General features: G+C 33.5%; 10 protein-coding genes and 1 non-coding gene across 18 annotated transcripts in view; 3 read left to right on the forward strand and 8 right to left on the reverse strand.

Annotated features, from left to right (window-relative positions):
* Positions 1 to 3,362: 3,362 nt before the first annotated feature.
* Positions 3,363 to 4,332, reverse strand: LOC105630926 (ethylene-responsive transcription factor ERF011). The gene has a single exon (XM_012212919.4). It carries the CDS (start codon positions 4,114 to 4,116, stop codon positions 3,640 to 3,642), a length of 477 nt encoding a protein of 158 aa, XP_012068309.1. The 5' UTR covers positions 4,117 to 4,332; the 3' UTR covers positions 3,363 to 3,639.
* A 2,752-nt stretch (positions 4,333 to 7,084) lies between these two features.
* Positions 7,085 to 11,327, reverse strand: LOC105630924 (C2H2-like zinc finger protein). Of its 6 annotated transcripts, none has more exons than XM_089726199.1 (3): positions 9,715 to 11,327; positions 7,849 to 7,946; positions 7,085 to 7,663 (listed from the first exon to the last, which is right to left on the reverse strand). In XM_089726199.1, the coding sequence occupies exon 1, from the start codon at positions 11,248 to 11,250 to the stop codon at positions 9,973 to 9,975; it is 1,278 nt and encodes a 425-aa protein (XP_089582325.1). In that variant the 5' UTR covers positions 11,251 to 11,327; the 3' UTR covers positions 7,085 to 7,663; positions 7,849 to 7,946; positions 9,715 to 9,972. The 6 variants fall into 6 exon arrangements, with proteins under 6 accessions (XP_089582325.1, XP_089582322.1, XP_089582323.1 ...); XM_089726196.1 differs by having other exon boundaries at positions 7,085 to 7,668; XM_089726197.1 differs by having other exon boundaries at positions 7,849 to 7,950.
* Positions 11,328 to 16,498: 5,171 nt separating this feature from the next.
* LOC105630923 (uncharacterized) lies at positions 16,499 to 18,898 on the forward strand. The gene is made up of 2 exons (XM_012212915.4): positions 16,499 to 17,675; positions 18,014 to 18,898. Exons 1-2 carry the CDS (start codon positions 16,760 to 16,762, stop codon positions 18,505 to 18,507), a joined length of 1,410 nt encoding a protein of 469 aa, XP_012068305.1. The 5' UTR covers positions 16,499 to 16,759; the 3' UTR covers positions 18,508 to 18,898.
* A 7,929-nt stretch (positions 18,899 to 26,827) lies between these two features.
* FRA1 (P-loop containing nucleoside triphosphate hydrolases superfamily protein) lies at positions 26,828 to 37,589 on the forward strand. Of its 2 annotated transcripts, none has more exons than XM_020677944.3 (26): positions 26,828 to 27,289; positions 28,522 to 28,668; positions 28,769 to 28,918; positions 29,158 to 29,411; positions 30,135 to 30,322; positions 30,409 to 30,533; positions 30,820 to 30,856; positions 31,003 to 31,094; positions 31,184 to 31,297; positions 31,430 to 31,543; positions 31,669 to 31,762; positions 31,925 to 32,040; positions 32,352 to 32,450; positions 32,528 to 32,641; positions 32,748 to 32,864; positions 32,971 to 33,051; positions 33,406 to 33,477; positions 34,031 to 34,124; positions 34,375 to 34,409; positions 34,487 to 34,584; positions 34,678 to 34,776; positions 34,929 to 35,150; positions 35,758 to 35,920; positions 36,297 to 36,458; positions 36,543 to 36,854; positions 36,959 to 37,589. In XM_020677944.3, exons 1-25 carry the CDS (start codon positions 27,137 to 27,139, stop codon positions 36,753 to 36,755), a joined length of 3,153 nt encoding a protein of 1,050 aa, XP_020533603.1. In that variant the 5' UTR covers positions 26,828 to 27,136; the 3' UTR covers positions 36,756 to 36,854; positions 36,959 to 37,589. The 2 variants fall into 2 exon arrangements, with proteins under 2 accessions (XP_020533603.1, XP_012068304.1); XM_012212914.4 differs by having other exon boundaries at positions 26,830 to 27,289; positions 31,928 to 32,040.
* A 451-nt stretch (positions 37,590 to 38,040) lies between these two features.
* Positions 38,041 to 40,380, reverse strand: LOC105630921 (uncharacterized). The gene is made up of 2 exons (XM_012212913.4): positions 40,031 to 40,380; positions 38,041 to 38,731 (listed from the first exon to the last, which is right to left on the reverse strand). Exons 1-2 carry the CDS (start codon positions 40,175 to 40,177, stop codon positions 38,366 to 38,368), a joined length of 513 nt encoding a protein of 170 aa, XP_012068303.1. The 5' UTR covers positions 40,178 to 40,380; the 3' UTR covers positions 38,041 to 38,365.
* Positions 40,381 to 41,537: 1,157 nt separating this feature from the next.
* LOC105630920 (Leucine-rich repeat protein kinase family protein) lies at positions 41,538 to 44,845 on the reverse strand. Its single transcript, XM_012212912.4, has 2 exons — positions 43,123 to 44,845; positions 41,538 to 42,266 (listed from the first exon to the last, which is right to left on the reverse strand). The coding sequence occupies exons 1-2, from the start codon at positions 44,519 to 44,521 to the stop codon at positions 41,692 to 41,694; spliced, it is 1,974 nt and encodes a 657-aa protein (XP_012068302.1). The 5' UTR covers positions 44,522 to 44,845; the 3' UTR covers positions 41,538 to 41,691.
* Positions 44,846 to 46,239: 1,394 nt separating this feature from the next.
* Positions 46,240 to 50,382, reverse strand: LOC105630919 (uncharacterized). Its single transcript, XR_001046710.4, has 3 exons — positions 49,969 to 50,382; positions 46,631 to 47,410; positions 46,240 to 46,558 (listed from the first exon to the last, which is right to left on the reverse strand). It is a non-coding gene; the product is annotated as an uncharacterized LOC105630919 (transcript).
* Positions 46,957 to 49,970, reverse strand: LOC110008669 (uncharacterized protein At4g06744). Its single transcript, XM_020678111.3, has one exon. The coding sequence runs from the start codon at positions 48,994 to 48,996 to the stop codon at positions 47,722 to 47,724; it is 1,275 nt and encodes a 424-aa protein (XP_020533770.1). The 5' UTR covers positions 48,997 to 49,970; the 3' UTR covers positions 46,957 to 47,721.
* A 697-nt stretch (positions 50,383 to 51,079) lies between the features above and the next one.
* Positions 51,080 to 52,822, reverse strand: LOC105630918 (uncharacterized protein At4g06744). Its single transcript, XM_012212909.3, has one exon. It carries the CDS (start codon positions 52,635 to 52,637, stop codon positions 51,321 to 51,323), a length of 1,317 nt encoding a protein of 438 aa, XP_012068299.1. The 5' UTR covers positions 52,638 to 52,822; the 3' UTR covers positions 51,080 to 51,320.
* Positions 52,823 to 56,369: 3,547 nt separating this feature from the next.
* On the reverse strand, positions 56,370 to 58,814 carry LOC105630917 (putative WRKY transcription factor 7). Of its 2 annotated transcripts, XM_020678087.3 has the most exons (3): positions 57,797 to 58,806; positions 57,567 to 57,692; positions 56,370 to 57,472 (listed from the first exon to the last, which is right to left on the reverse strand). In XM_020678087.3, the coding sequence occupies exons 1-3, from the start codon at positions 58,552 to 58,554 to the stop codon at positions 57,307 to 57,309; spliced, it is 1,050 nt and encodes a 349-aa protein (XP_020533746.1). In that variant the 5' UTR covers positions 58,555 to 58,806; the 3' UTR covers positions 56,370 to 57,306. The 2 variants fall into 2 exon arrangements, with proteins under 2 accessions (XP_020533746.1, XP_089582238.1); XM_089726112.1 differs by lacking the exon at positions 56,370 to 57,472 and having other exon boundaries at positions 57,563 to 57,692; positions 57,797 to 58,814.
* Positions 58,815 to 67,446: 8,632 nt separating this feature from the next.
* LOC105630916 (cysteine proteinase mucunain) overlaps positions 67,447 to 69,706 on the forward strand; it is a 3,491-nt gene continuing 1,231 nt past the window's right edge. Inside the window, exons 1-3 of the mRNA XM_012212907.4 lie at positions 67,447 to 67,984; positions 69,149 to 69,384; positions 69,466 to 69,606. Of these exons, the coding sequence (XP_012068297.1) occupies positions 67,507 to 67,984; positions 69,149 to 69,384; positions 69,466 to 69,606 (855 nt within the window). The 5' untranslated portion in view covers positions 67,447 to 67,506. The remainder of the gene's footprint in view (positions 67,985 to 69,148; positions 69,385 to 69,465; positions 69,607 to 69,706) is intronic.

Raw genomic sequence — 69,706 nt, forward strand, 5'->3', positions numbered from 1 at the left:
AAACAAAAACTCGACATTTATGGTTTTGTTCTAAAAATATGTACTATAATTTTGTAATGGTATAATTCCACATTTCATTTGCTGACTTCATATTTGCTTTTTATGTTTATGTCTGTTAAGCTTATACACCGACAACGGAACACAAATTCAATTTTACTCGATTTTTTTTTTAAATTCACATGTATATTTCCATGTTCGAATGGAAGTAACATCAAGTGTAGCTCTCTGAATAGAGACTTTCAAGTTGAACTCCTAACCTTCCAAATCACATTCACGTAAGAATGCAATTAAATTAATAGGATAATGCCTTAACTATTTTTTAGATTAGATTTGTCTAGATCCGATCTATGAACTTATTAATTTATGGACTAAACCAATAAAAACAAATATTTTTTAAACACCGTTTTACACATTATTTCTTTTTTTTTATGTATGATTAGAAATATCATAATTTCAATAAAAATTTATTTTTCATTAATTTAGTCTATAAGTTAGCCAGCCGATATACCTAGTCTAAACAAGTGAATCTCATATTTTTTTAATATTGGTATGTTGTATATTTATTAGATTGAACCGGGTATGGGCACAAAAACAGGCTCAACCAGCCTAACTGGGCCGGGCTCAAACTAAAAGCCTGACCTGCATTGTGAATAAGTTTAGTTAAAAGGGTTACGAAAAGCTAGAAAAGCAAAATTATTGTTTAGGTTTACGAACTTCGGGCTCATAGGATTCAGGTTTCTTGGGCTTTCTTTCAACGCGCTATACATTTTTTTTTTATAGATTTTTTTTAGTTAAGCTGCAAAATTTTTTGATTCTTCAATAATGTAATGAAATATTTTTTGGGGGAGCCGAGGTTGGCTGGTTGCATTCCTGCCATTGTCATTTCGTGCATGATTAATAGTTTTGCTTGATCTGAATCTATCTTTTATTACTATTATATTATTTGTGTTTGATTCTTCCTTTGAAAATTATTGATTATAGATGTCTGTCTGGTATCATGCATATATAGAATCGACTGCCTTCTGATGTTGATATTTGTGTTATGTTACTATCACAATTATGATAAAACCACTGAAAAGGGTTGCTTCGAAGCCTTTTGATTGAACTGAAAAGGCAAGAACTAGATTGGCTCTTCCATCCACAGGTGACTTGAAAAGCATCCTTCATCATTTTTAGGCTTCAGGCATGCTTGCTTAGTGAGCTTCCCACTTTTGCAACTTTTGTTTTACATAACTTAATTGCCTTATTAGCACGAAAGAACACATAATATGGGGTTGTTAATTTGAGCTTCGTTAATTAAATTATGCTTGCTGCTCTCAGGCTAGCTGTGTCTAGTAGTAACTCGTCTTTGCTTGGAATTATGAAGTTAGCTATCATCTTGAGTTGGCTTTGTAGCAGGCAGACAACCTGGTTACAGAACAAGACAACTTGGTTATCGTGGCTTCATATGGAATATTTATTCTTTTATTTTATTTTGTTGGAAAGAGGAAATTCCTAATCAAAACGATATTGACTGCAATGAAGCTAAACCTCATATGCCCAAAGGTCAAAAGATATGTAAATCAATGGCGGTTGGGATGAAGTTATTATAGATATTGGATTTTTTTTACACAGGAAAAGTTACCCCTGCATGAACTCTGCTTTACAGACAGAAAAAAGCAAAATATGAGACATAAACCTAATTTCCATTGGGTACCTTGGTCAAAATTCATTGCATCTAAACAAACTATTCCTTTATATCATTACCCATTCAATGAGTGACAAGTCTTTACTCATGCGGAGAAGTTTGTTGATTAAATTATTGAATACATTTTTAAAAGAACAATGCCACTAATTTTTAAATAAGATAATTGATTGGATTATTAATATTTTTTATTCATAGAGGTTTGACGAACTGAAATAATGTTCTGGATTATACAGCAGATTATTTTTCTCTTTTGAGTAACATTCACTAAATTGATAATAATTTTAAAGTGAAAAATATTTAAATTTAAAATCTCTTTCAACACACGTGTTCAAGAAGACTAATCCTATTGTTAGTATAATTAATATTTAATTTAGGTGATCACGAAACAACAAATGAGATTTTCACTAAAAGAAAAAAAATAATTTAATAATGTCGTCTTGTGTGCGGATTGTGGTGTACGCATGGCAGTGGAATACAGCTTGGACAAGTAAGTGGCTTAACATGTTAAAATGTATGCAATTGCCCAATGATTGCTGATCTTCGGCTTTCGACAAGTCGTTCACATGTAACTGTACGCTACCGTTCATATGTTTAGGATTCCATCCCAATACAACGAATGCAAATTGTTTACAAAGGAAAATTCACTTCTCAATTAATACAAGGAATGCAAACTGTTGATAAAGGAAAATTCACTTGCTCAATTAATTTGGATTCATGTCAAGTAAATTTACAAAGGGTAAAATGTGTATTCAGAAATTTTATATTTAAAATTCAAATTTGACATTTTTGATTTTTTAAAAAATAGATATTTTCGTTTCATAATATTAGCTGAGGATAAAGACAAATCATTTTTAATAATTAAAACAAAAATTAATTTATAGCACCGACCAAAACAAATAAACCAATAATTAATTAATCAATACTATCCAGTTGGTAATTAATTAAAATAAGTACAATCATGCATGAGATCATATGCTTAACCCTATAGTTTTCTTGAAAGAAAAGCAAATTTGTTTAGGCAGCCGCAGATTTTGGTCACACTCAACCTGCTATAAGCAAAAGCAACCGTCCAAACGTAAACAAAAAACACAATTACAAGAAATTTCATGAAAATTAATGGTCCCTCCCGCATACAATACCCATACAAATCATAGTCCCTTGACAAAATATATTGCTACTAATTATTCTTATTATTTAATAATTAAAAAGAAAAAAAAAAAAAGCACTCAGTCACCGCCCACACCTTTGATCGGCCATCAACTTCCACCGAACGACCTTTCGTAAGCTTTCCACCATCCTCATGAGGTGGACAACGACAACCTCCCTGATTGAGGACCACTTCCCATCTCATTTGTGTTCTATCTGGTGGTGTCCAGTCCACACTCTCACAGGCACGTCACAAGTCCCACTTCTTGCTGCCCAACCCCAGCTCTCTTCCTTATCTTCTTATCTCCTTAACTTTGTTTTTTGTTTCGCTAACTCAGATCAATATATTTTCTTATAACAAATAAATGAAAAGGTAGGCCATCGCTGTTTCTACATATATTATTTCTTACAGTTAAAATTCCAATATTCCTACTGCTGCTGCTTCTTTCTCTTCATATTATTGGGAATGGAATCAGTACTATGAAAATCCAACAACAAGACCACAGTACTTCACAAAAAGACAAACACAGAATTAAACGATGCTTTAACTAACTAAAATTCACTATTGCATAGTTTGCCCTAAAATACAACTTTCACTCTCTTTTAGGATTGAACTTCTTCTTTTGATATCTACTGCTGTTTTGAACTCTTAATTAATTTAATTAAACAAACCCAATTTACAGTTGTCTGAAAACTTTTCTCAGGCACGTAAACAGGTGGCTAATTAACTATAGCTAGCTTTCTTTAAAAAGAAAAGATAACAAGGAGTTTTAATATTACTAATTAATCAAACGATTCTATTTCTTCTACTCTTCATCAGAATTTTCCGGGTTCGGATACTGGTTCAAGTCAGGTTTCTCTGAAACTACTACTCGGTTCGAGTTCTGATCCGATGCATGGCTGTGGGGAGCCGTTTGTTGCAGGGCGTCCACCTGAGCCCCAACTTCGGTTGCTTTTTTGCGTATAGAAGCAGCAGACATGTCTCTTGTCTGTTCGTCATCGCGGAATATCAAATCGGGGAAATTAAGTCTAGCGGAAGGGCCTCTAAGGTAGAAAACGGCGGTGTCATATGCACGCGCGGCGGCGATAGGGGTAGAATAAGAGCCAAGCCAAATTCTAGAACGTTTGTTGGGTTCTCTAATTTCAGCGACCCACTTTCCCCACTTCCTCATCCTTATACCTCTGTAAGGCTTTTCTTGTTGTTGCCTGTGCTTGCGTTTCTCGGCACTTGTGGGAGTAGAAGTAGAGGGAGAAGTACTGGAACAACACTCGCCTGCTTCCATGTTTTATTGAAGCAGTAAAAGTCTAATAACTAATAATGATAATAATAATAATAATAACTGAAGTAGGAAAGAACAAAGAAGCAAGCTGAATTAAAGATTCTGTTGTTTCAATCGTAGAAAGCTAAAACGGTTACCATGGCAGACCACGGTTTGTTTATATATAAATATGGGAATTGTTAACAGAGAGACAGGGAGAGATAAATAAAGAGGAGAGGTAGGATATATCAGTTTCCTACTTGGCTGCTAGTCTGTCGTTGGGGCACGGCCGCCACGTTGATCTTCCTTTAAGATAAATCCAAATTTGGCCGACATATTCCATCACCTCCCACATCTATCTCTGTGTGTACGTATACATGTACCATATAGTATTTTACTAATCTCTCTCAATTTTTACTTTACCCCTTTTTACTGTTTATATTATCATTGGATTAATTTATATATTAATTCTCAAAATTATAAAACAACAAACAATACTTACATGACAATATCTAAAAGAATATTTCAAACAGGGAATAATAACTTCAATCACAATATCAAACAAATTTACAATATTTTCTTTTCCTTCTTTGGTGAGAGAAGGGAAGTTTGGATCCATATTCTAAATTATTTTATTATAATCAAATAACTTTTTAATATGAAAATTAAGACAATCAAAGTAATGAACATATTTTTGGGGTAGATGGGTAATTGGCTACTGAGTCGGAAATGGTTATGAATTTAAAAAATCCACGAAGCACATGCGAATGCCGACGTGGATAGTTGCGCCTTTAGCACGCAAACATCGGCGTGTTAACAACCTCCTAGTCTTCTATTTCCTCCCTCCTTTGTCAAGCCTAAATAAATCCCCTTCTTCTCTCTGGAATGGTAACGATGAGTCTGACTTTCTTTTTGTTATTTTCTAATTAATTAGCGGTGTAAACGGACAAATTTATTTATTATATTAATTTTTTTTTTAAAAAAAAGGAAGAGATTTATCTTCTTGCCATCTACATATATGTGTTTTGAATCGGACTCATCATAAAGTTAGAGTGTACTCTTTTCCATTTTGACCATTGATGCCAATTTATTGTATTTGGATTGATTGGACAAATTTTGATTTAACAAGTCATTCTAAATCGATTAAAAGTTTAATGTCAAAAAAAAAAGTTTAAAAAAAAAATCAAACCTTAAATTATTAAATCCAGGCCCAAATCACACTAACTTGTTTGGAATAAATGAAATTTTATAAAATTTTAATTATAAATTTAAAATTTTGTGTTTGCTATGAAAAAAATAAAAAATTTAATTCCCTGATTTACTATAACTATGTCAAATTCTCTAAAAGAATATAGAATATCAAATGAACTCCGTAAATTTAAACAATCTGAAACGAAATTTTATGATAAAATTATCCATTATCCTAAACTTCTAAAGTTATTATACGAATGATATTTTTTTTAAATAAAATTAAACCAATTTTCAACTTTAAATTTATTATAAATATGAAAAATTTATTTATAAATAAATTCTAAATAGACTTTATTTGTAAATTAATTTCATATTTTGAACTTATTTATATTAAGAGGGGCGTAATAATTCTAAATAATTAGAATCAACATCCTTAAATTAGTTAAACTTTAAACAAAAAGGAAGTTTGAAAACTATAAAAATGATTAAATTTTTGTCATTACTATTTTCATATGTAAACATTAATTATTCTTTTCTCTCCTTTTGTTTTTTTTCTCCTTAAAATAGTAAATTTCATAATTCATAATATAAAAATTCATATTCGTTGTGGGTTGATGATGTGTTAATCACTAGCAGTAGCACATACTAGACAGTAGTCATGGATGAGGGAGTGTGGGTTGTGAACAAGTGGATGGTAATAAGAGAGTCGGTGGTGGATTGGCCATGAGAGCGACACACTTTGTTCTAAATTGTTAGATCACCTTCTTCAACTCTTGACCAATCCATCATAACTTTTAGACTCATGTTATTAATATTAGTGGTAGGCTTAAATAATGGTTATTAGGAGATAAGTATGGAGATTAATACAAGTCTTTTGTTAGCTTAATTTTTATCTTTTAACAAAAAGTATTACAGAAATTAATATCCATTATTTAAAAATTATTATTAACAAAACAATTTGATCATTAATTTTTAATTAAAATAGGAAAAACAATATTTATTTTAATCATTTAAAATCAGGAATGTGAACTGAGGACGAGTCATAAGTTCTATTAGCAACTTCAATAAATTAAGGTTGAAGACTGAGACTCGTGTAAAAATAAAATAAAACTCACCGTCCTATTTGACAAAACCCCAAAGGTGAAATCAGCTGCTTCAGACCTTATTCAATTGTTATGGTATGGGTCTCGTCATTTGTCTTATTCTCATTCATATAAGACGATAATTGGATGATGTGGATATTTATATTTAAAGAAAATAATAAAAAATTTTAAAAGGAGCCCGATCAAGTGTTTTTTTATTTATTTTTAAGTAAAAAATTTGAATTCTAGCATCCATGTAATTTCTTCATTATTATTAGAATAAAATATTATTATATTATAATTTTTTAATGTTATTATTCTATATTTTCAGAAAATTCTCACGATAAATGAAGGGATAACCTAATGGTTCAGGTGAATATCCATCACCTTATAAATTCCCCTTGCCTCCACCGTCCGTCATGTAACAAGCTTAAAAATGTATATAATATCTCCAGTTAAAATAAAATAATGAGAAAATTCATATCTACAGTATAAATTAAATGGGTAAAGACTATATTTTATTTCTGTGCATCGATATTTTTCCGACGGGGCATCCTGAAATTGGCTTCAAGGTAGTCTCTCACGGTTGAGCAAATGCGGCAAAGGAAGATATTGCTTGGAAATTTTTTATTTAGAAGTGGGTATTTGCCTAATATGCCAACTTTGGAAGTTTTAGTCAGTCGGCAGGCAGAAAATATCAGAGCCAAAACTTAAAATAGTAGAGATCAATATGCAAATGATACATCTTATCATTAGAAAAACCAAGGGTTAATATTGAGGCCATGGACAATGAACATAACCTATCCATTATCAAAATTCAACTTTCTTCATTTCGAACTTGATAAGATCATAAATTGACAGGGTACCAGTCAGTCGGCAATTGCGCTAATCGCACATGCTAAATGTATTCAAAATCTATAGGATTTTCATATTGACAATGGATATGGCACCAACAGGTAGAATCTAACCTGTACTGCTCGTCTGACTGAAGAGAACATGTAGACTAAGATCAGAAACCAAGACATTCAGTACAAATCAGTAGCGCCTGATGTTAGATATATAATTGGAGAATGTTCTATTGATACTGTGAGCCTGCATGATTAAGGACAATAACAGAACCAAACTTTACTAAAACTAATCATAGTGTATATATATATATATATATATATATATATATATATATATATATATTACTTGAAAAAGATGCCTTCTCCATTAACTAAAACCACTTCTATAATTGATCTAAAAGCGTTTAACTTCACCCGGGATGCCGATGTTTCAATGTCTCCAGGGAGCTCCTGACCTTGAACAAAACAAAGATCAGTTAGTTCCCAGTATCATCGATATACAATGCCAAGATTGAAAGTCTAGACTCCAATTGTTATCTGAATGGCATATACTACTCGAAAGCTCATATAAGTTCAAAATAAATACTTGAGAATGCAAGAAAGTTGAAATTATACGATGGAAAGTAATAAAATACCTGAGCACACATACTCACTCTACTAGCACTTCTCTTTCCAGGACCTCAAGTTGCTGTAATCATTCTTTTAACACCATGGAGGAACAAGGATAACAAACCTGACTACATGGAAATTTTTAACTTCATATGAAAGTTCTCCATGAAGGTATTATCAGCATACAAAGGAAATAAAATTCCACCATCAACTCAACAAATATAGTCATGGCAGTTTTAAAATCCAAGAATCACAAAAAGATACAGAACATGGAAGTTGCACAACAACAGTGACATAATCATGCTTTTCCCCTTCAACAAAATCAAGAGAAGGACAACAAATTGTCATCTCAAATCTCCTGCAGAGAAAGCATGCCAGATTAAATAATTCATCATCATCATCATCCTTACATAACTAAACAAAACACTGATAGACTTTTCATCCCCTAGAAGGAAATGTTCAAAATACCCTTCAAATGAGAACACGGCAAACATTCAATCACAAGTTCACAGAACTATAGGCAGTATCAGGTTCAGTCCAACATGTTTTTACTCAAAACCAAGTTTATGATCCTTTACTCGTGCAAACTTTCGCTCTTAGGTTAGCCAGAGGCATCTTATTGTCAAATAAGCTTTGTTGAGAGCAATCAGAATTCAGAGACAACTGTGTTATTTCTCACAAGTTCAACTCCTCTATCTTTTTGGTGTCTAGACTATCAGTCAAACTCAAAGAGAGGATATTCACCTTTAACTATGGATTATCTCCCCTCAATTGTGTACTTGCTGCATTACACGAGACAAAAGTTATACTAGATATCAGCCCCACTATTCTTTTGGCACTCAGAGGCTGCACTCTAAAGCAACAACCTAAAAACAGGTTACTGATAATTCATCTACAATCCAATATGCCATTGTTCTTCCAATTCTTACTCAATTACTCATAGAATGAGAATTTAAACTAATTTCTCTCATACCACTCCTCCCCCTCCACCACAGGCTTCAAGAAAACAACTGAAAGGTATTTGTAAAACATCGTTCGGTGCTCTATATATTCTCCACAGCTACCCCTAATTGCTAGTGATCAGATATTGGGTTAATTATACCAACGGTGACCAAACTTTACATTTAATTTCATAAAGGTCATGTAATTTCAACTTGTAACTTTTTGGTAATTAAACTTTGATTTTTTTTTGTTTCAATGATAATCACCCACCAGAATCCGGTTGTCGGAATGGTAACATGATATTAAATTTAAAATATTTCACAAATGAAAACATGATTATAGAGGAATACGGGGTAAAGAGAAAGAAGAAAGAAGAATGTCAATATACAATGGTAGGGTCAAATATCTTTTTTCTTTTTTAATTTATCTCAATATTTTTTTAACTAAATAAATGAGTATGTCTCACATTAGTTTATAGAAAATAAAATGTTTGAATAAAATATTTTATTTTTAATGCTACGCTAGTATTGCTGGTAAACCGATTCCAGGTGAAGAAAAGAAAAAAAAAATTAAAATTTAGAGAATAAAAATGACGAATTGAAGTTATAATAAAACTAAGTGCAAAGTTTGATGAACATCAATGTAATTTACCCCATACATGTTTTCCTTTTTCAAGTAACAAGAAGAAATGAAGTATGCCAACATGACAAACTGGCAACTAATATTGTTACGTAGAGAGAGAAGCTACCGCAGTGGTTACTGAGACTAACAAGTCATTAAGCATGCCAAACAGTAAAAATAAAATAAAAGAAGCGAGAATTGATATCAATCTTATGGTTATTATTTAGCATACAAGTTATATGGATTAATTCTAGTACCGAAGGTAAAAGTGAAAATGTTCGCACACAGAGTCACACACACACACAGGTAAATTGGGGTTAGACATATACCATTTTGCAAAATTAGATGCCATCAGCATCAACCTCCACATATGATCACGAATGAAGTTTGATAAAGAAGGAAGCCATGTGTGTGGTTTTGTTCAGTATTTCAGAACTTTCTTAAACAGCCTTACTACTACTACTAACATTGTACAAGCTCATCTGTTTTTACCATCTTCAGAGCACGATTCTTTTCAGCAAAACCAGCTGTGCAAATCCACAAAACAATATATGCCCCCTAAATCACAAGTTCAACCCTCACTAAATTTACCAGACCAAAAAGTCTCCATTTTCCTCTTCAATTTCCTCATCCTCACTGTCCCACAACATATAATCCTGATCCTCCTCTTCTTCTTCTCCTTCTGAAAACACTGAAATTCTCGCACCATTCCATTCAGAAGCTGCACGAGCAAGATCATTAAGGACGTCATACGTATCACTCTCAACACCAATATCGCCATCAAAATCTGAAACAGAATATGATCCGCTATTCTCCTCAAAATACTCGCTGCTTCTACTCTTTGGCACCAAGTCATTCTCTGTCACCTCTCCATTCTCAACCCCAATCCATGGCACCCACAGATCAGCATGCCTCCCCAATGCCCTACCCCTGTCCCCTACAACCACCGTCCTCAAATTCGCCTCCCTTGCCCTCCTCAAAATGTCGGAGAAATCTGAATCATCCGATATCAGAAATAACCAATCAACTCCTCTGCTCATTGAATGCTGGATCTGTCTCTTCACTGCCCAATCCGCCGCTTGTGGCTTATCCTCCACAGTCTTCACATAAACTCCTGCTCTCCTCAACTCTTCCGCCAACCCATACCCAACTTTCGGCGTTAGTAATCTCCTTGCCTCGTCGTTATACTTATGATTCCCAGAAATGAATCTCTCCTTAAAACGCTGCCGTTTCTTTCCTTTCAGCGACTTCATCCTGTTCAATTTCTTTTGTCTTTCACGCTCATGAAGCTGCTTAAAATGCTTTTTAAGATCCATACTAGTCTTACACTTGCGACCACAGACCCCACAAATGTGGGTTTCGGAAGAAGCGATAAGCCCTTTCCTTTCAAGAATATCGAACTGTTTCTTCCTGCGGCGTTCCTCTACGACCCAATGGGGAAGATGGATAAAAGCATGGCGATTGGCGTAAGCTGACATCTCAATAATTTCCCCGAACCTTTGTGCGAGCTGCTTAAGTGCCATTGCAGCCGGATAAGGAGGGCCACGCGGCGGCTTGTTATCGAGGTCCCATAAAACGACGACTTTAGGCCGTTTGGAAGTGTAGACTCCTTGCCTATTCTTGACCATGTCGATCTCAGATGTTGAGGCGGAGGAAACAGTGTGGTTTGCAACACTAGCTGTGATTAGGTATCGGTCAGTGCGGATTGGGTCAATGGTTAAGGGTTTATAAGTGAAAGCAAGTTTGTTTTTGAGAGAAGTGGTGTTACTGAGAAATTGAGAGAAATGGAGAGTGGTGGTCTTATGGAGGAGAAGTGGGGGTTTTAGAAGGGGATAGATTTCAATTGGATTGGAGAGTGTAACCATTACTCCTAGTGTTTGAGATATTCCTCCGCTTTGAAGATTTTCCTTCAGGATAAGGGAGTTAAAAATGAACTGATCACTGGCGGAAGAAGAAGTATCAATCTTAAGAAAATGGGCTATGGTCCATTTTATATGTTCAGAGTTTTAGAATGCGAAATGGGCTTTCGGCTCATTAGATTTGTTACTACTTGTACAGTTGTAATTGATAAGTAATTTAGAAAATAATTAAAACCAAATCAAAATTTTTTTATTCGTTCGGAAACTCAAGGCGGAGATAACATATTAAACTGCATAATCCTCTCTCTCTCTCTCTCTCTCTCTCTCTCTCTCTCTCTCTCTCTCTCTCTCTCTCTCTCTCTCTTAACTTAGAAAAATTGTTGAAAACTCTTTCGAATTCGATACTTTCTAATCTTTAAATTAGTAAAAAAATTAATAAAAATACAACTGGTTGACAAATTAAATTAAAATTTTAAAAGTTTGATCTTTAAAGAGATTTTTGTCTACATATCAGTCAAACCGAAGCGTACAACATGTATGCAAATTTCTGAGTCTCCCAGTGCATAGCTGTCCTTATTATAAATATTTTTTTGCAAATTTAATTTAATCTCTAAACTTGCAAAGAGTTGTTTATTTAACTGAAGCATACCTTATACAGCACAATGCTGACGCAATCTCAGCGCCTGGTGATATGTGAAGTTTGTTTGTTAGCACAGTAATTTAATTGATTGTTGCTTTGCTTATGCTTTTAATTTAATTATTGATGACTAATTAAGTGCACACTTTATATTTGGATTGAAGCACCGTGTACTTGTGGATAAATTAACTATGGTCATGATTCATGATGTGTAGTACCATTGATTCAGAATACAATTTCTGTTACCAACAGATAATGTAAATGATAAACAAATAAATACGTAATTACACATTCATATTGTATGAATATGTATATTATGTTATTAACAGATGATTAGATTAACAAAAGTGGGCTACATTTTCACGCGAAAGTTATTTATACCAATTAATAATTGATAGCTAGCAGATTAGCCGATTAATAATATTAGTGTTTTATAAAATTTTAGCAATGGTTACTGCTATAATATAAAATAACTATTAGAAACATCATTATTTTCATATATTATAATGTATAATAATTGTTGAGAATTTTCATATTTAGATATTTACTATAAAATAAATATTAACTATTAATCAAAATTTGATATTCTCATTTTCTAAAATATTTAGAATGTTGGAACAAGGATAAGAAAAGACCATTGCTTTTAAATGAGAAGACGTAAAGGAAATGGAGCCACCCTCTTTGGATGAAATAAAAAGGCACGTAGAAAATAAAGTTCCAAAGTCCACTTAATTTGTTTGAGAAAGCACGACACTTGGGGGCTTCCCCTCATTGAATCAATGATGCATTGCCTTAACTTTTGCAAAACCGACAATTATGTCTCTCAATTCATCCTAAAGAAGACAAATTTTCTATGTGCACCAATTTTGGTTTGTTGTTTATACAAATATTACTTTTTCTTAATATATATATTTATATTGAAATATTAAATGTTAATGAATATTTAACATTAATAATTTATATTCAAAATTACGAAATTTACTAATATAAAGGGCAATAATAGTTACTTTATTTCTTTTGAAATTTGCTTGATAATATGTATATTTATTGACACTAGTCTTTTGTCTGACATGCATGTACGTTGACTACACTCTCGTTATATACTCATTTGTTTATATATATAATATTAAAGTATAAGATTTGTTTAGATTAAAGTAAATACAAGTGGTTAATGTATATTATATTTTGTCGTACAAATTACTTGCAATGCTATTTTTTATGTATTTAATTCTATTTTTATATAATGAAATGGTCTCAGAATAATGTTCAATCCAATCCCTAGAACTAATCCTTTAGTCCTTAATTTATAAATGTAGATTTTAAAATTCATGATAGGTGCCCAAAAAGAAAATTAAATGATCACTCAATCTATCTCCTAAATAACATATTTAAATTATAATTAAAATAGAATCAAATATTTAATAAATAAAATATTTAAAAACTTTTAAATGTCTCATTATCATATATATTTATTAAAAAATAAATTTAGTAAAAATAAAACTTAAAATTTTGAAATGCTTAATTATTTGTAGTATTTATTTAAAAAATAATTTATTTATTCATTAGGAATTCTGATAGACACAAATAATATTGTGAGCTACACAATAAGGGTTAATCATTCTCTAAACTCACCAAATTGGTGAAAACACTTGCAGTCAAGATGATTCGAACTTAAGACCTCTCACTTTTCACATGAGTGAGAAGACAATCAAACTATTCATGATTGACTTAAAAAATAATTTTTATAAATATATCCAATTAACTAATAAAATATAATTTTTTAATTGGCTATGATCGAGGTTATTTTATGATATCATAAATTTCATCAAGCACGTTATCAAAAATCTCATTATCCCCCATATTCCCACTTTTATATATAACTAGTCTTTTATATATAACTAGTCTTTTGTATGACGTGCGTTGCATGTTGACTATACTCGTTATATACTCAATTTTTTTATCTATATATTATAAGTTTTATTTAGATTAAAATAAATATAAATGGTTAATTTGTATTGTACTTTGTCGTACAAATTACTTGCAATGTTACTTATTATGTAATTAATTATGTTTTTATATAATGAAATGATCTTAGAATGAAGTTTAACCCAATCATTAGACCTAATTCTTTAGTTCATAATTTATAAATGCAGATTTTTAAAACTCTAATATGTGCTCAAAAAGAAAATTAAGTCATCACTCAATCTCTAACTCTCTGCTTTCAACCTCAAATCAATATCTACATACAACTATAATAAAGAATAATAATAAATTATTCTTACTGCTAGGTTAAAGAAAAAAAAATGAGAAGATGATCTGAATTGATAATGGAAATCACTTTGACCGTGACAGTATTATTTACCCAGTGTATCAGACAAAGAAATATATACACATACTTTTTAGCCATACAGATTTAGGATATAAGAGAAAAAAATATCAAAAAAATTAAAAATGTTTAACTATTAATAGGTCATCTATTTATTATAAAGGAGATATAAATTTCTTACTAAATTAAAATGATAGTAGTTACAAAGTATTTAGTAACGAAAAAGAAAACAAAAAATTATTATTAAAAATAAAACTCTTTCAAAACTCACCCATTTAAAAAAAACGTTTCAATGTATATAGATATATAAATATATCAATAAAATATTATATATATTTTAAAAATTAAAATTTCAATTGTTTATCATCCTATGTTTAATTATTATGTAAATTTTATTTGAAAATTTATTTTTTAAAAATATATCCAATCAAATATGACAAACATAAACAACAAAAATATTAGTAAAAATAATATACATTTTTCTTTTTTTTTTGTCTCTCTCATAAATAAAATATTATATTATATATATTCTATTTGAAATTTTATTTTTTAAAAAATATATCCAATCATATCATACAAATATAAAGAAAAAAGAATATTAATAAAAAAAAGTATATTTTCTTTTTTTATCTATATCTTAAAAGAATTAAATATTTAATAAATAAAATATAAAAAATTTTCAAATGGCTCATTATCATATATATTCATTAAAAATAAATTTAGTTACTATAAAATTAAAATTTTGAAATGCTTAATTATATATTTGTATTTATTTAAAAAATTATTTTTCAATTCATTAGGAAGTTTGATGCCTGAAATAATATTGCGGGCTATACAACAATCAAATTGGTAACTCACTTAATAAGAAAAAAATGTTTCAATGTATATAGATACATAAATATATCAATAAAATATTATTTTTTTAAAATTAAAATTTTCAACTGATTACCATCCAGATTTAATTATGTAAATTCTATTTGAAAATTTACTTTTTAAAAAATTTATCCAATCAAATCTTACAAATATAAGAAATAAAAAACATTAATAAAAAGAATATACTTTTTTCTTTTTTTTTAATCTCTCTCCTAAATAAAATATTATCTATATTCTATTTGAAAATTTATTTTTATTAAAAAATAGCCAATCATATCAGATAAACATAAAGAAAAAAAATATTTTCTTTCTTTTTTATATATATTTTCTAAAAGAATTAAATATTTAATAAATAAAATATAAAAAAATTTCAAATATCTCATTATCATATATATTCGTTAAAAAATAAATTTAATAAAGATAAAACTTAAATTTTTGAAATGCTTAATTATTTTTATGTATTTATTTAAAAATAATTTTTTTTATTTATTAAGAGGCTTGATTGGCCGAAATAACACCGTGGGTTTCGCAATAATTAAATTAATGAAAACACTTGTGGTCGAGAGGATTCAAATTCGAAACCTCTTACTTATGTAGGTGAGAAGATTTCAAATGATGGGCTAAAAAAATAATTTTTACAAATTATATCTAATCAACTAATAAACTGCAATTTTTAATTGGTTGTCATTAAAGGTACTTTAAAATATTTTAAATTTTATTAAGGGTGATACAAGAAATCTCATTATTTCTCTTCTATTCCCACTTTTATATATAATAAGTATAATTATAAGTATAGAGGTAGATAGATATAGAAGTATGGACAGTATGAATAGATATATATAAGATAAAGGTAAACTAGAAAAAAAAAAGTAAAGATTACCTTTTTTTTTTTTTTTAAGTAAAAATAAGAAGATTATAATTTGTATCAAAAGACAAAAAAAGGAAAAAAAAAACTGTTAGAAATTTCCTTTTGCATTATTAATTTTTTTTTGAAATGTGAATTTCCTTTTGCATTATTAACTCTCCAACAAAGCTAACCAACATTAAATTTAACCGTCAATCGACAAATAACTGCCAACACGTCCCACAATGTAATTCTTGTTCCTCTGTTTCCTCTGTTTTTCTAACCTTTTTTTGACAGTCTCCGCCTTGCCGGTGCCGCAAATGCATCATTGTCCCCCTCCAGAACCTCAGCACAAGATATTACTAATAGAGACTAACAGTACAATATTATTTTAGTTTGGACCTCTCTTGTCTCTAGAGTTCTAGAGGTGCCACCCTCTCCACATCCCCTTCCCTTTGAAAAATTAATGACTCAACTAATGCGTTTTTTTTTTTTTTTTTTTTTTTTTTTTTTTTTTTTTTTTTTTTTTTTTTAAAGAAGGGAAGACTGTCGGTTTAGAGTTCAGACTAATTAATTCAAGAATGAACCAAAAAGAGAAAACGTTGGTGCCCATTTCTTAAAAAATGCCACCATTCTTTCTTTGTTTTACTGTACTTTCGCGTATACATACCATCCTGCCTTTTTTGAATTAGTCTTTAGTCCACGCCTGTTTTTTCCCCTTTCTTATGTTCTCCTTCCTTCTTTCTTTTCCCTCTTTCTTTAAAGCAGCAAAAAGAAAATAAAATCCAGAAACATAAAAGGCATAATCAAAGAACCGCGATTTCCAGAAACAAGAATGCTTGAATGGGAACATATTCTATTGGTTGCACTGTCCATTATACTTCTTTCAATTCTATTTATGGTGTTGTTTCGAAGATGTTGCTGTTTCAAACGAGGCAGAGATTTTGTCGTTGACTCAACAAGAACAAGAACAGAGAGCTTGCAAGAAGGGATTGCGAGACTTCAACATGGAAGTCTTGATCATAATCAGCTTGAATCAGACGGGAAAAGAAGAGGAAATTATTATGTTTTTCGACGAGGAGTTTCAGCTAGACCTTTATTTAATTGGACTGATCATCCATCGCTTATTACTGACGCAGTTGAAAATGGATGGTCAAGATTTGGTTTTACAGGTTTTATGTCGTCTCCATCAACGCGATCATCCTTGTTAGGGTTATGTGCAGTTGGTGATTATGGAAACGAAGGATCAACAGAGATAAGTTGGGAAGTATGTCAAGGATCAGCTGATTTCATGCAAAAAATAAGATTAAATTCTGGATTAAAGAAAATTAGTGCAAGTAATCATTCCATGTCTGCTGCTTCTGTAATTAGAACAGCTTTGCCTTTACCAGGCCCTCCTTTGGGTAATTCAGCTTTTCCTCAAGAGGCCTATTTCGAGATCACAGTTTTGTCTTCTGAAGGTGAAGATAATGAATCCATCAAAATTAAAGAAGGAGAGAAGACTAAACTCATCCAAGAAAATTCTAACCCTAAAGTTAATTCAGAATCTTTAGTACACGTTAATAGCAGTCATCGATTCAACAAGATTGAAGAATTGAAGTTTTCTGGTAAAGATGATCTCAAGGATGAATCAACAGAAGCAATTATGTTATCTTTAGGTCTTACAACAGGAGGCTCTCTTCCTTTGAAACTTCCTGGAACCTATCCAGGATCTGTAGGTTTCAACTCCAATGGCTCTGTTTATCTTGATGGTAAATTTTCTGTCTCTTTTTTTTTTTTTTTTTTTTTTTTTTTTTTTTTTTTTTTTAAAAGGACTTGGTTCCTAATTTTAAAAATAATTAAGATTTTTAGGCTAAACTGGTGAAAAATGAGTACTATATTACTTGTTAGCGACATCTGGTCCACTAAATGGCTAAGCCATTAACAATGGAATGGAGAAGAGTTGTTAATTTCTTTAATCTCTCACCATTAATTGTGGCATGCCTCATTGATATTGGAGTAGCTACGAAGCAGTTGACCAAATAAATGATGTGTGTGGGTTCAATCAAACAGAATTATAGTTAATTGACATTTATATTTTCTTTTTCAGGGATTAAACTTATTTTTGAAACCGAGAAAAGGGAGTGGGCAAGAAGAGACAAAGTAATAGGATGTGGATTTGATCCAAGGCAAAAGAAAGTGTTTTTTACTGTAGATGCAGAGCTAGTACATGTAATTCAGTGCAAGTCAGAGGAATTTGGGACACCCTTGTACCCAACAATTGCAGCCAACAAAGATATATTGGTTCTTGTCAATTTTGGACAAAGTGCTTTCAGTTATGCACCAGCAAATGGTCTACGTACACCAAATCCCTGTTTCATAGGCCCTCTTGTAAATTCCCCTGCTTTGGGCTATGAAGACAGTAAAGAATTGTTCTCAATGGGAAGAATCGACTCTCAGTGGCTTAACAGAAGTACAACTAGAGGTACCCATAATAATAATAACAACAAGGCTGTTGATTTTGATGAAGAGAGTGAGGCTGATCTATTTGAAATTGTGTTGGATGGTAATGGAAGATCTCCAACTCCAACAACAGTTTTCTAGCTACTAACAGTTTTCTGCATCAGATGTTTACCGTTTTTTCTGCCATGGATTTGTGAGGGACCATTAAACAAAGAAAGAAAGAAAGGAAGAAGGGCAGGAAGAATATGTTTTTGTCTTAATTTGCTATAGTTTAACATCAGAAAAAGAAAATCTTTGGAATACAATAGATAGAAACAGGTTTTGTGAGGACCATTCTTTATTGATACATTTTCTTTTTTTCTTTTTTGGGTATTATCATCATCAAAGAATATGCAATCTTGTACAGCTAATGCCAATGTTGATTCCAAGTTGTGGCCCTTGTTTGCATATCTTTTGATGATCATATGTTTATTTTGTCGATAATTAATAAATTTTCTTCTCTCAGTAAAAATTCAAGAATCCTATTCTGCTACTCTTTTTTCTCGTTATGTACTGTAATGGGACATTGTATTGGAGGACGTGAAAGGCGTAAAGATAAGAAGCTTTTTATCCTCTTTCTTTTTCTTTTTTCTTTTTTCCTTTTTCTTTACACAACTGTGATTAAAAACCACTCCAGAGTTGCCACCCAATCTGCTTTGAAATTAGGTTCTTGATAAGTATGGAAAAATTCAATTACCCAAGTTGCATCTAGAAGAGATCTCAGAGATGAGGTAACTTTGCTTCTAATGTGACAGCAATTACTTTTAAATGGCAGATTGCTTCGAGTGATAGGAGTCTAATTTTTTGGCTGGAATACGTCAAGGAGATTAATTAGATTATTATTACATATGTTGCAATAGCAACAAACTAGAAAACATTTGATTGCTACATGTCTTAACATACAGTTGACTAAATTTACAGATAATCCAGATAAAAGGGACAGACCATTTCTAAATTGGCTTTCTGCAAGCCATTGCCAACTATTTAATATTCGACACTAGGCGAAATATAGTCATGCCTTCGTCAACAAACAGATTCCTGCCCAACAACACCTGCTGCTGTTTTTTATTTTTTTAATTGCTTTCATTAATAAATTTGCTTTGAGAGGGAGAGTGCAACTGCCTGATAGTTTTGTTTTTAATTAAAAATAATAATATTTATTTTTTTATAATTAAACTAAGTTATATTTGTGGTAAAAGTTTAAAATATTTATTTATAAAACTCGTATTTAAATTCATTTAAACATAATTAAGTGGTCAAATATAAAAAATCATTCTATTATATAAATTAGAGAGAGACGAACGGAAAATGACACTAAGCAACAGACTCAAAGAAAAAAAAAATGTTATTGGATTATTATTAGTATTGCTGTGATAAACCACTTGGGCTCCAAATATAGGAATTTTCTTTTCATATTGAGGAGAGAAATTTTATATTAATGAATGAAACACAGAACTAGTGTTATGATACAGAATACTTCCACCTACGCTGTTACCATATATTATTTTGAAATAAATTTCATATTAAATAATAATTAAATTACATAATTGAATGACTGGTATATTAGCACAAGAATTCGTCAATATATATATTTTTTCTTCTAAATATATTTATTTTTCAGTCTGCATTTACATATAGTCAAGGTAATGGATATCAGTTTATGAGTTTCCATTTTCATAAGAATTGATTTGTACCATTCTGGCTAATAATAGAAATACCTTACAAAACACCATTAATTTGTAATTAATAACTTTAATTACATGCATGCATGAGGTAAAAAAAAAAATTTACAATACAAGAAAATAATCATAAACTGTGCTATGAACAGGGAAACACGTTAAGTGAGAATATGTATATTATAATTGTTGGGTTTGAGTTGAAATTATAGAGAAGGAATAATCATGGACCAACATTTTATTAGTGGTGGACACATACATATGTGGGTTCCTTTTAACAATTACATTATCTAACTAAAATATAATTCAACCTTTAATTTTCAATTGATTCACAACTGAAACTTAAATTGAAAAATAATCAAATTGACTACATTTTTTTTATTTTTTAAATTTTCCAGATCACCTCTTTGACTCTTTTCTTGCCTATTTTCCATTGTTAAGTTAGTTGGTTTCAACTCTTCTATTTTGCATGTCAAACTGATAAGTTAATCGTTTAAAAAAAAAAAATGGATATCTAAAAAAAATTATTAAGGTATAAAATAATAAAGAATTGTCAAAAATTGAATCAAATTTAATGGATGGCTCAACGTATTAGTGGATCAAGAGATCAGGGCCATTAGTCTAATACTAGCTAGAGCGAGTCAAGTTTTATTTTAGTGGGCCTGTATAATCTTGATCCATATTGATTGAAACTAGGCCATTGCGTTTGGGTTTGATTAATCTCTCGACAAAAAGCCCTCATCCATTTTCTATTCGGTCAAGGCCCAAATAATACAAAATGCATTTGCTATGACTTGGACGCTTCTTTTTTTTTTTTTTTTTTTTTTACCCCTCTTTTTGAAAATTTTATGTATTTGTTTTTTCTCAAAATATAAATTGATATCACTGAAATATATACATATTAAAAAAATTAGTTTATATATACAAATACCATATTTTTATTAGGAGGATTTAGGAAAAATACCACTAATGATACTTGTAAAGAAAAGAGGAAACGGTGATGCTATTGTTAGCCTGAATTTTAAGGTTGGAATCCCTAGTTTGAGATAAATTATTTAAAATGAATGGATAAAATTTTAACTTCTGATTCTAATTATAAGATTTTGACTTTGACCATATAGTGATCCTGTTTAGGAAACGGTACAGTTTAATAGTTCTCTTCTGGATGATTTGAACAGCTGGGACTTATTCAAGAAACAATTCATGGACAGACACAACATATGACTAGGCGATTGACCTATGAGGGACATAGTCTTCATTGGGTCGAACACTTTCCAGTTGTGGGACTCTTCAAAGTCTCAATAATTAACAAATTAGATTTGATTGATGATAATATTAGTTTTTTTTTTTTTTTTTTTTTCAAAAGTAAGGTTGTGTTAACCAATATATTTTCTTTAGAAAATTAACTAATATACTTTTATTTAGTGGTTAAGCATACTAAATTCACTTTGAGATTGCAAGATGATCTTGAAAGAAATTAATTTTTTTTATCTAAATTAACCTATTCATGAAGAGTGAGTCAAGTAATAAGGAATGATTGAATTTAACAAATAACTTCTACAAGATCAAGTGTTTAATACATGAAAAGACACTTACATAGTTCCTAAAAAAAAAAAAAAAAAAGAAAACGAGATGCGTCTCGACCCCCCAAAAAGAAAAAAAACGCTATATTTGTATGTAAATTAAAAAAAAAACTTTATACAATTTTCTAATATTTATTGAAATCAATGAATTTAAAAAACAAAAATGTATAACTTATTTTGTTTCGAAATTTAAGCCAATTAAGAAAGTGATTTATTGCTTCTTATAAATTGGTTTGCTCCTAATGAGTTTTGATATTATTGTGGCCGCTGCCAATAATGCAGAGTGTATAATATTTTTTACATATAGTACCTGATAACAACAAAAAAAAAAAAAAAAAAACAGTGGAGAGCAAATTAATTCATCATTAACAACTAATCAAACCCTTAGAAACTGGATGATAAGAAAGCAATCTTGTGGAGAGGGGAAAGAAGAGAAGAAAAAAAAAGGCAAACAAACCCCACTACTATCGGATATATATGTACTTGTAAGACTCATCTTAATCTATCAGTGAGTCCAAATCTTGACGCAATGACCCATGCGCATGATGAACACTGTCAATCTTGCACATGTCGTGTCTCTTGTAATCCAAATTTGGAGCCCATCGAATAAAGATTTATTGTACAAATTATAGTATAGAGTATAGACCATAAAAGAGCTTTTTATAGCAAATACAGGAGCTAGCGGTTTTCAAGCAGGACAATATACATTCCGGATCATAATTATGCGAACACAAATTGGATTTTGCATATTGGCTTTGAGTTGACAAGAGGGCCACTATGAACATCATTATGCCATTTTTTGGTATCATATCTCCTCTATGCATGGATAACTAAATAAAAATTTAGCTTATGAGATGGATATTATGTTAAGAATGTACTTAGAAATGAGTGCACTGATTAACAGAACTCTGTGATTGGACCTTGAGATAGTCCAAACTAGTTTTAATAATGGTGATAATAATTCTACTTAATTATAATATGTATATACAGTTGGTAGTGAGTGCGAGCTGACAGAATGAAAGGGGACAGAAAGATGAAGGAGCTTGGATAAAAAGAAAGGATTAGGAATAATGTTTTGATGTAAAGGGAGTGAAAGCATGTGATGCTAAGTCTCCACATGGGGTGGAAATTAAAAAGCATTTTGATCTGTGACAGTGAGGACTTGGGAATAAAGAAGATCTCTGCACAACTTCAGCACTAGATTTTTTAAATATTCCTCTTTGAAATTTAGTTGTGAGAAATTCGTTGAGGTCTAACGAGAGAGATAGCTCATTTATCTTTTTCATTTCATCAATTAAAGAATAGGGATTAAGAGCGTTGAATCTGAGACCTTTTAGTCCTAATTACCTTTACTTTAACCGTTACATCAAAATTTCATTGTCTTTATTTAGTTACTCTAATTAAAAATGTTTATAAACTCCTTAATTAATTTAAAAAAATGAAAGTCCGAAAGGCGAAAACTAATTTCACCTGGGTTAAGATTATTCATCAGGTTAATTGACAAATAAGGAATATATATATGTGGGAGACCTTGTATACTTTAATTTTATCAATTATCATAATAATTTATATTTTTTTTTTTGTATAATAAACATATACAAAAGGCAAAAGAAAAAACAAGACTAAGATTTTTGTCTGTGTCAATATTATATTCTTGTTTGGTAATAACAACAGATGGGTGTCATTCCCTATCCCCAAATTGGGGAACATAACTTAGGATGTTGCTAAGTTTAGGGAAAGGACGTGAAAGTATGAAAATCCTAATTTGAAGATTACAAATTCAAATTCCAAATGACATTATCTTTAAGAGAATATGTATTTAAAGTTTGATGTTTGATTAAAAAAAAATATGATGTTAAAATAATAATTACATTCAATATACAAAAAATATTATTGAAACAAACAAGAACAAATAAGTAAAACACTAAAACATTAAATTTTCCTAAATGTATAATTTGAGTTCCGAAATTTATAAGAAATATTTCATACTAATCTTGATTTTAATTTTAACCCATTAAAACCTTTAACTTGTAAAATTATGCTTGTTGAACGATTCAACTTACATACTTACACCTATTGCAAAATTTTATTTATTGAACACTTATCATTTATATTTTTCTCCTGAGTCCTTTTATAGCTTAATCACGATGTTAGTGGTTTGGGTTTTTGAAGTAATTGCTTAGCTTAATGGTTTTCTTTTTCGAGCTTATGCTCCTTAAAAGGGAAAACAAATTACAAATTAGGTATACTAGGTACTAGAGTGCTTAATCTAGACCTTCATCGCTAGCTAATTAAGGAGGCCTAGAAGGATTATAGATATCTCTATAAATGAAAATTTATTTTCCATCTATAGATAACAACTCAATACCTAATAATCTTCCAAAGAAATACAACACAAGGAAAAAAAAATTAGCGGACCATATAAAATTACGCTATAGGTTCCTTTTGTATGGTAAGTTCATTTATTACCACAGTAGGAAACCTGATGTATCCAAATTGTTTGCAATTTGCCATGGAGGACTTGTAAGAAAAGCAAGCACCGCCGACGTGGCCGTTTCAACAGCCAAGCATACAAAACCGAACAATTAATTATTGATATCTGACATAAAACAACAAAAGCAGAGCCACTTTCATCTACCCAATAGCCAAAGTGTCATTATTGATAAATGAAAATGGCAGATTAAGGGTAATCTAAACTCTCATTTTTTAGTTTGGTAACATAGATTAGGTTCATAAGTAGGAAATTAATGCATGTACAGTAACTATATATCAGTATTTGCTAAACACCAACGACAACCTAATCCATTTCCGGTGGGTCCTCGCTTTGCAGTTGTTATTTGGTCTGCATCTAAGCCAACGGTCAGATGGAGAGAAAATCCAATGAATGAAGAGTTAGGTTGAGGAAAAGGAAACTTGGGTTTGGATCTTAACATCAGCTTTCTCTGTCCCTCTCTTTTTTTTGTTTTCTCTTCCTTGTGAATAAAGCAGTCGTAGACAAGTGCTGCGAAGAAATTGATATCTGGACACAAATTTTGCTTAACTTGCAGTCTACCCTCAAGGGTAGAATTGCAAAAATAATTTGAACTAATGGGTCTAATTTTCTTTCATTTGGGTAAGTGTAATTCCATTTAGGTGGACGTAAAAAATCAAGATTTTGATGGTTTCAGTTTTTATTTTATTTTTTTTCTTTTTCCAGGATATTGGTAGTGTTAGTTTTTGCTAGTTATCCTCCAAGAAAGGAAAAATGAAATGATGGTTTAGCTACGGCCCACTAGAAAAGGTGGTCAGGCACGCTCTCTATGATATTATATGGGTGAGAAGAATCCATCAATCTCCTACAAACATATTATTTTTATAGATATTGGGTAGAGATCAGCATGATTATAATTGATATATATGTTCATGTGATTTCGATCTTGAACCCTAACGCCCCAGTATAGTTTTCAATGAAAACGAAGTGACATATACGTATTATTGGGTCCCCAACTAAAGAAAACCTGATTTTATTATTTTTTTTCTCCTTTTACTGCCATTGATCGAAGCTTTTTCATGTACTTTCAGGTTTCAGCACACCCCTTCTTTATTAAAGATTCACCATTTTCTTGGCAGGTATTGTTTTATGGGTAGGGTTAGGCTGCATAAAAGCCGTTCTAATTCCTAATTGAGGGCACATGCAATTAAGCTCCATCTGTGACATGAAAACAGAAAATCATTGATATTATTGTCTGCTTAAATTTGAGAAAGAAAGGGAAAAGACATTTCATTAATTAGAATTGGGGCAGTGGGGTAATTAGGAAGGTTAATGCCAAAACTTACTAATAAGAACAACCAAAATTCTAAGTCAGTTGTTGGTCAGAAATCATTTATATTTCATTAAAATTGAAGTTTATGGTCGGAATAATGATAATTTAGTTCTTTGAAGATTACAAATTTAATTTTTGAAAAGAATTTTAAGGAAAAGTTTTCGCTTATAATTTCATAAGCTTCTCTAAACTTTTTTTTTTCGTTTTTTTTAAGAGTAATTAACTAGAATATGCTTATATATATCTTACTGTTTGAATTATTTCTCGTTGAAAATATTACTTATTTGATTAAATCTCTTAATACTAGTAATTTCTAACAAATACGAAATGAAAAACATAATTTAGTGATTGATGGGTGAATTAATTGACTGCCATGTTTGAATGGTGCTTGATTTTACATGGAAAAGATGAGCTGGTCTGGCATGTTTGAATGCCCACACAAACAGACAGACACAAGGCTTATCCTTAAAGTTAGAAAATGGCGAGGGCAGCTGAATCAATCAACTCCTACAAAACCTGTAAAAAAAAAAAAAAAAAAAAAATGGAGAGAGAGAAGAAGAGTTTTGGCTTTGTGAATTCCTTGTTAACTTATTATGAACGAGAGAAAATGGGGTCCACTTAGGATTATACAGACACTACTAAAAAGACCATGTGAGGAGGGGAGACCACCAGCTGGCTCTGTCTATTGTGTGGGTCTCTCTTTCCGTCCTCTCCCTTTACTTCATCCCCTACCATTTCCCTTCTGTCACTTTCCATCATGCCTTCTTATGCTTCGCTTCACGGATCAATATACACCTACATACGAATACCTCCAAATTAATCCATTTTTACATCTAATTCATCGAATTTTATAATTAATTAGTATAATTAAAACCCATTACTAAATCAAATTATCTTTCTAGTTAATGAACAAATACAATACTCATAATTCTTAACATTATGCCAAAACCATCCTCCTTCAACTACACAGTGCTCGAGACTTCATTAAAATCGCAAAAATGATTGGACATCACGTGGCTTATGTGCTGTGATGGTCCTCTTTTCCACCACATTCTGGGGACAATCATGAATCATGAACATCATAATACGTGGTTTTTAATAAATTAATTTAATATTATAGGTAACAAGAAATGAAGATACACAGTAGTAGTATTTATTTTGTATACGCAGACGGGCTAAAAAGGGTAAAACCGTCAAAAAGGTAGAAGAAACGGAGGGAAAACAGCCGTTGAGAGAAGGAAGGGCAAAATGGGAAAGAGTGACACGAAAGTTTTACCAACGCAACCGTCTAGGCTGGTGTGTGCAGTGAAGGCTAAGGAAAATGATAGTGGTTGTTGTCGTAGCAGTTACCCTGCCATTTCTACTACTTCTAATATTCCACTCTTTTGCCGCTATTTCCCCAACTACCCTTCCCTTTCCTTTCTCTCTCTCTCTAGTACTCCTACTGCTGTGTGAAAAAAAAGAGCCTACTCTCACCCTCACCTTCTGTCTGGGGCTACTATTGCTGTTGCAGTATCACTTTCCTTGTCCTGAAATTCTCCAATTTCTCAGACAATGAGAACGGTTTCTTTTCTCTAACAACGAGGCTGATCTTTTTACGCTCTTTCTTTTAAATTTTAACCCTCTCAGTTTTTTTTTTCTTCAAATAAATCTATTTCTTTTGTTTGCTATGGAAGCTCCTCCTTCTCCCTCTCCTGCTAATAATGGTACTGCAGCTGAGGATTGTTGTGTCAAAGTTGCGGTTCATGTTCGACCGCTTATTGGCGATGAGCGGGCTCAAGGTTGTAAAGATTGTGTCACTGTCATTTCGGGGAAGCCTCAGGTACATTTCCATACAAGAATGTTAGACTTTGTTAACTATTTATGAACTCACTGATGGAGAAAAATTAAATAAAAAAAAATCTTCCTGGTTTCGTCTTGTGTTTGCTTTTTAGTGGATAATTCTTAGTAATGTTCTCCTTAGGAGATCTGGATCTTAGAGTTGGTTCTTGGATGGGTGAGGATTCTACGGTTTTTTGTCAACGTGCTGAGAATCATGCATGTTTGACTTGAAAGATTGTGCCATCTCAGTCTGAGTTTGGATCAGAAGCTATGTTAGTGACTGGCATTTCCATGTTTTGGTTTGCTTTTCACTCTTAATTGTGTAAGCTATAAATGGGGAAATTGGACGGTAATTTGGATGATTAAATGACAGTTCATTCGTCTATTTAGGGGAAGAACGGATACATTTCCCGTTTTCACGGTTTTGCTTCTTGGGAAATCCTTTGAAGAATCAGCTAGCTCTATCATTCAATTGTGCAACTTTATTCTTGATATTTTTGTTTAAATTCTGTGGAAAATATAATTCTGTTTAGGATTTGAAAAATGGACCTACTTGCCTCACTGGCTGCATTTTCATTCAATAGTTTGCCAATTAGGATCAGATATCCTCGGTTGTATTTCCTACCAGTTTCTAGTATCAGCTAATTCTATTGTAAGACTTGTTCAAAGTCTGTCTCGTTTGGACATGATATCAAGTACTGAACACAAACCCTCCTTTTCTTCTCTATTTGGTTTGGAATTTTTTTTAAAATTTTTTTCTCAAAAAATTTTGTTTTTCTTAAGGACAGTCAAAATCTACCACATTAGTGGTATATTTGCACGGTGTACTTCCTTATATGCACAAATTTCATGTTTCAAATTTCTGACTGTAGTTCTAGTTCAGACCCTTGTCTATATTGTCACCAAGCTCCAGCAATAGGTGGATTATCTAAGGGGTTTCTAGTTAATAATTGTGAATCACTAGTATTCCTATTTAGAACCCTAAATGGCGCATATTACTGTTTTATGCCAAAATGGTAATTAGTCTTCGCTTGCTATATTATCCGATTCTGGATGGAGGATTCAGATACCTTGCAATGAATGATGATCACAATGATGAAGTATTCTCAACTTCTTTAAGACATGCCTTTTCAGACATTGCAGAATATTGAAGTTCGTAAACTGCTAATTTATAACCTATGTTTGCTTTACATGTATGTCTGAAATCAAGTGTTATTTATGACCATGGTGCAGGTACAAATAGGTACACATTCATTTACTTTCGATCATGTATATGGGAGCACTGGTTCTCCTTCATCTGCCATGTTTGAAGAATGTATTGCTCCACTAGTTGATGGCTTATTCCAAGGATATAATGCAACGGTTCTTGCTTATGGTCAGGTAAACCTTTATCTTCCATGGGAAACTTGTTCAGTTGGTGCAAAAATTACTATGCAACGCAGTTTCTATTTACTCATTGTCATCTTTCCAACTGTTGCAGACAGGATCCGGGAAGACTTATACAATGGGCACTGGCTTTAAAGATGGTATCCAAACAGGAATAGTTCCTCAAGTCATGAATGTTTTGTTCAGCAAGATTGAAACTCTAAAGCATCAAACAGAATTCCAACTGCATGTTTCTTTCATTGAGGTGCATAGAACCCTTTCACCCTATATTGCAAATTTTGTAGCGATTTGATTAAAACACTGACGTATAGTGTGTCATAGCTTTTACCTTGACAATGATAAATGTTCATCTAGCAAGTTCTGTATGCTGCTTCTCAGTTTGAAGAAGCTTTCTAATTCCTAATTTCTAATATATGTGCGCATATAAAAAATATAGAAATCACTGTGACAATTATCTAATTGAAAGATTTTGATGTGAAAAAGATTCTAAAAGAAGAAGTACGTGATTTGCTGGATCCCACTTGTTTGAACAAATCAGATACTGCAAATGGGCACACAGGAAAATTAAGTGTCCCTGGGAAACCACCAATACAAATTCGTGAAACATCAAATGGTGTTATAACGCTAGCAGGATCTACTGAAGTTAGTGTCAGCACTCTTAAGGAAATGGCTGCTTGCTTAGAACAAGGATCTTTGAGCAGGGCAACTGGGAGTACAAACATGAACAATCAGTCGAGGTAGATTCATATAATGACTACATATTTATTTATTTCCTGGAATTTAATTTGTCATATAATATATTCATATTATATAATATCATTTATTTGACCTACTATAATGTGTATTTTGATTGTGTAACTGTTGGATGCAGAGCAATAGTGGGTAAAGAACTATGGTAAAACTAATTCATTGAGACACTGGGGACTGTTAGCATATCAAAATTACATTCCTATTATTGTGAAACATACATGAGCAAACGTTTATTTTTCCTTTACAGGATGATCAGAAAAAGAATGGCTTTTGTCTCCTATTAGTTGAGTTGGAAAATAAGTGACTAACATGGATTTTATAATATTTTTTAATGCCTTATATTTCATATAACAAAGGGATATTTGTTATGAACCTTTTGTCTAGTAAGGATAGTAGATTTGAGTTAACACTGTAATTAGGGTGGACGTGTAATATATAACATAAGAAGGCTGTAACCTTAAGGCTTGAAGATAAATCACTGTAATTCCTATCAAGTTCTTTTATCGTGCAGGTGGACAATGATTTTTCTGGTGAAAATTATTGCAGTATTAAAAAAAAAAAAAAAAAAAAAATTAGTCCTCAACTCATGTTATGTTACATAGCAAAATTTTGGGTTACCAACCCATTTTGTAAGACGTTTGGTAATTCTTAATGTTAAAGCTGAAGTGCTTATCACCACCTTCACATATAATTCTTGTGGATTTGTTCAGTCGTTCACATGCCATCTTCACCATCACATTAGAGCAAATGCGCAAGCTCAATCCTTTGTTCCCTGGGGACAGCAGTCCTAACGAGAGTATGAACGAAGAATATCTATGTGCCAAGTTGCATTTAGTTGATCTTGCTGGATCAGAGCGAGCTAAAAGAACTGGTTCGGATGGTTTGCGTTTTAAGGAAGGTTGGTGACATTGGTTAAAACTTGTTGCATGTGAATTTACCTTTTGGTTGTAGTATAATGTATGAACAGTTTTACCTTTTCACCAGGGGTTCACATAAACAAGGGCCTTCTTGCACTTGGTAATGTTATCAGTGCATTAGGTGATGAAAAAAAGCGCAAAGAAGGAGTACATGTTCCTTATCGGGATAGTAAACTGACTCGACTTCTGCAGGTATGTCTGTCTGGGAGCTGAATCCCATTTCCTAAGCACCCCCTGGCCCCTTCCATCCTTGAAATAATCTACAGAAGTGGTAAAGATGTGAATAATTTTTGGTTTTTTAAGGAAATTCCTTCTCAAAAATACTTGGAGTTATTTCTTCCTCAGCGCCCACGGCTAAATGTGATACATTTGGCATTTTACTGTATACCTTGAATGATGAACGGTCAATTAGTTGAAAAGAAGTAGAAAATATGTAACTTCATATTTATGCTTAGACTAATGTTCCTATTTTTGGCAGGACTCACTTGGTGGTAACAGTAAAACAGTTATGATAGGTAACCTCACATGCTCTCGCTATCTCAACCTTCAAAGTTCAATCTCTTTGTTCTATTTCCTCTGAAGCCTTATCTCTATGTTATCCCTGTAGATCCCTTTTTATATAATGTTATTTTAACATCATGCGAATTTCTCCCTTTCCTAGCTTGCATTAGTCCTGCTGACATCAATGCTGAGGAGACTCTTAATACTCTAAAGTATGCAAATCGTGCTCGCAATATCCAAAATAAGCCTGTTGTAAGTTTTCATAATAAATTAGTTTTTAGTTTCTTCTTTTTCCTCTTTCCCTCATGTTGATAAACATGCAAAATTTTTATTTTTAACAGGTAAATAGAGATCCCATGTCCAGTGAGATGCTAAGAATGCGCCAACAATTAGAGTTTTTGCAGGCTGAACTTTGTGCCCGAGGGGGAGGAGGTTCTTCATCAGATGAAGTTCAGGTATCATCCGATTGAAGTTTTTAAAAGGAGAGATTTAATTTACTTGAAAAATAATCCATTCTGGATTAGTTACATCTCTAATAATGATAATCTATTCTGGTTAATAACATCTCCAACAATCTGTTTATTTAGGTTCTTAAGGAAAGAATTGCTTGGCTTGAAGCTGCTAATGAAGATCTCTGCCGTGAACTTCATGAATATCGCAGCAGATGCACTGCAGTGGAGCAACGTGAAACAGATGCTCAGGTATGTTATGCTTTTAGACATTTATGATTTCTCCTTTAGTTTCTGAATGCAGGAGATTATGTAGTTCACTTTCACGCTAATTTTAAGTGCTATATATGTAAATCTGAAATTGTATTTCTTTTTAGGATGGTAGCACCTGTTATGTAAAAAGCGATGGGCTTAAAAGGAGTTTGCACAGTATAGAGTCAGCAGATTATCAAATGGGAGAAACCATGTCAGGTAGAAATCCTTTTCTCTGATACTTGCCCTTATATCCTTTCTGGTTATTACATACAGTTCATCATAATTTTTCTTTTATTGCTGGAATCTTTGCTTCTGCATTTCTTACTTCAATAAAGCATAAATTCTGGTTTGAATTTGAACTGTAATTGCCAACTTTAGCAGGTGATTCCAGGGAAATTGATGAAGAGGTAGCAAAAGAGTGGGAGCACACACTTCTGCAGAATACGATGGATAAGGAATTGCATGAGTTGAATAGACGTTTAGAGGAGAAGGAGGTACATATTTTTTCTTGTTCCATGATGATAATTTCATATTTCTGAAGTTCCCTTCTAATGATCAAGTCAGAGTATAAGGATCTCTGAATCCGGGAATGCTTTTTTTTTTTCTTATTTGTTACTATTGTTTCATTTGCTCTCTTCTGCATATATTCAGATTGGAAAATCACACTTCATATAATTCTAGCCATTATCTGTTCAGTAATCTCTGCTTCTTTGTTGCTTATAATACATGTGCTAACAATCATATGCTTAATAATCACATAATTGTTATCTTGATTTTTATATTTTTCCATTTTCTGCCTGAGCAGTCAGAGATGAAACTTTTTGGAGGTATTGATACTGCAGCGCTGAAGCAACACTTTGGCAAGAAAATCATGGAATTAGAGGATGAAAAAAGAGCAGTGCAGGTTAAAATGAAATCTCCTAAATTTTTTATTGCTCACCAACAGAGAAAGATGTCTGATTTTTTAATTTATTGATGCAGCAAGAGAGAGATCGCTTGTTGGCTGAAATTGAAAATCTCTCATCCGGTTCCGATGGGCAGGCACAAAAATTGCAAGATATTCATGCCCAGAAATTAAAAGCACTTGAGTCACAGGTCCCACACTTTAGCCAATATTCGATGCATTTTCCATTCAAAGAGAACTATACTCATAATTATGTTCAAGTTATAATTTATAAACAATTTCAAAATATGCACACAGATTCTGGATCTAAAGAAAAAACAAGAGAACCAGGTTCAACTTTTAAAGCAAAAGCAAAAGAGTGATGAAGCAGCAAAGAGGTTGCAAGATGAAATTCAATCTATAAAAGCCCAAAAGGTAAAGTATTTTGCATTGTTTGTGTTTATTTTTTATCTATGTTGCTAATTTTTTTTCTTGTTTTTTTCCTCTTGTTTTCTTTTTCCCCTCTCTTCTGAGAGCACAGGTTCAATTGCAACACAGGATCAAACAAGAGGCAGAACAATTTCGCCAGTGGAAAGCCTCTCGGGAGAAAGAACTGCTTCAGGTATTTTTCCATTCGTTTTGTTACCCTCGAAAAATTTCTATGTCAACCCTTCTTTAATCTTGCTATCTCATGTGATTTGATAGAAGTGGTGATCAATTCAAGCAGTTAAATATATGTAGGCAATGCAGTTTTTGTATGTCAAGGAAATTACCCATGCATTCATGAGCATAATAGGATCTTATGAAATTCGGTTGTTAATGTAAACCATGTTTGATTTTTTAATGTTGTTCTTGTTCTTATAAATGCCATTATCTCACGAGCATCTTACATCTTTTATATGTGTGTGTGTAAAGCACATTGTTAACATTTTTTATGTGTTTGCTCCCTTTGTTTATAATTATTTTGCTCCTGCAGTTGCGGAAGGAGGGCAGAAGAAACGAATTTGAAAGACATAAGCTACAAGCTTTAAACCAGCGCCAGAAAATGGTAAGCTTAATACTGTCTTTTGCATATCTAATGCTCTGTTCATTGCACATTAAGTAGACAATAATTTCGAGAAAAGACATCTTTGATGAATAGTTTTTAAATTCTAAAAGACTTTAGTTTCTTTCTAACAAAAAATCCCATTTGGTTGGCCATGTATTTCTAATTGACTGAGTCCTTATATGATGGATCCACGAGCCTAAGTCTTGGTCACAAAATTTAGTAGTCAATACTGTCGTGTATTTTCTGCCTTTTAATCTTTTTAAAGCATCGCTACTTAGTAAAAATTACTCGTGCTTCTGCCTGGTAATGTTACATTTGAGTAAGAAACTTACTGAATAATGGAAATTTGGAAGCTGTAGGACTACTACTTGTAAAATCTGGCTGGCAGATTTACATATTCTTTATTTGGAGGATGTATCAGACTCTTCCAAGAAGAAAATAAAAGAAGAATTACTACCTTCTCAACTTTTCGAAAATCAAATGATATTGTTTCAATATTTACCTCTACTGATAATTTGCAGCCTCTTTATCATAATAAGTTCGTTTGTTTCAGGTTCTTCAAAGAAAGACGGAGGAGGCTGCTATGGCCACCAAGCGGCTGAAGGAGCTGCTTGAAGCTCGTAAATCTTCTGTCCGAGACAGCTCAGGTACGTTGTATTTATCATTTTCAGTTGTATATGGGCATTCTGTGTTCTGAGTAAGTGCATGCCCCCTTCTTTTTTATGAGGGATAAAGTTATGCTGCATTTTTCATCATCAAAACTTATACAGTTGATTTAAATATGAATGTCTTCTGCGACATGGTATTTTCATCATTAGGAGCATGGGGGCGTTCACATAGTGGTTTCTTTCCTTTTCTTAATATTAAATTACTAATAGTATATGCCAAATCTTCCAGCTACAATACCCAACGGAAATGGCACAAATGGACAGGTAATGATTTTGGCTTCTCTCACTTTAGGTTCACATGGTTATCATTGCCTCACATTTAATATAAGTTGCACATGCAGAGCAATGAGAAATCCTTACAACGTTGGCTAGACCATGAGCTAGAAGTCATGGTGAATGTGCATGAAGTCCGTTTTGAGTATGAGAAACAAAGCCAAGTGTAAGTGCTTAATCCTACATTTAATAACTCCAGGTGTCAAGTGGTGTCGTAATCTGGTCTCATACTTTATGTTGATTGTGCTGCAATCTACAGACGAGCTGCACTTGCAGAAGAGCTAGCTGTGTTGAAGCAGGCAGATGAGTTTGCTTCAAAGGGGCTGAGTCCTCCAAGAGGAAAGAATGGCTTTGCTAGGTAAGATTGTTGCAAAAATACTGTCTTAATTCTGCACAATTCTTCCACTTCACATGGCCAGTAAAAAATAGATTTGATGGTGTCAAGCAGATAATAGAGCACAAATTCTGATAAATATCACAATTCTTGAAGTGTGTTTCCTGCTTTTTCAGGGCTTCTTCCATGTCACCAAATGCAAGAATGGCGAGAATATCTTCACTTGAGAACATGTTAAGCATATCATCTAATTCACTTGTTGCAATGGCTTCACAACTTTCAGAGGCAGAAGAGCGGGAACGTGGATTCACCAACCGTGGGCGTTGGAATCAGCTGCGTTCAATGGGAGATGCAAAGAACTTGCTTCAGTATATGTTCAATTCTCTGGCAGATGCGAGGTGCTTTCTTGAACAATGCTGTTCAGAAGTTCACAATATTATTCTGTTGGAATTCCATTAAGTTGTTCTTTTGGTATCTGGCTGCAACTTCAATCTTCTCAGTCATACCCTGCTTATTGTAGCAGAAACTTTCATAAAGTAATTTTAGTCTCTGGAGAACTTCAAGCAATTGAAAAGAATTAGACCATGAGCTGAACCTTGACCACGGAGCTAGTTTGCTCATATAACAGAGAAGCAGTGGTTTAGAACCTGAAATGATGCTTATTGTTTTTCTTTCTATGCCATTCCTTCATTTCGACATTTCCATCCCCTCCCCTCCTCTCTTTGCTGTTGGAAATCAATAAATTTAAACTCTCCACAGCCAAAATTCACTCAGCAAAGAAAGATGATAAAAATAAGCTGGTTAAGTTACTTCTATGATTGTTAGTGCCAAACATACAGGAAGCTCAAATCTGTGGATGTTATGCAAGTCTTATTAATTTATCTTCTGTTAATGCCTTTATTTAATTCACACTAAAATGATTAACAGGCAGTATGAATGTGTTATTTGAATTATGTTGGTAAATTTTGTTCACCTACCTGACTAATTTGCTTATTATATGAACAGGTGTCATATATGGGAGAAGGAAATGGAAGTCAAGGAAATGAAAGAACAATTTAAAGAACTTGTAGGCCTGTTGCGACAAAGTGAGGTGCGAAGAAAGGAAGTAGAGAAGGAGTTAAAATTGAGAGAGCAAGCTGTTTCAAATGCTTTGGCAACATCAGTTTCGGTAAGATAATGTTTCATAGAGTACGATGAACTTATTTTTCTACTCTATGAGTGCATCCCTAAGCTTGATTTAGATGATAGAGATTACTAGGACCTGGGTTCTCTCAGTGTATGCGTTCCTTATAAAGAGTACTTGCATAATTTTGATGATGAACTCCCTTACTGCTAATCCTTCCTTCAGCTAAATGAAACTTTTTCCAAGCTTTGCGTTCTGTATTCTTTCTTTGAAATGGAACCCCAATTTGCAAGCTTGAGATAATATGCATTTTGATGTTCCCTAACTAGTTTATCGCGCTGTCTTGAAAATTCTGTTAGTTTGTTTAGCCTTATATCATTATCTTTCTCAATGAAAATATGACTATTTCTCAATGCTCCAGCCTGGCCACGAACAGGGAAATTCTCTGAAACATTTTGCTGATGATATGAGTGGTTCCTTGTCTCCAATGTCCGTCCCAGCACAGAAACAGCTGAAATATACACCAGGAATTGCTAATAGTTTGGTAAGAGAATCAACAGCGTTCATAGATCAGACAAGAAAGGTAAGCTTCCTTCTTCTTTCCTTAGTGGCTTGAATCTGCCTTGTCACTTGGCTAAGAAAGTAGTTGACCTTACTGTTGGTGCAGATGGTGCCACTTGGCCATTTGTCAATGAGAAAATTAGCAGTTGCAGGACAAGGTGGGAGGCTGTGGAGGTGGAAGAGAAGTCATCACCAGTGGCTTTTGCAATTCAAATGGAAGTGGCAGAAGCCATGGAGACTGTCAGAATTGATTAGACACAGTGATGAAACAATTATAAGGGCAAAGCATCGTCCACATGCTCTGCCACATGCGGTATGATGTTCTGTCATCACCAGATTTTTCTTTCCCAATACTCATCTTTGACCTATAAGTATGATCCCCATCCATTCCACAGAGCATGCCTGCAAAAAAATGGAGGTAATCTTTTGTCTTTCTACCTCTCTTTTCTTTTTCCCCTGGCTCCAAGTTTTATACATCAGTGAACCTTCAATATCATTACGACTTGAATCATTTGTATGCAGTGTTGGAAGTGGCTGTTGAGGAGCTATGCTTCTAGTTGTCATGGATGAGCTGATTTTGAAAATGTTAGGTTTGTCTTCTTGGAAAAATTTTTTTGATGTGGTCAGTGCATTCGGAGCATCTTGTAAAGCAGCGTTGATGCTACCAATGATTCACCCAAATATTTTACAAAGTTATCCAGAGTTGTGACATGGTGTTAGTAGTGATGCACTGGTAAAAAAGGGAAAAATCTTCCCACCCGTTTATAACGTTTTGGTATATAATATATATTTTCTGTCAATAACAACACTTTGAGGGAAGAAAACAGTCCCGCAAGTATAGAAATATATAACAAAGGTTCAGCCTTTTATCTTTTTCTCTTTCTTCTTTGTTCTTTTCCCAAATTGTAAGCTTCCTGGCTAATTTCTCCCAATGTTTATTATGTGCTAGCACAATATTGATTCTGGTGAAAGTATTGAACCATGTAGGACTTGCCTCTCAAAACAGAACATTTTTTTTTTTTGTTCAATTTGAATTACACTTTCACTGGCGACGGTGGTTCCGTGTAAAGATAGAGTGATTTTGTTTACATTGTACTAGTTTAATGACAGTATCATGGAATGATAGTTTGGTGTTGGAGTGTGAGTTTTGCCATTGATCAACTTTCACTAAAGTGTAAAAGCTTACTGCTGTAAGTTTTCTTATTTTCTACCGTTATAAGAGTTGACGAGTATTATTAGTTGATCCAAACGTAATACTAATAATTTCAACTTTCGAGATATACAGAAGTCAATGGTGAAATTGAGTGAAATACTAGAGGAACTGAACGTGAAATAAATATACGCACTGAGAACTCAAGTGATGTCGTGGTTACAGCATTTTGAAAAGGTTTCAAGAAACGTCAAGTTCAAACCTGGAATAAATATCTGAAATTTTGTCTGGAAGAATACCGAAAAAACACACACCGGCTACCTTTGTCATCCACGAGAATTCCTTCTTTTAAAAATCATCTGAATGCAGGGGGAGATTGGACATTGAATATCATCTAAACAGACTCTTCTGCAGGAAAATTGCTGCCACTGCGCTAAGAAAACCTGAATGCTAATGGGCAGGAGAAAAAGAAAACACTCGATTAGCAAAATGAAAAAGGAATACAAGATTATTACATACACAGATTTTGATCCATGTAAATGTATTGACAACTAAAATAGAGCAAACACTATCTATAGTTATCAAAACAAGAGAGCGGGTTTTCCTTAAATCCAACTTTGACCAATTAACCCCCTCTTATGGCTTTTAGCATTTTATCTGATAATGATCATGTTTGGCATTCTTGAACCATGTATTCCAATGTAGAAGTAGGGCAACAGTATGCTAATGAAACATGCCAAGGAGCACTTCATGGACCGGATATTCTACATTCTAGCACATCAGAGCTTGCAACACCAGTAGGCATAATGCTCATCTTTGCGATGGTTACTAACAAGACCACCACATTGTAGACAGATAAAGCTGCTTCCATCTGAGAATGCATCCAACACAATTTGCATCCTGCCAGTTTCTGCAAGAATAGAGTTCACATGAGCATCTGGTGGTATTGATGGGCCACCTACATTACAAGCCAATGTTTCCATTGTAGAAGGCTGGGCTTCAGCAATTGCACACTCAGCAAACAAAGCCGCAAGTTGATCAACAGCAGTGTTCTCTTGCATTCTGTTCCTGTACAGCTCACGAGCACGATTCAGGGACTGAAACACAGCCTCATCCCCACCTTTGGTACGCATTGCCATGACAACCTGTTCCAAACACTAGTAAGCACTAGATCTATATGGTTTCTAAGTTTTTCTTTACACCCATAGTGCACAGCAATTTACAAACACCTCTGAACTGTGAGTATGTGCAATTACATTACCAATCTTCCAAAGATAATATACTTGAAAATTCTATATATAATGACATGAAAAAGAAGATAAAAATTTATGAAAATATGAAGTCATCAACTCATTAAAGTCCCTAAGGTAACGCAAATGTTTAACAACAACCAAGCCTTAGTATGAAGAAAAAAAAAAAAAAAGGTTGACAAAAAAAAAAAGGTTGACTTGAAAAAGAATGATCAATCGATTCAATGCTTTCTCTAAGTCCTTATACTGATCAAATATATCAAAGCAATCAAATATGGTAAATACATTTGTAAGGTGAAATTATAACCCTACAACAACACATTAAGGTCTTCTTTTCTCCTAGTTCTAAGATATTAACAGTTACTTCAGTATTTCTTTAGTATGATAAGATGAATCACGGTAAAAGCACGACTCCTTTGTCCTCAGCTTTGCTGACATGAAGAAACCTACTAGCACCTAGAAAAATACACTCAATCCCATAGCCTCATGCCATTGAAGCTAAGGCTCCAACGAATGCCAATTACCATTTCAAGCAATAGTTTTATGGCAGTTGGGAAAAAAAGAAACAGGCTTTTGAGCACATGTATCCAAGCCAATTAATACCTGATTAAGCTATTAACAGGTGAAGCTATAGCGTGGGAAGCAGATTGTAAAATGTGGATGGAGACACTGGGTACTTGTGACAGCCAAGACATTATCTTAACAACTTGACCATCATCTCTTGATGATAAGAGCAGCATAAACTAGCAATTACGAAACTATAACAGCTCAAGTCTCCATCGCCTGATGCAAAATAGTCTTTTTCAAGATTAGATGTTTTTTGCTCCATATAGAGTCAAATAGTAGATTTAAGCTTTTAGAGTAATTATCCTGCAACAACCACTTTCCCCTTTCTATTTAATGTGTTTTCTTTTTTCATCGTAATCTTCTTCTTTGCACACAAAATAATGTGTTGATTGACAAGAAATAAAATTAGCAATGCCAATAGCCAATCAAAATCAAAAAGATGAAAAGAAAAACAGATTTCTTTTAATTTAGGCAATCCGAAAAATCCAAAAGATGATTAATTCAATACGAAAAACATCAAATTTTAGTAATGACAAATTAGGCAAAATAAGATAAAAATCCAACTCAGGAAAATCAAAAGAATCGTTAGAAAATTAAAAATAGTAAAGGGAAAGAATTTTAATTTACAGCTTGTAGAGCCTGAGAAGGTTTTCCTTGGTTGATGAGCTGGCGAGCCAATGTGATTAACTCTTTGACGACGTCGTTCGAACCTTGTTGAGGCACCACCGTCACAGCTTCTCTCTCCGTCATGTCGGTGTCCATGACATCTGGCATTTCAGTGCCCTTGTTATTAGGTTTCTTTCACTTCCCGAAGATTTTACGAGTTAATAAACGCTCTAGTGCATGTCTCTTAATTCTTCTTCCTTTTTAGGTTGTCGAACTAAATTCCAGAAATGCTCCAACAGATCTTTAACAATTCCTTATTGATTTACGGGTACTGATTACCAGATGATTCTAGCGAAGTCCACCGCCCATTAACCTCTATGTTCAATCGCTACGGGATGATTTCCGGCTTCTAGTTCTGAACTGGGCTTCGGCCCATGGTCTGCTCCTTCCTTTTTCTACTGGGCTCATATTTTCTAATGGGCTTCTATTTAAAACCTCCATGCGTGGTTGAGATTGGAGACTGGTATGTACTGATGAAATTCTAACTTTCATATCCACAGGGGACATAATAATGGTGGAAATAAAACAACGATGAATTTCTAAAGTTATTTCATAACCTGAACTATGCACGACTTATTGTGCATTTAATTTAAAATTTGGTATTGCATATTTTTCTACACTAATAATAATAATAATAGTTCTTTGAGTCTATGATTTTTATTTGTAAAATACTAATTTGAACTATTTAAAAGATGTTTAATTGATCTAAATTTACGTGTTAAAGTGCTCAATAAAATGATTTTATAAGTTCAAGTGTTTAATAGTTGTAATTTATAAAATTGAAGTATTTAATGGATTAATTAAAAATAGGGTATCATTATTAACATAATAAATTTCAGGCAGCTTGAGGTAGGTATTAATTTTTATGATTCATTAACTCAAATATATAGTACACACGATATTGTCCTCCCTCGATACCAAAGATGGAGCAAAATCATCAAAGACGTTGTCCAACCATGCTTGCTCAAATGATGATATTATGCTAGTTATGGTAGAACCATAGAAGAGAATCATCGATCATGATTGTGGATGCAAGAAGCAATCAATAATGGCCGCTTGCCTTTATGCAAGATAGGCATGTGGCTTTCACATTGCAAGCTCATTCGTTTACACGCATGGCCAAAATGGCAGCTGAAGATTAAGTATTTGGTGAAAACTTTTGCAAGAGATATCAAACACTTAAAGACGATTGTTTTAACATATATTATATAAAACCTAACGAAAATAAACATAGTCAGAAACAAACTTTAATTTCTTAAACTGTTAAACAGCACCTGATTCTTACAGGGGGTCAGACCAATTGCCCTCCCCTGGATCCGCCATGATTGGACAGCTGGATTACATAGAATTGGTCTGAGCAATTGCTTAAACTTTAATTGCCTCACTGCTCTATTTGCAGATATTGATTATAGATTATCAAAATACTATCTTTGGTGGACAGGAAACAAATAAAGCAGCGAGGCAAGAATAGGCTAGAAATACATCTGCATATAATGCCACAAATAATACTTACATAGAATGGAGAAACCACGAAAAGAGCATCACTGCATTTATATCACCTACTAATTTTCTTTTTACTCTATGGATTAGTAAATATCTTGACTTGTACAAAATGCTAATAATTAGAGCATGCCAATTTGCTGGTCCAATTCACCATCCTCCATTAATACAGTTTCTTTAATTTCCTGTAACATTTTCAACACCTGCCACATGGTGGGTCTCTGCTCCGGTGATGTCAAACTACAAGCTATAGCTACCTCAAGAAGCATTTCCAGCCTGTTGTCTTCTCCGCCGTCATCTTCTCTCGTGGACCTAACCCAACCCATCATATCATCAGGCACTAATAACGGAAGCTGGGAGGGAGGTTTGCCAGTTAAAAGTTCTAGCAAGAGAATTCCAAATGAAAATACATCAGATTTAGATGTTGGCTGTTGATTTGAATTTCGACTTTCTGGGGCTTTGTATGCCGTGACATCTGGGTCTGGGTCATCTTCTGATACTGAAGTGGAGAGAACGACAAGGCAGTAGTCTGCAATACACGCCTCGAAATCAGGGCCAAGAAGGACATTACAGGACTTGAGATTGCCATGGACAAGCCTCCATGCTTGGTGGATGTAGGAGAGGCCCTGGGCTACGTCCTCGGCTATCTTTAAACAAGACGTCCAGTGGAGCGGTTTTGCTCTTGCTGATTTTGAACCTGCACGTGCCAATTACTGTTTCCAATTAGAAATGCTAAATTCAGAAGCGACTACAGCACCTCAGTGAAATCTAGAGAGGTCGTCGGACCCGCGAAAAAAAGAGACCCTTTCATGACGTATCAATTTTTGACCGGAAAGTCTTATCCACAAAATTGACTGGCAAGGTGGCAATGTGCGTGGCCCGCACCGGGGCCCGTCCGAGAGCCAGATCTCAACCGACAAAAATTTTCTGCTGGGGAGCGCGTTTGCAATAGGCGCGTCAACTCATTAACCTTTTACTACGAACAAGATTGGAAGTGGGCCCAATTGGACATGCTGGATCGTATACACAGAGCAATCGCTCTAGGACACATGGCGTCAGTTTGTACGCTTCCCCGCACAGAAAGAAACTCTCTGAATAGGTAGTGTGTTCCACGCGATGAGATCTAATTAAACGGCTAACGAGATTCCTAAGCCCATTACGAAAGCTTTTTTGCCTATTCTAATCACGATTTACAAGTAAACTGAAAAGAAAACCATATTCTAAACGAAATAATAATAATAATAATAATAATAATAATAATAAAATAATAGCACTACAGTATTCGTAAAATCAAGCCAATTCCCAATGTCGTCAGCGGCGAGATTCTCGGTTTTGGTAGAAAAAACTTAGATACTGCCAAATCTAGTAGCTTCAAATCAATAAGACGATGATGGATATTAATCTGTGTATTTAATATTTTAATCATTAATTAATCCATCTAAAAAATCAACACATCCTGTCTCATTGAGTTAATCGCTGTTGTCAAACTCGCTCACTGAGTTAAACAATACCAAAATAAAATTCGGCAGAGAAGACAGAAGCTTTAAACTTACCGTGTATGAGAGAGTGAAGGCTGCCGTTGGGTTGGTAATCATAAATGAGAAGCCTTTCTTCCCTAGCTTGGAAATATGCCCTGAGTGGAACCAAATTGGGATGCCTGAGTCCGCCCACTGATTCCATGTGCCGCTCGAAAATTTCTTTGCTAGTGCTTCCTAATTTACTAGCATCAAGCCTCTTCACGCTAACAATCAGACGATTATCCAGAACAGCTTTGTAGGTGGTTCCCAAAGTGCCTCTACCTAGCAACTCAGCCGAAGCTCTCATCAGTTGATCCAGACTGTACAGTTGTGCCTCTCCCGCACAGAATACCAAATTCCCACTCTTGCCCACATGCATCCCTTGCACTCTTTTTATCTTCTCTTCCAACTCATTTTCTTGCTGGTCTATTTGCATCACTGCCGCCACTTCTGCAGCCACGCCATCCGAAGAAATTATAGCTTTTGACTGTTTTTCGTTCCTCTGTTTCCTTACAGCCATCACAAAGCAAAGAAGCGAACCAACGAGAACTAATACTCCTGATGAGAACCCAATGATCACTGCCATTTTCTTATGTTTGGTACTGGTATTCGGTTGTGACAATTCAACACCGTGTAATTCTTCGCTTTGGCCAAGCGCCACTGAAGGTGGCGGTGATATCTCTGGTGAAGATTGCGATGGACCAAAAAATGGAGGACTGGGATGGCATTCTTTGTGTATAATCTCTCCACAAAGACTCGGGTTTGACAAAAATGAAGAGAGCTCAAAACGTAATAATGCGGGGGTAACTGGGATTGCACCAGTAAAGTTGTTGTATGAAACATTGAATGTTCGTAGAGATGACTGGTTTAATGGAGGGATGCTGCCATAGAAGTGGTTCCTGTCGAGACGTAGGTAGTACAAGCGGTCTAGAGAGGTTAGCCAGGTGGGTAGTGGTCCTGTTAGATTGTTCTGTGACAGATCAAGAGTACGGAGTCTGTGAAGAGAATGGATTGAAGGAGGAAAAGAACCTGAAAAGTAGTTTCGATCAAGAAACAAGGATTTGAGATTGAAAAGCTTGGACAAATCAGGAATGGGTCCGTTGAGGGAGTTGTTCTGTAGACTGAGGACACGAATCTGGTCAAGGCGAGTCAAAGTGTTGGGAGCGAAAACACCACCGAGATCTAAGCCTTGGACAACGAGGCGCACCACTTTATCTTGAAAGCATATCACTCCTCGCCATCGACAGAAAAGGAAACTTGTATTTTGAGAGTATGGAAGGTGATTTCTCAAATCAGCTTTTGATTTGAAATCGAGAAGCGCAGTGGCATCTGAAGGCTGTGGTGAGTTCACTGCTGAAGCAAAAGAGCCAGAAACCATGATTATGGAGCTCAATGATAGAAGAAGAAAGGCATTTGATAGGAGAAGATGAAGCATTCTCTCTCAAAAATATTAACACAGGCAGTAAAGGAAAATCACAGAAACGCGTTTGGCTGTCTCTGTTTCTCAAAAGGGTAGAGACGCACGGTCAATTTCATTCCCCGAAGGATAAAAGCTTAGGATTTGATTTGAAAGGAAAAAGGAGAGGGTGATGGGAGGGAATGGAAGAGCGAGCGCTTCATGACAAAAGGATGTAAGAACTGAGAAGCAGCTGTCGGGGACTCAAAACCTGCATGATGCTCAGAATCACGTGAAGAGAAGAGAAAGAAAGAAGCTTTCTCTATTAGCGTCTCTTTGGTTAAAAATGTATTTTGATGAACGGTTTCTATCTTCTTTAATTTTGTCAGATGGTGGTGTACACTACTGCGCTAGACCCTCCCTAGTTGACCGGTAAATAAATTCAGTAAAAATGTATCAATTAAACAACCTTTTCAACTAGAGTAAAAATTTAATTTAGTTCTTGAATTTTGAACAAAGCTCAATTGAGCACCTATACTTATTGATAGGAATTAATAAATATACTGCTCAAACTTATAACCCTCATTAAATGACCATTTAGGTCATTGAAATTGAGTAACAAATGTTCAAAATTCTCCCTCATTATTTTTGACCTGGATCTTTACTGAATATTTATATCTTCAGTTACAAATGAAAATTACTACAAATACGAAATATCATATTTTAATGAAAAACATACTACATCCAATGATAGTGTCAAAACTTATTTTCCTTTTATTTTTATCACTTATTTTAGGGCACTTCAATCTTGAACTCATAAATTTTATCAATTGAATCCTTATTAAATTAGTAGTAGAGGAGAAGGAGGAGACCATGATAACGTGGGTTGTAAATAAAGTTATTTTATTAATTTTATCTATTGGTGTCATTCTATTCATTCAAATGAGGACTCAATTGATCCAAATCTATGAGTTTAGGAATCTAATTGGCTCAAAATAAATTATAGGCACTCAATTGAGCTTTGTTATAGAAATTATCAATTTAAGGATTAAATTGAATTATTCTCTTTAAAAATAGGCGTAATTTTACTCTCACATAAATTGAGAAAATACAATCAATATAATTAAACCATAATTTTACTTACACTTATAGTTAATTAAAGATATTTAATTAAATAAAAATATAGAAATCTCATTCGTCGATCAATTACATGAGAAAACAAAAGTGCCCCATCTGGCACTAAAGAGAGAATAAAAAGGAACACTTTACCTTAGCTTACGAGTCCGGTTACCTGATGTATTTTTGATTCGCTTTTTTGTTTATTCTTTTGGGGTGGAGTCCTGTGATTCACTCAGATTACTCCTTTTGACTCTAAAATTGGACGGTGGCATGTGAGTTTACAGTTAGCAGCCGAGTATCCAACGGATGTTTGTTATTTATGCATAGACTGTATCATATGAAAATTGATTTGCCGGTCCAAAATAAAAAGTTACATAGTCATATTCTTAATAAAGACCTTACCCATAACTGAAGAAAGACACTTTACAATCATCATCCGTTCCTTTATGTTATTCAAAAGCACCTGTACGTATTCTTTTCACTTACATATTCCTTGGTTTATTCCTTTTTTTTTTTTTTTTTTTTTTTTTTTTTTTTGAGTATTTGGTTATTCTTTATTAATGTACGCTGCAAACAACTGCCAAAGACTGGATGGTTTCTACCCAACAGAATTAGGCATGGCATGTGAAACTGATAATGAAATTTTCAGATAATACATAATTTATTATTTATTTCATAGTTATTGAATATATCTCTTATTAACTTGGAAGGAGGTTTCAGTGAGAAACATTGAGTGGCCCAGAGCTAAAGTTGTTGCCAATGTTGGGTGCATAGCATAGTCCAATCCCGTCATTTTGAGCTTGGATTACAAATTAATAACAGCAGATCCCAGGATCTGATCTCGATGGACTCGCATGGGCCTCATGTCCTCACACGGCCCAATTCAGGACTCCCAACATGAACTAATTATGGGATTTTTGTTTTTATCATCACTGGCCACCAGACATCCAACTGTTTCTGCACACCAGAACATATTCTAGAATCGTAAGGGGTTCAAATTGTTTAGGCTGAAGTGTGTAATGGTATTACCTGATCTGTTGGGGAGGATACAGAGGTCAGATTTTGGTTCTTAGAATTGGAAAATTGGCAGAGCATTCTAATGATGAGATTCCGGCTTCGTGCTTAGATTGGAAGGTCATGGATTTGATGGAGTTCGTAGATAATAGTGGAATTGGCTGGTCGTTCAAGTTTGATTACTTGCTTGTGCTTTCAACTTTTTCAATTCAGAAATTGGTAACTAAGACCAATAAGCGTGGCTGCAAGTTGGCCATGGAAATTCTGGATAATATTTATCAGTAACTTAATTTGCAAAAATTTCATATGAGCATATCAAACAACACAAGCATATTGGCAACTTTAAAGAAAAGGCATATTTCAATTTTCAAGGCCAGCCCAATGAAAAATCCTTAAATCTTATCACAATAGACAGAAACTCCCACTTAGCATCAGCAGCTCTCCATTACCACTAAAAACATAATAAAATCAAAAACAACAGTGATCACTGACAAGGCTATGCATAATGCATTGTACCTTTTAATCATAACTTGTTCTTTAATGGACAGCTTTTTGAGCTGGACCACATGGTTGCAGTAGGAGATGGTAATCTCTAACTCAAATGGGACCTTCAAGCTCTCAACAACAATCTCACCATTTCAAGATACAAGTAACAAGAAGTTGCTTCAATCTCACTTTTAGTATGGAGAAAAATTGGGACCATATTCACAGAATAAATCACCTTTCCTTTTCCTTTACTGAAGCATACCATCTTGGTTCCCCATTATATTCTGCAGCTTGCATTATCTTTTTCCCCTTTGGAAAATAGGAACACGTAGCAAATGTATAAATACATGTATAAACAAACACATTCACCATTGACAAATTGGCATTTGAATACTCTACTAAGAGTCCAAAATAAAGCGAAAATATAGCAAGCAGTATATATTAATTCGCATATGATGCAATTATGCTCATTTAACTAGTTCCCAAGCATTTTTGTTGACAAATCTATTGCATAACTTGAATTGAAGTGAAAAAAATTGATTACTTATGCATACAATATATCTTAATTAAAGAATTCTGAAATACAGAGCAGCAATGAGCAAGATGAGGAGGTAAAGCTGTCAAGGTGAAGGGGCCATTCCAGGAATCATAGAAGCATAAGTGAAAGGACGCTTACAAGGACTGTAAGTATAAGACCACATTCTGGGACAGAATTTGGGGTGTGCAAAGAAATCTGCACATTCCTCTACAGATCTTTGAAAAGGAAGATCAGGAATGCAATTGTTTCTAATATCAACCACTCCTTTCTCAATTAAAATCCTACACAAAGGCCCAACTGTGATAAAATAATTATCAGATAAAGATAAGTTAACCAAACTTTGTAGCTCGCATACCAACTCTGGCACCATACCAAACAACATATTACCAGCAAAATTCAGCTGCTCCACATTTTCCAAACAAGCCAAAGATAATGGCAATGGCCCTGTTAACTGATTGTTGCCAGCATCAAATACTGTAGCCTCTTTTAGCAGACCAATCTCATAAGGTAAACAACCTGTTAACTGATTATTCAAGAGTAGAACCTCACTCAAAGAAGAAAACGCCTTGAAAATGTTTCTTGGGATTGGACCGATGAATTTGTTGTTGGCTAAGGTAAGATAAATTATATGGGTGCTTCCTAAATTGTCAGGCAAACTCGTCATGAAATTGTTGTTGTTAAGAAAGAGAGCGTCGAGTTCTTTTGTAAATAATTGAGGTGGTATTGAACCAGAAAAGAAATTGAAACGAATGTCCAAGAATGTTAAACCATTCATGCTAAGAACAGCTGTAGGAAATAAACCAGAAAATAAATTGTTACTTATGTCAAGCTCGTAGAGATAAGGAAGCTTGGCAATATTTGGAGATATGGAACCAGAAAAGAAATTGGAATTTGCATGAAAGAGGGCAATATCAGGAAGTTGATCAAGAAACCCATCGAGAGTGGGCGCAGCAAGTTGGAATCCATTGAAGTCTATGGAAGCAACAGCGACTGCAGACTTGTTGTCTGGAGGGTTATCACAATAGAAGCCTTTGTAGTTGCATAAATCTGAGCCTACCCAAGTTTTAGTGATGCCTAACGGATCCGAGGTAATTATGGACTTAAATTTCTGTATGATAGGGTATACAACAGATAGCCTTTGATCAGCAAATACTAATACTTCTGCTTTGAGAGGTAGAGATGGGGTTGGTAACTTTGGACATTCAAGTGCAATGGGTATTTTGTGATTTTTTTTACTTTTGCAGCTTCTGCTACCAGCAATGGGAAATTCTAGAGTTTCTCTATTGGTGCTTATTGCTATAGTGTAGACAATGAGAGAAATGAGGATTATGCTGAAGGGTGAAATTAAAAAAGACATATTGCTAATAGTTTTTTTGTGTATGAGTGTTGTGCTTGCTTAAGAGATGGCCAAAAGGAGCAAATGCCAAGACCAGCAGAAACCAACTAGAGAGGGGAATGAAATATAAGAGATTGCCACAACCAGAATCTCATGTAGACTTGTTCTTTGCCTACTTTCTATATAAATTCTTTAAGCTTTATTTAGCATATGAATAATGCATTCCTTATCTCCGACCAAAAAGAGGAGTCGCTAGCTTTTTTTAAACAATCTCAAAAAGTAAATGCAATCAAAAATTAAGACTGATTATTATTATTTTTTTTCTCTATCTAGTTTTATGACATAAATTTCATGTGATCCAGGCTATCGTGCCATAATGGAGCAGGCATTAACGTCAAATTAATTCTTCTTCTTTTTTTTTTTTTTTTTGGTGCGATCAGAAGAACATCGTTGATGTAGCCAAAGGAGTTAATTTCTATTAAATATTAAATATTAAATATCTATGATAATAAATAAAGAGTTCTTTTTAAAAAAAAATTGTTTTCATCCCTAGTCCACTACAGAATATTTCGGTCGTTGTCTAAAAAGATTGCTTTTGCGAGTGGATTCCAATTTCCATTTCCTCTGACGGCAATAATGGGCTCAACTTCATCATGTTCTGGTTTCTATCACTTATTTTTTTATGCTTTGTTATCACTAATTCATTAAAATAATTTTCACTTTGCATTGGTTTTATATATTGGTTTCTTTACTTGATAAAAAAACCTCTAGCCCTAGTTTCTGCTCCGTTGACTCACTCCTCCAAGCACACTTCAGGCTCAACCCTATAATTTGAATTCGTAAATCATTCTATGACAGTTCAAGTAGATCAATAATACCAGGCATTTTCTAGTTAAAGCAGAAAATTAAACATATGAACAATCGGGCATTCGGATAAACAGGATCCAATCATCAACTGAAAAAGCACAAGCAAATTAAAATGGATGGACTCACCGTCATTGGTGACCTAGAATTTCAAGAACACACTTGTGCTGTAGGGAGGAGATGCAATACGAAGTCCAAAAAGGTTCCTCATTGTGATTTTCTTTCCTTAATTTTCTTGCAATGTCTTATCGACCAAACAGAAAATTACATCCCAAAGAGGACAAGAGAGCGGCGAAAATCATCCTTGAGACCAGAAGAGCAGTAAACATTTCGCTGGGGATACTTTTTATTTTGGGGGTTCTTGAATAACGGTACTTCAACGATAAACGATAACTGATTATGTCGAGGAATGGCGGCTTATAAACTGTAAAAATCACATCGCAGGAGGCGTTATGCTGGTCGTTTATTTAAAGCAATGCGTTGGATCAAACGACAAATGGGCTTTCTGTCGTCGACCACCGCGTTATAAATGTTGCATCGTAGATTCGTAGTAATAATTCGTGCAAAAAGAAAGGGCTCAGGCCTGTTTTAAATGATAATGGAGATTGAGGCTGTCTTGTCACTCAGTGCCTCAATCCGACACGAGATTAATCGGTGGTTTGCACCCTGCAGTTTACCTTTAAAATGCAGCCCAGCCCATAAGAGATCGGGTTAACCGAGGATGGGCTAAACCTAGTATATTTTTAAACCATGCTGTTAATTTTTAAAAATAAAAAATAAAATTACTTACATATTCATTGTCACTATGTTATCTTTTCTTTCTTTTTCTAGTAAAAAGACATCAATACTCTCATTTGTCTCATTCATTGTTGTTTGATTAAAAAAACCTTATCTATAATTTAATTCAAATATTAAATCCTAAAAGTGCTTTCTCTTACAGCAACTTATCTATCCTAACTGAACACAAGGTATCTGCATTACGGTTTTCCAAATGGGTTACTTCACCATCAAACCCATAATGTTAAGTGAGAACTTGAGATGAACATCAAAATGGAAAATATTACACACTATCAGATCTTCTCCAAATAGGGAGACTAGCTTAATAAATAGAAGGTCTAGCTAAAAAACGGGAAGAGTTATCTTTGAAAACAAAAGATGCAATTGTGTGTTTTGATAGCACCCAGCCGGTTCAATCCTTCCAATACAAGTATGCACAATACATGAAATTGAAGTTGCGATATTTCGGAGCAAAACAGCCTTTATTTTCTAACTCAACAAACCCATCAATGTCTTACTCTTAACTCAAGATCACGGTAATTGAAATGACACAGAAAATTTATGAAACAAAATGGAGAGAACATACAGTTCTCTTGCACATCATACAAAATATAGAAATAATGTAACATAACATAGTAACTATACTATGAGGATCTCTTTATTTGAGAACAACATGAAGTTCACCATGCTAAACACACCATTGATTAATGTGGAGGCTTGTTTAGAGCTTTATAAGACTGTGGTCCAGGAACTTCGTCCTCTGTGGGAGGAGAAGCAATTTTCATGGAAGAAGCAGGAAGAGAACAGGGAATTAAAGAAAAACTACTCTCACGAGCACATGTCCTTGGCCTTGCAAAGAATCGCGCACATTCTGCTGCAGGTCTTTGTCCAGTAAGCCCAAATATGCAATTTCTATTCACATTAAGTCTCCTGGCTCTTATCAGCCTCCTGCATTGTGGTCCTACTTGTGTAAAATAATTGTAAGTCAGTGTAAAATTAAAAGCATTTGGTAACCTGCACAAAACCTCCGGTATTGGTCCATAAAACATATTATGAGCCAGGTTAAGGATTTGCAATTTCGCTAAGCACCCAAAAGATTGTGGGATCGGACCAGTTAACAAGTTGGTTCCGAAATCCAAAACTGTAGCCTTCTGCAAGTATCCGATTTCGAAAGGAAGACAACCCGTCAGCCTGTTTCCTAAAAAGAGAGCTTCAGTTAGTGTATTCCAGGCTCGGCCTATACTTCTTGGAATCGGACCTGTCAGCTTGTTATTGGCTACTGTGAGATAAAGAGCTGGAGTGTTGCCGAAGTTGGCGGGGATTGTTCTGTTGAACTGATTATTGTTTATGAAGAGAACGTCAGTGTCAATATTGAATGCCTGAGCCGGAACTGGACCCAGGTAACCGTTGAACCGAATATCCACAAATTGTAATTTCTGTACTGCGAGAACGTTGGTCGGGAATCCTCCCAGGAATTTGTTGTTACTCAAATCAAGCTCATAGAAAAAACGCAATTGATTTAAATTTTGATTTATGGGGCCGCTAAAGTTGTTAGTATTTGCATGAAAAATAGCAATGTCAGGCAAATTCATAATAAAACGATAGAAATTTAAGTTACCGCCAAATCTAGCACCATTGAAATCAATAGCAGCAAGTCCTGTAATATTCCTATCAGGAACAGTGTCGCAAAAGTAACCTCTAAACAGGCAATAATTATTGCCAACCCAAGTCCCAGTGTAGTTTCTAGGGTCTGATGTGATGTTTCTTTTAAGTTCCTGGGTGATGAATAAAATTCTGGCCCTATTAGCAAGGGGTCCAGGATTGTTGTTTGGCTGTTTGGGCATGAGATGCGTTGAGGGAGGGTAAAGTGGTGGCCTGGGGCGGACGCGAGGGAAAGGACGAGGACGAGCTGGTGGTGAGATTGAAGGACATCTTGGAGGCAGAGGACATTTTTGGGAAAGAGAGTAATGAAAGAAATATGTTTGGAGGAAAAAGATTAAGAGAAGAGAATTTGGAGACATGGCGGATGCTTTTAGATCAGTACAGGATGGGATGGGGCAAATAGATGATACTTATAGAATATGTAGATCACTTATAAATGAAGTATTGAACTATCCATGTTTATTTGTGTTTAGGTCTTGGTCTTGCACATACAATAAACAATTCATAAAGCAACCGATAGACACACAGTGTTAAGAGCCAAGACGAGGTCTTTCAGCACTATATCCTGTAAGATATGAAAAATCTCAATAATTGCTTGAGAAGGAATTAATGTTTGTACAGTAATACATATAAAGCTGATATTCAAAGCACCATTTTATGACTTTAGTGGCCAAAAAGCAACTAAAGTGAATTAAAGCAATAGTTTCTTATCGTTTCCTGTCCTAGCTTAAAGCAGGACTGAGAAATTATATTAGTTACTGGTTAAATTATTAAATAATGTTGTTAATCTCCCCGGAAGGCGTTAGAGACACGGAACTAGCTAAGTTTGAGCCTGTGATTAGCACTGAGCTATACCAGAAAACGGCGCCATGCATCATTACAAATTTACAATTGGCAAGCAACTAGAGCCTGTTATTAGAAAAGATACAAGTATGATCAAAGACTCCTGTATGTCTTTTTATGAATTCCCAAATACAAGGAGAATAGTTTTGGAATGATGCCAAAACCTTTTCCTAAGCTTCCATGGACAGTGCATGTATGTTTTATAGTGCTTTTCGGGGCATTAAGTCTCATATCAGGCCATTATCCTTTAAATTACTTCTTTTCTGTTAGATACAAGGTGCAGCGTTCCAAAAATTTTTTAGTTTCATGTCGTGTTTCTAGTCTCTATAAAAGCATTTAGATCAGGACGGTTGAATTTGAAATATAATAATCAACTGAAATTAAATTTTTATTTTCGATGTATTGGAGTGGGTCTAAGTAAGTAAATTACAATTGTTGGGAATTCACCTCATTTTTATACAGGCAAGATTAAAATTAATTACATGTGTCTTAATAGCAAGAGATAGTCCTTACCTTCATTTACATACATGTGCATTTCTTGAAAAGCTATGTACTTATTAGTGTCCAATGCAGGTTTCTACTCCTCGACTGCCCCACAGCATTATAGTCGTCTCATCCTTTATATTACTTTAATTTATCTCTTGCAAGTGTCGGTGTACTACATATAAAATTATATATATATATATATATATTTTTTTTTTTTTGAAAAAATATATATACATGTGATTATCTTTAGAAATAAAATCTACAGGAATCTATTCCTAGCCTTCATTCATTTTACATTAATTAATTAAAAATAAATACTAAAGCCCTTGCAATAATAAAATGCTTCCTTCCTTCCTACACATTTGTCTTGTTTGCAAGTTTGGTAGCAATTTTCAAGCATGACTAACCATTAATTAGTCAATCATAAGGTCAAGCCTACAATTGCAAGCACTAAAATTACCCACTATTTATTTTATTTTATTTTTTCTTTTCGAAAAGTACTTAATTTTGTATATCTTTTTATTTATTTCACATAAAGCTAAAGCAACAATTAAAAGAATATATAAGTAATGATCATGAGAATAATCTTTCAATGTGGGATGATAAAGTCAAATGCAGTATTCGCCATGTCATGTTACTTTGGAAAAGTATTCCAATTTCACAAACAAAATTCATTCCGCATAATCAAAGTTGATTAATGCCATATAGTAAGAAAGTTACAAAAACTTATTTTGCATGCATTTTGCTTTATTTCTTCTTAATCTAAAACTTATTTACGAGTAAAATTTCTTATTGAAAGAGAATGGACAGCGTAATAGGACATATAATTAAAAAAAAAAAAAAAAAAGACCTGAACACTAATTATTTTTAAGGTTTTGAATTGATATATACATGCTCTTCTCCACCTCTGCAAAATCCTTCTTGGATTCAAATATAAACACGAAGGATTGGAATTCTGATTCCAAACAAATGCAGCTTAAATTCTCTGTTGTTTCATGTTTGCACCTGATTCACGTTGTAGGGCACTTCACTAAACTAGGTGCCTATATCTAATAAACAACACAATGGAGCACTACGAATTGACAAGTGTCGCTATTATAAATGTGGCATTACTTAAAAGGACGCTGCGCTGAAGGAAAGAAGATATTCTGAGTGAGCACAAAGTGTTTTTGGTTTTTAGCACTAATTATTATATTGCTCAAAAATAAAAAGTAGTGAGGTGCTATATAGCCATTCTCCATTCAATTACTTTTCTTTACGTATATAGTTCTTAATTGGGATAAAGCAAGCAATTGCTATGTCCCGTTAGCTTTACCTTTATGCATAAAAAGAAGAAACATATTTCCAAAGTTGATGCTCCCTTCCATCTTCTCCTTACCCTTTAATCTTCTCCTTAAGCTTCACATTGGCAAACACTTCCCTTGTATCAAATTCATATGTATTATATTCTACTTAATGCTCAGTTATGTATTAAAAATACTACAAAGAAGGGAAATTACTTCATTTGTAACCAAAAAAAAAAAAAAAAAGATTCACTTTCAGTTAAGCCCAACTGAAAATTGACATTTCCATTTTTTATCAGAACGTGGATATTATCAGAGATAATCATGGATCGACTTCAGATTAGATTTTGCCTACAATGAACAAACAGGGACTTGGGTCTTCCCATAACGTGTCAAGGACTACCCAGTGATATGAGTAAATTTTATGGGAAAGTGATAAGATTCAGGCAGGCTGTGCATAAAGGGCAATTGTTCATGACGAAGTCCAGCCGAGACCCAACATGGTTTATTTAAAGCCCAAGGCAGTGCTCATAAACCAAACTGGCAAGTGGCAAACTCTATGACAAGAAGCATTTCATGAGTTTAGAAATGGTTAAAAGGGCAGTAAGAGCTGGCCTCCAACAGAAACAGAATCCAAGTAATTAATTAATATATGTGTATTTGTGGAATAAAAATCCAAGTAATGGAGGGAAGTTATTCGGTGAAGAACAATAACTCGTCTTCTTTCTGAAAAAAAGTCAAATGCTATCTCACCAATACCTAATTATGATAAATTATCTTCAATTGATATATACTTGAACACAGTGAGGATTGAAATATTGACTGATAGCATCCAGTTTTTGAATACTAGTCCGTCTCATACTTGATTTTTACCCCAAAAAATTAAGCTCCATATATCCAGTAAAAATTGTAATCTACAGCTGCTCAACTACATTTTGGTGTTTACCTATTTGTAATTTGACTTTATTATTCCAATTAAGAGTATAAAGGAAAAATAGAAGAAATATTTCAATATGTAAAATAATTTGTTGAAAATATTTTCATGGAAAATATTTTTTTAATATTGAAAATAAAAAAATATTTTTCAAATGATTTATTTTCTGTTGCTTGATTGTAATATTGAAAATTAGTTAAAAATATTGAAAAGTATTTATCTCATAAGCCATAAAAAATATTAACAATGATAGAAATTTTATAATTTAAAAATTTTATTCTTAAATATGAAAATAATACAAAAAAATATAAATTTTATAAATTGTGATTAGTGCAGTGACTATAATGATTAATAAATTAAAAAAATATAAATTTATAAAGTTTGTCGATGTCTAAAAAATATTTTAATTTCTCAAAAACGAGATGTTTTTTCTTTAAAAAAGGATGTAATTTTCCTTCGACCAGAAAAATATTTTCCGTTGTCTTATCTTTCTGAATGTCCCAAACAACGAAAAATTATAAAAAATAGAATTACCTTATCCTTCATTTGGGAAATAGAAATGAGATTATTATGCAAAAACAAAGTCTCATTTAATGAGAGAGATTTCAAATTGCCCCACACAAATTACAGAACAACAGCACAGCAATTACCCTGTAACTGCTAAAAAAACAATAGAAAGAGGAGTGCAGTGACATTAAAGTTTCAAACCCATTGAAAATAAATAAATGGGCAAAAAACAAAAAAAAAAAAGAAAAAAGTGGGGTACAATTATCATAACCATGACCGACCACTTTGACTTTGCGTTGTATTCCCCAATTTAGATGGATCACATATGTACTGTACTCTCGTCAAAAGTCGCACTATCAGATTTCTTTAGATTCTCCACGAAGCCCAAATCCAACCGTTCAAATTCAATCAACATACCCTATTGCCCTACTGTAGGGAATAGGGATCAGTAGGTCAGCATTGACGTCTCCTCCTCAATCAAACATATGCCCTTCCGTTTCATTCTTCCAGAAAAATATTTTGCAAATGGAAAACGGAACAATTTCAAGTGGGCAACCTTGCAAGATCCACCACCACCATATACAATATAATATTTTTATATATATAATGCACCAATTCTAGTGACAAGTATGAGAGCATCCAAAAAAATTTAAAATTTAAAATTTAAAAATTAAAAAAAAAAAAAAAAAAAAAAAACTCCACTACTCAGCATGATTCAACTCCACCAAATCCACAACATCTACTCTTTTCTAACCTTTTTCTTTTTTTTCTTTTTTTCTTTTTTTTTACCATTTCTAAACAAAGTATTCAAGGAGAAAAGGAGAGGACAAAATATAGGAATCCTATATTTTCTTCTTAGGCACCTAACGTGCCCACTAAGCCCACTCCTCGTTGACTATCTGAGGATTTAATATCATGCACGGCTGTGATTAAACTAGGTACGAACGTTTCTCAGCCCTTCGATGAGTTGACTTTTTAGGATGATGATTCCACTACTCGAACGGCGGGTGCATCGTTGATAGAGTGTGAGTGATTGTGATCACCTTCGTAGGTGACGATCAGCATCATCGAATCATCTAGAGCTCTCTCCACATGTTTGCGAGCTGGGCATCCTCTCATGCTACTGCACTTGTAATATCCCCTAAACAAATTGAAACACGATTAAATTAATATCAATCTCCGTTGAGTTATGGTGAATCGTCGTCCAAACAGATTTTCAGTTTAACTCAATTCACCTTGGATGAGGGGAGCCTTTGATTGGCTTTTGACCGTATTTTCTCCAGGAATACTCATCGGGTGGAATATCAGCCATCTTATTGCTAATTGCCGGAACTCTAATTACTCTCTTCACTCTAGATTTCCTGTTTAATTAACAAAAATACACTTGTTTAAGATCGCAATTTCAAAACCAAACTATCGTCGAGTAATAAAAACTTGTAATAAATTGATTGTTTAGATGCCAAACCTTTTCTTGGAGCAATGGCAGCGGCCAGAAGAGGAGCCGCACTTGAGAGCAGCGTCATCCATGGAACTACACTTTCTTTTGAGGGAAGTTGATGATAAAGGAGGTTTACCGACAGTGGGTTGGGCGAATTGAAATCCAGAGGACATAGAGCGCTGTACACTATCGGTTTCCCCTGTTAAAGAAGACATAAAAGAAGTAGCGGCAGAGATTGAAGGTGAATTAGAGAAATTGATAGAAGAAGGCATCTCGTTCCTCTCTGAAAACCCATTCTTTGTCACCAAAAGAGGCTTTGCCTGCTGATTGTGATTATTAGGCAAAGGAGGTAGACGATGAACTGGGGTCGGTTGGTAAACTTTAAAAGCAGAAACTTGCTCTGTTTGCTGAGAATTAATAGGTCGAACAGAAGGCCCTGGATCTTGAACCTGCTGCTGCGGGAGCTGGGGAGCAGAAGCAGTAGAAACGGGGGCCCTTCGAAATCGGGCGTGGCCGGTTCGATTGGTCCGACCCAGAAGAGAAATAACTTTCTTGAAGCTGTTGACGGCTGCATCTGTAACAGCCATAATATCATCTGAACCAGAAGGATTATTAGATGATAACTCAGGGTAATACTGCTGCTGTTGCGGTTGATTTTGTTTGAGCAATTTTATGACCTCCTCAACATTCTGGATCCCAGCAGTCGCAGCTTCCCTTACAGCACTTTCTTGCATTTTAGCTGCAAAACTATCAGCAGAATAACCCATCATCAATTCCACAGCCATCTCGTCACCAACATCCAAGATATGTAACTGTAATCTCACAATAGAAAGAGAGAGAGAGACACACAGAATATATAGTAGGAAGGGCTAATAGAAATGGAATAAGATTCAAGAGAGCGAACTTGAAACAGAAGAAAAAGAAAAAGAGAAGCAAAAGAGGAATGTGAAAGATGGCGATAAAAAGGAGGAAGGAGAAGGAAAGGATTCGAGTCAAAACTGATGCCCTCTCATTGAAACCACCTCGGTCACTGACATGCCCCCTTCTGTATTCCTTGCCGTCAAAGGCTTTAGCAAATGGGTACAATCCACGTGGTGAATTTTGTCAGGATATTGACCGCCTCTCTATTTGTGGGGCCCCGGGAGGAGATAGGAACCGGTTGGAGACCGTGTAAAAAAAATGATGGAAGACAGAGATAAGGTCAAAAGGGTTGTGAATAGCCGTTGGATTTGCGACTCTGTAAAATCGGGGAGAGAAAGAAACAAACAAGCTGTGGTTGGAGACAGTGAGGTAGAGTTGACCTTTAACTGCTTTTAATGCAAAAATAAATTTAAAAGAAAAAAAGTTGTATGTAAATATAGTATACTAATTAGAGGTAAGGAAAGAGAGCGTGGGACCCACTGGGTTCCTCTTTAACAGGACAATATTAGCTACGTCAAAGCCTCAGCCCTCGAGTCACATGGGATTCTTTCGTTCTTCAGCGGCAATTGGCTAACCATTTTTCTTTTTGGGCCGTAGAAGAATTTTTTCTTTTTTTTAAATCCAATTTTTAAAATTTTTTACCGTTGATAAATGAAAATTCAACGTTAGGAATAGGATATGTTGCTGGAGTTGAAAGTGGTAATAAAGAGGGTCCACAGGCATGGACCTATGGGCTATGGGTTGGATGCTCTAACAAACAAGTGGACATTTGACAAAGCTTTCGTGTCATTGACAAAGTTGTGGAATAGTACTAAAACAAAGACAAATAAAGCAACCAAACCACAAAAAAGGTAAAGTAATCTGTGCACTACCATTAAAGTCAAACTTTTTTTTATTAGTCTTGATTATTAACAACTACTACTATTAGTTGATCCCTATGTTGTGAAATAAAATTTTCTGAGTAATATTTTAAAAATTTTAATTAAATAATCATTCATAAGAATTCTGGAATTATGAAATAAAAAAAAATAATTAATTAAAATGGCAGCAAATCACGAACAATCAAATTAAGCAATAATTTAACAATACCCCTAAGAAATCTATAAAATAACAAAATAAAACACAAGAAGCACATTAAGTAACAGTTAAAATTTTAGGGGCATTATAGACATTCTAAAAGTTACATCTGTGAATAGTAAACTTAAAAATAAATATACATACGGACAAAGCTAACCAAATATATATACGTGTACATGTATTTATTTATTTGAAATCGCCTGATATTTACATTTTTATTGACATTCCAACCATAGCTGGGAATAATTTAAAAGGATTAATCACGGGAATTGCATTAGCTATAATATTTTTTCTGAATTAAAAATATAATGTAGTAGTGGTGGGTTACAGAGTTAGAGTGCATGGCATGAAGTGTGAATCTCGATCGAACAAACACATGGGAAAGAAAGAAAAAGACTAATACGACCATATACAAGACCCAAGACTTTGCATGAGAAGATAACAGAGAGAAGCGAATAGAAAAATGAAATTAGATGACGTGAAATCTTGGAAATCTTTGACATATGTATAATAATAAAAATAATAATGATGGGTTTTTGAATGGCAACAAAACGAAGAAAAAAATATATATATAATGGGTTTGGCACAATCATATAACACAGAGTCAACCTCCATTTACAAATCTAGCTTTTAACACCCTCCCACGCCCACTAGCTCCATCAACCCTTTATATTTTATTTATTAATCTTCTCTGTTTCATGTTAAAACTTAAAAATGAAAGGTCACTGTAATTCAGTAAACACCGCATACAGTAAGAGATGAACTTTGAAAGTTTCAGAAACTGTTGTTCGAAGGACAAAATTAGCTCTGTAACCAAACAGACTAATCAGAAAAGAATGAAAAAATCCACTAGAAAATGAAAACTCTTACCTCAGTTTTTCTGAAAGAGAAGAGCACATTGTTGGGGTTGCGGACATTATTTGAAAATTGAAATCGACAGAAGGACGGAGTCCAAGTTGTCACAGTGAGGCTGAGCGTTGATAACTAAAAAGATGATTAAAAAAACTGCAAATAACAAAGAGCAAGTGGGGCTGGGAAGGAGACTTAGGAGAGAATCAAGACAGTGAAAATGGAAAAACGTGTAGCTCATTCGGAGAATTTTGAGTACACGTGTCTCTCACAGTTTGTCGTTTACTCAATATAGAATTACCGTCGGATTTTCAATCCAATTTATGAGAAATTCAGGGAGTTGATAACTAAGTGTTATTGTGACTCCCTCCTTACATTTTAAGAGTCAAAAGGAAATTACTTCTCGGTCCTATTTATGTGCACAATTTTAAATTGCACAATAATTAAAAAAAATTAAATAATCTGAATTCTCCAAGTAGTAATGGTTAAAATTTGATTAAAATATGACTACTAATGAAAATAATTAATTTTTTATTAGTAAATAAGAATAAATCAAAAAAACACCTCTTCACAGTTTTTAAAATGAAAGTGAGAGATGAGCTAAAAAAATAAAAATTGCAAAATTTAAAATGTAACTGAAAAATATTAGTATTTTTCTTTCTTTTTTTTTTTTTTTTTTTTTTTTTTTTTGTTTTGAGGGAATAAGTTGGCTATTTATAACTTGCTAGGAACTTCGTAATTATTGGCAACAGATTAAGTTATCCTCACCTACCCCAACAAACATTATAATATCCACTTCATCTTTAATTATGAAGAAAAAAAAATTAAAAAATAACAATAAGAAAGATAAAAATAAAATTATAATAAATTTTTTTAAAATGATAAAAATAAGTAGAATAAAGAAAAGTAAAATGATGCTAGAGTACAAAATTTCCTTTAAAAAAAAAAAAGGCTTAATCAATTATAGAATTGGGAAATTTATGCTTTCAAGTAAACCATGGACTGTTATGGTAGTTCCGTAATTTATGAAATTATTATCGGAAAACTCATGTGGAGGCCCAATCAGGATAGACGGGCTTGGAAGAATTTTAGGTCCATTAAGATCCAAGGTTGATTTGGAAAGTTTTATATATTCAAGAAACACTTTTTTTGTTATTTTTGTGGATGGCATTTTGAACCTTTTTACTTATAATATACATAAAAACAGTTAGTTAAAGCAATTAATTTGAATGAAACTTGAATTCTTATTAATATTAATGATTGAAGAAATAAAATCAAAAGGATTTCTATTTTGCGTATTAGATGAAATGAGCGGATTAGAATTAGCATTATTCTATGAGATCTGATAGAAAGAAATATACTATCTATTTTTATTTTTCTAGTTGTATGTATAAAGATATAGGGGTGATTTTGAACTTTTTTTTCCAAATTTAAATTATAAACAATGACATTGTAGTTTATATTCAATGATAATGTATAGGGGAATTGTCTCAAAAAATCTGAAAATGTTCCGTAATTTTTAGTGACGAATTCACGTATTTTGAAGACCCTTCTATTAAAAAAAAAAAAATTCTTCTAGAGAGAAAAGCATTGCATTTCCCAATAGGCCCATTTTAAATAAGTTTTTGAATAGTGAAGAAGTGGGCTGGACTTGTTATTGGGTCTATTTCAAAATTCATAGTCCCAATCTCAGCGTCTGTCTCACTCCTGCGTATTTCCGGCCTCTCAATTCAGATAGATGACTGTGCGGTCTCCACCACATGATGCTTTTAAGTGTATCCTTTTACAAATTCCAAATATCCAATTCCATGCATTTGAACTTTTTTTTTTTTTTTTTTTTTAAAAAAAGGGCATGCATTTGAATTTAATACTTATTAGTTTTTTTTATTTTTTATTTAATCATAGGAGGTACAAAATATGAAAAAATATTATGGACCACATGCTAGGAAACAACCCTCTCGATTGAATAGCTATAATCGAACTCGTGATAATTTTTATGACGACAATAATCAAAGTCGAAACTTTTCCTTTTACATATTCTCTCGGTAGATATGAAACGACCAACCTCGATAATAGTTATATGTAGATTTCACTTATTAATATTTATTTTTTAAATTCATATTCAGTTTAATTGTCCATAATGGGACTTTGTGTTCTAAAAAAAAAAAAATGGGACTTTGTGACTCAAAATAGCAAAGAATAATATGAATATTTACGTTATCATAAACATTATTAACACCAAAAGATTAATATTGAGAGTAAATAAAAGATGAGTATAAAAAGGGAAATTGTACTGGATGTTGGCTTGACTGTTCTGGTCTACCAGTGATGCAATAAATATCTTTTTAGGAGGATAAGGTTTTTGGACTCGCGAATGGTCGCCAACCGCCCTGTAACTTCCAACTTGAGTGATTGATTAGGTAAATTGCACCACTAAACTCTAAAATATCTGACATCAACCTATACGAATCTCCATATTTGCAGTTAAGCTCAAATCTCAATCACCGCTTATTCAATTTGCAAGTTCGGTAACATCCACGTCGGTTAATGAAATCAGTTCCTTTTTTTGTAAACTGTCACCGCTCTCAGACAAGATCAAGCGGGCCAATTCCTACTGCAAATTGGTCAATAACAAGAATCAAGTGGGGATAGGGTGGGGTCCGCAACTTCACCGGCCCACGGAACCCAAGAAGAGAACAATAGAGAATCTGCAGAAGCTTTTAATATAACCCACTTCAACGGAGGAGATACAGAACAGAACACAGTTCCATGTGAATCTGGACGTAGTTTGAGCTTAGATTTACAGGGATGGGCAAATGGCTCTGAAGCAGAGCTTCAACTGTTTTCGGATCTTTGATGATTCCACTTAATGGGCTGTGGGCCCGCTGCCCCCTCTACATGGCGGCTCATTTAGTGGGTTCGCAAGGGGTTCGATCCCATCATCCTCAGTCCCAGCCCTCACCCATACCTCGCTCTAATAGAAATTTCCTGCTCTTTTTATTTTTCTTCCATTGAGGTGATCTCAGCTCTTTTGAAGTAAGAAGAAGAGATTCAGTTTGGTTATAGGAATATACAGAAACAAATTTCTCAAAAAATAGAATAAAGTAAAAGAATATAGAAAGCATCAAGTTGCTTCTCATAATGGACCCATCTAGATGGAATCTTTGCCTCTATTGTGTTTGCGTCATTGGTAAATGTCTCTATCTCGAAATGATCTCAATCAAAGTTTTTGGAGATAAAGAATAAAATAATAATAATAATATGTTACCATATGATTAATTTCCCTGACATTATATACGTAAGAGAGAGTTAAAACATGTGTAAAATTTCATCCACCAACACTGATTTGATTATACAGAGATTAGCTGATGTCAGGTTAGATGCAATGCATGTAGTAACCACAGGCACTGCTTCCTCCTTTCCTCCACTTGAAGAAATTTTCATGCCAATAGACTGTTTTTTTAACTTTAAAACAAAATAAATAGTAAAAAAAATATTGTTTTTTAATTAATAATGACAATTAATTATCAACTCTCTCGAGTCCTCGACTGGTTTTAAATCCATATATGACAATGCTGTGAAAGCAACGTTAAGACCTCAAAGGTCATTGATGACATAACTTTGAAAGTTCAATATTGCCCCCCTTAAAATAAAATTCCAAGAAGGCTTCAAAAGTCAATAATATTAACTTAGCTCGTCTTGTATTGCCGCTACCATTTTCTTTATTCAAAATTTTGCATCAGTTTCCTTTCTGTCGTGAAAGGAACTGCTTATTGCAAATTTTTTCAACAGTTCCATTACCTACCTTTTGTTTCCCAATATTTGAGAAAGGAATTGTTAATCTAATTATGTAATTAGCGTGAAAATGGCTTAATTACTAATTACTAGAAAGAAAATAACTTAGGCAAGTACACTGCATGTACAACTTACTTAATGGCTAAGCTCAACGGACCGAAATAATATTGCGAGTTGCACAGTAGGACATCATTCCCTTTGAATAATATTCATTAAATTAGTGACAACTTTATGGTGAAGATGACTTAAATTCGAAATATCTCACTTCTTATATCTATAGATGAAGTAGAAAGACTAATCGTACCACAATAATAACGCTAAAAAGATTACATCAGTTTTTTTTTTGTCTATTCTTAACCAATAATAATGTTAAAAAGATTCAAAATCTGAAAGGAATCTATAATATGTTTTAAATGGCCCGTGAAATTCTTTTCAAGCCTTTTGATTTGATGCCTCACGTATGTCATTACCCCCAATTCCTTGTTTGCACGTAAGAAAAATTATGGAAAGTGAAGCTTTGCTAATATCTTCCTTACGGAAAGTAAAAAATCAAATTGAAATGAAAAAATATCAATTAAAAAATCATTTCGCATAATCATGTGGTATTAAATATAAAATTCAGTTTTTTTCCATTAAATAACTTGTAGGAAAATATTTTTTATAATTTTCCGTTGTTTAGGGCGTTCAGAAAAATAAGTGAATGAAAAATTTTTTTTGGTTAAAGAAAATTAAGTCATTTTTAAAGGAAATAACTTTCCATTTGAGAGTAATTTCGTAAATTGGCAAACCCTGTAAATTCATATTTTTTAATTTATTAATTATAATTATAATTACAGTTACTAATAACGATTTTTATCACCGGCGGCTTTCATTTTTTTTTTTTGCATTCTTTTAATATTTAACAATCAAAATTTTAAATTATAAAATTTCTATTATTATTATTATTTTTATAGTCTTATGAGATAAATATTTTAATATTTTTTACTAATTTTTAATATTGCAACCAAACAATAAAAAATAAGTCATTTAAAAAATATTTTTACTGAATTCCTTAGATTAGATCTTTCACTCTATACGATCATTTCCAAGTTAGATAATAACAAGAAAAAAAAAATATTAATCATTTAAAAACTATTTTTTTAATAAATTATTTTATGAAAATAAACTTAGAATAATTATGATTATGAATATATAATAGTTGGGTGAAAAGTGCCAAAGCCATAGTCTCAAGCAAAGTGAGAAAAGGGCTAAAAGGTCATTATATCTGTTAACTTGGAAGTGTGTGGGACAGAAAATGAAATTGCCTTGCTACGTGTCGAATACGAAAGAATATGAAATACAACCCATTAAACTTTTGTATTTTTATTTATTAATGTATTTGGCCCTTCAATCATAATATCAAACTCCAATTTTAAATAACCAAAAATCAATCAATATTTATAATATTGTCTCTGTCAAATAAGGTAGAGGGCAATAATTTCGTGCTGTGCATATATAATTACTATTCGTAAATTTACTAATCGATATGAGATGTTGGATCGGTAAAAAAAAAGGTGGAAGAAAAAAAAAAGTAAAATGGTTTTGCCTTAATATATATATTTTTTTAAAATAATAAAATTTAAATTCTGAAATATTACTATTCTATATTTTTATTTCCTTCCTATTTTCTATCGAAATTATTGATTTTTTTTTTTTTGAGAATAAAATTATTGATGTTAAAATGGAAATTACTCTCTTTCAAGTTTCAACTTCTTGTATGGGTCCCACTAATTGATAAAATAGCAGTCCCAGTCTTCAACTTGTTTTAGTTCTGTACGGCACCCACATAAAGAAAGGGTGACGTGGTCAATTCAGATTCCCACGTTATTTTAACGGCGATTTGCTTAGCAGAATATATGGAGCTGAGTGAAAAAATAAAAAATAAAAAGCTTTTTTTAGTATGACATAAGAAAATCATATATATAGGATATTTATAGTTTGATTAATTTTTTATAATATTAATTAATATCTTGTACTAATTTATTTTAGCAATTGCAGCCTTTGATCTATTTTTGTCAACGCCAACATTAAGCAGACCATCGCATCCTTAATCATTTTCAAATTACATTAATTATATTACTCTTAATTTAATATTAATTCTCTAAAAAAAATTATTAAACTGAAATAATAATTATTGATTATATATAAATAATAAACACGAAAAAAATATATTTATTATTTCTTAAAATTATAAATATAACAAGTATCATAAAATAAAAATAGTATATTATTGAAATCAAAATGAAGAACGTCAGAAATAAAATAGTAGAGGGTTACTATTCCACTCCATCCAACCAGTCATAAAAAAAAAAATTCACAAACTTCGAATAGAAACTACAACATAATTTATTAGACGGTAGAATGATGAAGGTCATAATTATTAACAAAAAGAAATTTTATAATACTAATTAATAAAATTAAAAAAATGACCACAATTATAAAAATAATTAAAATTCACGGTTTTTTTTTAAGATGAGCGAAGATTTTATATAGTAGAAAATCTAATCAACGGATGAGCAAGCACCAGTAGGCCTACTTGACAACTCGGTCGACAAATATGTGATGAAAGTGGAATTATATAAAATAAAATATATAAGATAAACATTGATATAATTAAAAAAATTGATGAAAACTGTGAAAAAGGTTTTTATCAGAAATTTTTGTAGTAATTTGGTCTTTTACCAACCTCAGTCAAAGTTTAACGCGCGTGGCAATCACCTCTTATTGCCACCGCTCCTAGTGTCGTGGGAATTGGTCTTTAGCCTCTGCTCTCCAACCAATCAAATCACGTCCATATGGTTGCTTTAGTCTGTGTTTGGTTTCAATTGTCAGCTCCTCCATTAAAGTATCTCTACATTGCGCTCTCCTTCATTTCCAATAATAAATAATAATAATAAAAGGTAATTAATTAATTTCCATTTTTAAGCAAAATAATCTATCTCCTAGATTATATCAATAATACCCATTAAATACAGCCCTCTATTTGCCTTTATAAACCCAGCACCATCCTCCATTTTTCATGCCCTTCATTTCCTTCCAACACAACTAAACAGAAAATGGGCCTCTCTAGACCATCAGCAGCCATGTTTATGCTCTTATTTTTTGCTTTCACCTTGTCCTCAGCCATGGACATGTCGATCATATCCTACGATCAAAGTCATGCCGCCAAATCTAGTTGGAGGACCGATGATGAGGTCATGGCTATATACGAAGAGTGGCTAGAGAAAAACGGCAAGGCTTACAACGCTTTAGGAGAGAAGGAAAGAAGGTTTCAGATTTTCAAAGATAATCTAAGGTTTATCGATGAGCATAACTCGGAGAATCGGGCCTACAAGGTCGCGTTGAACCGGTTTGCTGATATTTCCAACGAAGAGTACCGGTCCTTGTACCTAGGTGCTCAAGCTGGTGTCAGGAGGAACAAGTTGCGTAAATCTAGTGATCGCTACACTCCACGTGTCGGCGAGTCCTTGCCGGATTCTGTTGACTGGAGGAAGGAAGGCGCCGTTGCCGAGGTCAAAGACCAAGGGAGTTGCGGTGAGTTTTGTTGATAATTAATTTTTCAAAATCATTTTTATATATGAGAAACTTCCTGGACCGACCAGGAAACAACTGATAAGTAAAAGAAAGGCGTAATTCTAATTTTACTCGCGATTTACCAGTTTATCCGGTGACTCAGATATACTCTGAATAGCTATCGGAAATAAGCTGTAGGTACCCTTTATGCCGCTGATGGGGCTCTGACTGAGATCTTAGCTTTGATCGGAGGACGCTTTATTGATAAATTTTTTTTCCCTCTTTAATAGAACACCAAATATTTCTTACAGATCATTTATAAATAGAAGAAATAATTCATCAATGACCTTTAATCATATCGGTAATATAATATTTCTGTTGTTTCTTAAGCATAATCATATTGCTACAAACGCCCTCGGGTCACGGCTTTTCCGAGAATTGCTTCGGCTAAGTGGTCAAGAACTATTTAATTATTGTATCAGATGCTTATAATTGCATCTATTTTTAACAAAAAGAATGAACCTTGAAGCTAATTTATTCATATGTCAATGAAATCAATTTTTCTTTTTAAATTAAATTTAAGAAATCTAATTGGATCCATTCCAGTATCTTGCTTAAATATGAAGTTTATCATTTTAGTGGGGAATTACAATTGCAGTTTTGAAAAAGGTGTCATTCTGTGGACCTTCCAAAGAAGATAAAGCTATAAATATCTTTATTACAGTGTAGTGTTGTGACCAGGGAACTTTTATTAAGTGTTTGGGTTTTGGAAGGTTCCCTTTCGGTGGATGGACATCGGCCCCACCCCAATAGTGATATCCCTATGTCAAATGGTTCGTGCAGGCTTGGCTTTCTAGTTCTCTGGGTAAAAACTAAAAAGCACCCATGGGAAATTTCATAACCCGACCATTTAGCAACATATATAGAAAGTGATACCTAGTCTTTCTTATGTGTTAATCAATTATTTCCCATTAAATTATTCTGATAAGCAATAATTAAGAGCTTCATTAGGTACAAGTTTGAAAGAATCTAACTTTTTTTAGTTCAAAAAAAGGGTTTAATATTAGCATTATTTCATTTTTATTTTAAGTTGATTCACATGCTTATGCTGATCTTTGTACGGTTGGTAGTGGCTGTGCACAAAGAAACAATTTAATAATTTGTAATATTCATTTTGATTTAAAGGGAGTTGCTGGGCATTCTCAACAATTTCTGCTGTGGAAGGGATCAACAAGATTGTCACCGGCGACCTGATCTCTCTATCTGAGCAGGAGTTGGTGGATTGTGATACCTCTTATAATCAAGGATGCAATGGAGGTCTGATGGACTATGGCTTTCAATTTATTATCAACAATGGTGGCATTGATACTGAAGAAGATTACCCTTACCTTGCTCGTGATGGCAGATGCGACACATACAGGGTTAGTGTTCATTTGTCTGAAGTAATCGACAACACATGATGGATTATTATTTGCTAATTCTTCTGTCTTGTTTTTTGGCAGAAAAATGCCAAGGTTGTTACAATTGATGATTATGAAGATGTACCTGTTAATAATGAGGAGGCGCTAAAAAAGGCGGTTGCAAATCAGCCAGTGAGTATTGCAATTGAAGCTGGCGGCAGAGAATTCCAGTTTTACTCATCGGTAATAATTTCCTTTCCTTCGTTCTATTATGGATTGTCCAGGATTCAAATGATGATTTTTACAAAAAACTAAAGAATCGGACTTGCTCATTCATATGGTC

Source organism: Jatropha curcas, chromosome 9 (genome assembly GCF_041381405.1).
Source record: "Jatropha curcas cultivar XTBG-Jc1 chromosome 9, XTBG_Jcur_1.0, whole genome shotgun sequence".
Taxonomy (NCBI): Eukaryota; Viridiplantae; Streptophyta; class Magnoliopsida; order Malpighiales; family Euphorbiaceae; genus Jatropha; species Jatropha curcas.

What these genes read in the sequence shown, in the direction of transcription:
- LOC105630923 (XM_012212915.4), top strand. Translation starts at nt 16,760, where the DNA reads ATGCTTGAATGGGAACATATTCTATTGGTTGCACTGTCCATTATACTT. An exon ending in TGGCTCTGTTTATCTTGATG is followed by an intron (nt 17,676 to 18,013) that starts GTAAATTTTCTG and finishes TTTCTTTTTCAG; the next exon opens with GGATTAAACTTATTTTTGAA.
- LOC105630924 (XM_089726199.1), bottom strand. Translation starts at nt 11,250, where the DNA reads ATGGTTACACTCTCCAATCCAATTGAAATCTATCCCCTTCTAAAACCC.
- LOC105630926 (XM_012212919.4), bottom strand. Translation starts at nt 4,116, where the DNA reads ATGGAAGCAGGCGAGTGTTGTTCCAGTACTTCTCCCTCTACTTCTACT.
- FRA1 (XM_020677944.3), top strand. Translation starts at nt 27,137, where the DNA reads ATGGAAGCTCCTCCTTCTCCCTCTCCTGCTAATAATGGTACTGCAGCT. An exon ending in TAAAAGCACTTGAGTCACAG is followed by an intron (nt 32,642 to 32,747) that starts GTCCCACACTTT and finishes ATATGCACACAG; the next exon opens with ATTCTGGATCTAAAGAAAAA. An exon ending in TATGAGAAACAAAGCCAAGT is followed by an intron (nt 34,585 to 34,677) that starts GTAAGTGCTTAA and finishes TGCAATCTACAG; the next exon opens with ACGAGCTGCACTTGCAGAAG.
- LOC110008669 (XM_020678111.3), bottom strand. Translation starts at nt 48,996, where the DNA reads ATGTCTTTTTTAATTTCACCCTTCAGCATAATCCTCATTTCTCTCATT.
- LOC105630920 (XM_012212912.4), bottom strand. Translation starts at nt 44,521, where the DNA reads ATGCTTCATCTTCTCCTATCAAATGCCTTTCTTCTTCTATCATTGAGC. An exon ending in CCTTCACTCTCTCATACACG is followed by an intron (nt 42,267 to 43,122) that starts GTAAGTTTAAAG and finishes TGGCACGTGCAG; the next exon opens with GTTCAAAATCAGCAAGAGCA.
- LOC105630921 (XM_012212913.4), bottom strand. Translation starts at nt 40,177, where the DNA reads ATGCCAGATGTCATGGACACCGACATGACGGAGAGAGAAGCTGTGACG. An exon ending in CTTCTCAGGCTCTACAAGCT is followed by an intron (nt 38,732 to 40,030) that starts GTAAATTAAAAT and finishes TGTTTGGAACAG; the next exon opens with GTTGTCATGGCAATGCGTAC.
- LOC105630918 (XM_012212909.3), bottom strand. Translation starts at nt 52,637, where the DNA reads ATGTCTCCAAATTCTCTTCTCTTAATCTTTTTCCTCCAAACATATTTC.
- LOC105630917 (XM_020678087.3), bottom strand. Translation starts at nt 58,554, where the DNA reads ATGGCTGTGGAATTGATGATGGGTTATTCTGCTGATAGTTTTGCAGCT. An exon ending in TGCCATTGCTCCAAGAAAAG is followed by an intron (nt 57,693 to 57,796) that starts GTTTGGCATCTA and finishes TTAATTAAACAG; the next exon opens with GAAATCTAGAGTGAAGAGAG. An exon ending in AAAGGCTCCCCTCATCCAAG is followed by an intron (nt 57,473 to 57,566) that starts GTGAATTGAGTT and finishes CAATTTGTTTAG; the next exon opens with GGGATATTACAAGTGCAGTA.